Source organism: Pseudorca crassidens, chromosome 8, assembly GCF_039906515.1.
Source record: "Pseudorca crassidens isolate mPseCra1 chromosome 8, mPseCra1.hap1, whole genome shotgun sequence".
Lineage (NCBI taxonomy): Eukaryota > Metazoa > Chordata > Mammalia > Artiodactyla > Delphinidae > Pseudorca > Pseudorca crassidens.
Genome location: NC_090303.1, coordinates 2506101 through 2578189, shown reverse-complemented (window position 1 = coordinate 2578189; position 72089 = coordinate 2506101).

Here is a 72089-nt window from a genome sequence, read left to right as displayed (position 1 = left end):
TGTATATGTATATCAAGTCATCACCATGCACATTGTAAATATCTTACAGTTTTGTCAATTATACCACAATAAAGCTGAAAAAAATATTAAAAAAGATAAATTGTATAAAATCAAAATTTATTTTTTTTATTTCCAAGGACACTATCAAGAAAATAAAAAGACAACTGTACAATTGGAGAGAATTTTTATAAATCATATATCTAATAATGGGCTGATCCTAGAATGTAAACAACACGTACAACTCAAAAGAAAAATAAAAGGAACTCAATTTGTAAAATGGTAAAAGGATGTGAATATATATTTCTTCAAAGAAGATGTACAAACAGACGATAAACATAGAAAAAATTGTCAGCCTCATTAATCATTAGGGAAACACCAATCAAAACCATAATAAGGTACCACTTCACATCCACTGGGATGGCTATAATCAAAAAATTGAACCATAATAAGTGTTGTTGTAGATGTGGAGAAATTAGAACCGTTGTATATTACGATTGGGAATATAAGATGGTGCAGCTTCTTTGGAAAACACTTTGGCAGTTCCTCAAATATTATGCTTAGTTAGCTAGCTATATGACCCAGTAATTCCACTTGTAGGTATACACTCAAAAGATGTGAACACTTATATCTAGATAAAATGTGTACAATAATGTTCATAGAAGCATTACTCATAATAGCAAAAATGTAGAGAACTAAATGTCCTTCAATGGATGAATGGATAAACAAAATTTGGTAGATTCCTACCATCGGATATTGTTCAATCATAAAAAGAAGTGAAGTAGTGACACAGGCTACAACACAGATAGACCCTGAAAACATGCCAGGAGAAAGAAGCTAAACACAAAAGGCTACATATTGTGTGAGTCCATTTATATAAAATGCCCAGAATGGGCAAATCCATAGAGGCAGAAAGTAGGTTGATGGTTGCCAAAGGCTGGGGGAGGACAGACAACAGGGAACGGCTGACGTTTGCTCCAGGGTTTCTTTTCAAAGTGATAAAAATGATATGGAATTAGTAGAAATAATTGCACAACTTTGTGAATTACTACAAACCACCGAACTGTTACACTTAAAAGTGTGAATTTTATACTATGTGAATCATATCAGGACAGTTTGTCCGTATCTACAGAGGCTGAAAATGCACCTGCTCTATAGGAACAACTGTGTTCCTTAATACGTATACAACCTTAATACCTTCATGTGTTCACCAGCAAATGCTCAAGAACATCCACAGTGCATATCCGTTAATACTGACCAAAGCGAGCTACTGCAACACGTAACAACATGTATGCATCTCACAAATGACATATTGTCGAAAAGAAGCCACTCACCAAAGAGCATACTCTGCATGACTCCATTTATATAAAGTTTACAAACAGGCAAAACTATAATATATGATGATAAATGTCAGAACAGTGCTTTAGTTTTGATAGGGTCTTGACTGAGTTCACGATGGGGACTTCTGGGTCCTGGCAATGGTCTATTTCTTGCTTATATGCTTATATGGATGGGCTAACATGAAAATCCATCAAGCCTTACACTGAGGATTTTTAGGTAACTTTAAATATCTCAATTTAAACTTTACATTTTAAAAATTGCTGTACATGTTAATTTACAAAACTCCTAACACAATGTTTAGTGTTTAAAAAGTTCTACCTTAAGTTCTGCTGGAAAAAGTTTTCATGGTTTCCTATAACAACTTTCCCCATCTCAGCTAGTTTAAAGATATGATGCTTGTACGAAATTAAACATTCGAAACAATTTACAGAGATGGGATAACTCTTTAAATTACCCTTTTCAGTGTTCAGTGGCCCCAGGGCACTTCCTGCCTCTGCACTGCATGGACCACACCTGCTCTTGTCCCTTTCCAGTTGGCGTCTCTGCACTTCGGAACAGGTGAACACTTCCGAGGAGGTGACTGAGGGGGGTGCAGGGAGTGGCGGGAAAAGGCTGGTGTCTATGCATCACCTAGTGCAGTGACTGCTGCCTAGTTTCTGGTTACATGGGAGTATAGTCTTTAACCAAGGACAAGATTTCACATGGAGTGAAATAAAGAGCTTTTCCCTGTCCTTTTGGAGTGGGGCATCTCCCATCTGCTATGCGATTAAGACCCTTGCATTTGCTTTGAGGTAGTAGGAATCACCTCCCCACTCACATCTATCAGTCCTATAGGTTTTACTATGAATTGGCATCCATCCCTGTGGGGCTCCTGAGCCACAGTGGAGCTAGGGATTCAAAGAGCATTAAAGACACATGAAGTCAAAGCATGTCCTGGTTTCCCTAACTCTATTTCATTAGCTTAAATACCTGCTGCTCTGTGAATAGAGAAAATTTTTATCAAAATTTGGGGGAAAATAAGGGTCTAGAAGAGATCAACCTGACACCTCAAGGTTCATTTTCAAAGACGTCATGTTATAATCCAGATGGACACACTAAGAGCGCACGGCCTTGTGACAATGTGCGAACAAAAGGGTGTCATATGACAGTGAAGCTCTGCAGTGAAACCAGAGTTTCAGGACCAAACCAGAGTTCATTCTAACCGACCGAAAAGATGAGCTCATGGATGTCAATCTCCCAGTGATGTTAATCAAACACTTTCTAAATCAAAATCACTGTCAATCACAACTATGTGCTATTAGTAAATGCTCACATCTATTTTTCAGTTTCCACATGCTTGCATTTCAGCTACCTCAACCTCATAAAGGAGGTCATAACACTGTGTGCTTTATGCTCCAGCACCGATCAGAAAGGCAAGACATTTTTCAGTCGAAGTTCTGAAAAAAATGAACTTTAAGTGGCTTTTATCACAATGCATGCTGACTAGCTTTTATTCTCTTTATTTAATGATATAACAGATCAATAAATTCTAGAAATTAAATAAAATGTTTGGAGCATTCTGAGAGGCCTTTGCCAAACCAATAGTTTAATATTTGAAAAGGTTTTACCAAGGTTCCACTCTTCACTTCAGGCATCTAATTTTATTTGTATTACCAGCAGTTTGTAAGCTGCCAAAGTAGGTCAGAAAGAGCCAAGAAAGAACCGTTCAACGGCCCTGGTTGGATTTGCTTTCCCATCAGTATTTTAAACCTGTTTGTCTTCAAAATGCTTGATGTTTTGCTGCCACCATCCACATTTCACTGCAGGTTTACCCACGAATTCACCCCATGTCCTGCTGTCAAGTAAGTGCAGGGCTGCTTTCCCGACTGGCTCCCGAGTCACTGGACTGTTTGTGAGCCAGTCTCACTGCCTCCTGGGTATGAGCCCTGAGTCAGGAGAAGCCCCTGAGCCCGAGAACAAACCCAACAACTGGACTTCCGGGAGCCGAACCCCCATAACGACTTGACACGGTTTTAGAAGAATATGATGTTGACATGTTGCTTTGTTTCTTAAATAGGAATTAATAAGCTGTTTTAACTCCTTCTCTGAAGACCAGAATAAAATCATTACCCGGGTTCAAACCTAAACCCACAGACACACAACACAAACACACACATTTTAAGTAATGTCCTTTCAAAACAATAAAATGATACCTATTTATATTTTCATATGGCTGAGATTTCGCCTTCTTGCCCAAGACAATGCTAGGAACTTCTGGCAACAAAGTGGCTCATTACCTTACATGCATTCCTCGTGCAAAGACCTTCCATCTACTCATTCACTCCAGGAAGAGAGGAAGTTAATGCATCGGAGACTTGTTTCTAAAGAACAAACGCTGGCTTCTGCCTGTCACCTGTTCAACTGTCACTCAGACTGTCCATTGGATGCTTTTTCACTTGATATGTCACTATTTATGACACATGCTGGTCCACTTCAAAAACCCACTGAGACTAGTAGCACCGCTCAGTCCTCAGCATTGTTTGACCAAACACACCTTCTCCTTAGGTCAGGGGTAAAGGTCAAGTAAGTCATCGGTGAGGTCACAGAATCAGGAGAGTAAACCTGCGGGTCACTGGTTCATAGGATAATTATCTGCAATATGCCCTGCACTTATTTGTACTTATGTGGATTCAAATTATATTAAATGCACTATGAATTCCATGATAGATATTGTCAGGAAGAGTGGTTTTTCAATTTAAACAGTTCAAATTATTCTAGTGGTGGGTATCTCTAATGTTTAAAATTATACAAAGAATCTTCATATAAATACTAAAATCTAGGTCATTTATAAAAAATTGATAGATTGAGAATGTTGGTATAACTATTCTCTACTTAATATTTTGAATATTTAAGCAGGAACAGGCAAATTTGCCATGGTTTTTATTTTCTCAAAGTGAGATTTTAAAATAATTCCTATATTAGAAGTATAGGTTATTTTACTATGTCATGTGTCAAAATCTACTGAGTCACTAACATAACAAAAAAAACAAGTTGCAAATAATACTGTTAGCAAGAAAGCTTCAAACTGCTAATAAGCTGTTGATAAACAGTAGCTACAAGATGATAATGCCTCAATTTTATAACAGTCTTTAAAGTTTTCAGTCTTTCAGAAATTTTAACATGTTTTTCCTTAAGAAAAAAAACAACATAGAGAATTCAAGGTTGTTATTATTTTACATATTTAGAGGATAGTGTATCCTGTATAAGAGATACACTGCCCCACATGGAGATGCTAGTAAAGGTCTGGGAGCCAAGTCCCACCAAAGCCTCTGGCTGTTGTCCAGTTCTCACTCCGAGATCAGTGATGCCATATTGCCTTTCCTCAAAAAAATGCTAGGAGTAAAAAGGTAAAAGGAGAAAATCCATTAAAAAAGAAGAGAAGGAGTGATGTCTGGAATTGAGAATATACGAATTTTGCTATTGTTTATTCTGAGGAGATAATAGAGTCCCTACAAAGAAGTATAAAATTAAGCATTATACATAGTTATATTTGTAGAAGAAACTGGAGAAGCTAAACGCCGTCTGAAAGCCCTCCAAATTGTCAAAAGAAATGGGGGGCTGTGCAGAAAACAAAAAACAAGCATTCAACAAAAACAAACAAAAATAGACCAAGAAGAAACAGGACATACGAAAATTTCCTGTTGAACGAAATAAAACCAGCCAAAACCAAAACATCATACAACTTCGAAATGTCAAAGTAAAAGCTCTTTCCAAAAAGAAAAATCAAATGACTTTGCCAAATATCTGGAAAATAACAAAAATGAAGTCATGTGGAAAATTATCGAGAACAACGGTCAGAGGAAAGTGCATGGATTTAAATTTTTTCAGTAACAGAGAAGAAAAAATTGGAATTAATTAATTAAGCATCATACTAAAAAAGCTAGAAAAATTTATAAAGGAAATTTGGAGGAAAGAATAAAGTAGAATTTAAATAATTAGGAAACAAAACATTGTAGAACAAATAAACAGGTGATTTCATGAAAAAAAGTAGACAAATCAGCCATTCCTCTAGGGAAAAAAAAAGTAAACATCACAAAATGTGGCATAAAAATGATGACATTACAAATATAGAGGAAATTAAAACAATAAGAAGACATTATTTTGCACATATCAAAGCAAATAAACTTATATTTGGATGAAATTACTTTCCAGGAAACAGAAATGGCCTCCCAGACCCCAGATTGGCAGCTGACACGAAGACCAAGAAACTGAGAAGCTGATGTTGACAAGGGACCCTGGCTCACTCCCTCTCCTGCCATGTAGATCTACACACACAGGCGCACAAATGTAAGCAAGAACCCCCTGGAGGGGGACAGGCCCACTGCGGTACCCAGGTACACTATAGTCTATAGTGTTGGAATATTTCCATCATGTGCATATCCAAAAATATTTAAAATGAGGATGACAAATGCTAAAGCAACATGACAAAAATTCTTTACCTGATAAAGAGAATGCAATAAGGAAACTGATATTTGAGACCAAAGTAGAGCCCACAGCCTTTAAAATACACTCCTTTGTGATCTATATAATAGCTCGAAGCTAAAAAGCATCCTCCTTCCCCATGGAAATTATAATACATTAGTGTTGTTACAGGTAATACCAAATGTTTACTATTTATGCTAAATCATTTGGGTCATCATATGCCATATTCAAAGGCAACAAATTATATCAAAAGCACAACTTCATCCCTGTCTCGGGATGCATATTTACCTTTTACAGTTTTTTCTATGAAGAAAAAGGAAAAAGAGCATAAATTATGGTGCATTAGTTCCTTTAAAAAAAGAGCATTATTTCAGGGAAAATAAAATTGAATAAAAACCAAACTGAATAAAAAACTAAAAAAAAGAAGAAGAAGAAAGAAGAAGAAAGACCCCCCTCTTCTGCCCCCAATGGTTCCTTTTCTGCATCCCCTACTTCTGGTTAACACTTCATTCTTCAGAAAATCCTGTCGCAAACTTCTCAACCTCAAAGTCATACTTGACTCCACTTTTTTCAATACCCTTTTCCAGAATTTATGGCACTATGACCCCCAAACTATTTTTCCCTATTTCCTTTCTCCTTGACCCTCAACCCTTCTCACCCGGTTTGGTTTCCATTGAGCCTTGAACAACTCCGAGAAAAAGCAAAAAAAAAAAAAAAAAAAAAGTTAATTCATATTAACCCACATTAATTCTCACTTTACCTTGTTATCAGAATTACTAATCACAAGCAGAGGTTAAACTTCCAGTTCGAAATTACATCTCTAATGTTTACCTTAAAATGCCCATAAAATTCAACAAAATTTCATCACACAGAGAAGCAATGTAATAGTCTTAGAGGGCATCTTCATAGTTATAAGACAGAAGGACTTAGATTTAAAAAAAACTATTAAAAAACCAGCTCATAATAAGGATTCAAATCATACAAGGGAATATGCGGGGGGAAAGGAAGGCAAACTTACACCCACCGTCCCCCAACACAGACTGGCTCTGAGAAGTAGCACACGCACCGGAAGAGGGGGCTCCAGAAACCTTGGGTGCCGCTCTGAGACACAGCCCGTGTCTATGTTCCACCCTGGTTCTGAGCTGCAGGAAAAGGCAGTGAAGGCGAGAAATTATGCTACCTCAATACAAAGGACGAACAAGAGGTAAAAACCTGCCAGCCACCAACACTGACTGGGGAGCCGGGCAACTCCAGCAGACCTCTGGCTGCATCTCTAAACTCTATACGCAGCCATCCCCACCTGTGCAGAGGGAATCCTGCAGTCGAGAAACATCAACTTAAGAAAGATCAGGCCTTGTCTAAGAGAAGTAAAATGATACCCCCTAAAAATAGTGTTGAATAGTGGAAAGGGAGCAACAGACAGAAAATTCAGCAAGAGGGTGTCTGAAAAATTTAGGAAACATGTAGACACTCCTAGTAGGACGTGAGATGGGGCAGCCTTAGCGAATGAGAAACATCCATCCATGCGGGGAAGTGACGGATAAAGTAGCATCAAAATGAAATTAAAAGTCTCCTAGGATGAGAGTAACAGGTGATAACTCAAAATAAAGAAGGACTGCGAGGAAACCAAAACCATTTTCTTGAAGTTAATAAAAAACCCATAAAAGAGGGCTAAAAATAACCCCCAAACGAAAATATTATGAAGACTCGATAATTCCTGAAGAATAGTTCATGGGTTTTGTTCTCTTGCTTGCCTTTTTCTTTTTTTTAAACATCTTTATTGGAGTATAATTGCTTTACAATGGTGTGTTAGTTTCTGTTTTATAACAAAGTGAATCAGTTATATATATACATATGTTCCCATATCTCCTCCCTCTTGCGTCTCCCTCCCTCCCACCCTCCCTATCCCACCCCTCCAGGTGGTCACAAAGCACCGAGCTGATCTCCCTGTGCTATGCGGCTGCTTCCCACTAGCTATCTTACGTGTGGTAGTGTATATATGTCCATGCCACTCTCTCACTTTGTCCCAACTTACCCTTCCCCCTCCCCATATCCTCAAGTCCATTCTCTAGTAGGTCTGTGTTCTTGCTTGTTTTGGTAGATTTCAAAGAAAATGAAAGATATGAATATCTGAACAGATAGCAAAGTGAGGCTGACGGGCAGAAGGTGATGGAGCAACAGTCAGAAGCTTCTGAAACATTTGTGCACCCTGGCTGTCTCTCACAGTGAAAGCAATGAAAGTAACGCTCTGATATTCCAGCAATCAGAACATACATCTCCACACCCCAGTTATCCTTCATTAAAACAAACAAAACCTTCATTGAAACAAAAAAAAATGCCTAGAATTAGGCATTACAAAGATAAATGAAAAAGCCGGTGGTCAGAACTGAAACAGATTAAAATAGACATATATCTAAATAAATGATGCATGCAACACACATGCGTCTTCTTTAAAAAGAGAGAAAGAGCAACGCAAAAATTTAACAACATCTGAACCTAAGATCCCAGTTTATGTGATCAAGCCTGAAGAGGAAAAAGATCTGGTCACCCCTAGACTTAAGGGAATGGAATTCAAAAAGTGTGTCACTACTGGTTCTGGTAATTCAAGTTTTTGAAAGGTTCAAACAAATAGGACATGATTAAATGGGGTCACAGTGGCAATGCAAAGGTAGTTCCTAGTTAGTAAATCTAGACATCCAATTAAAGATGGGGATTAAATTTACATTTGCCTTTACTGCCCCCCTAAATTACATGAAACCTAGTTAATACACACTGTATATAAGTCCATATAGAGTCTTCATTAAGACTTAGAGTGCTCAAGTATAAAGTGTAAGCAAATATCCAATGAGCATTAGTCATTTGAAGGAAATATGTGACATGAACAACATAAACCAAAGCAAACAAGCAAACAAAACAGGAACCTGGATTTGGAGACAAGAGAGAGAGATGATTTTAAAAGTATATCAATATTTTCAGAGATAAGAGATGGTGCCACATTTATGAAAAACAAATAGAATGTCATGCTTTATAAAAAGATAACCACAGAGAACAAAGAGCTAGTGAAAACGTAAAAACTATGATTAAAATAAAATACTCAATAAACAGTTGGAAGGTAAAGTTGAGAAAATCTCCCAGAAAATAGAACTAGAAGATAAAGATATTGAACAGAGAAGAGAAAATGTTTCATTCTGGGAGACGTGACAGCTGAATAATGGAGGCCAAGAAAGAGACAATAAAGAAACACAAGTGGGAAAATTAAAAAAGAAAAAAAATCAAGAAGATGTCTTAGCACCAAAGGAAGTAAGCTTTCACTGATTAAGAGAACCCATATAGAGTCTTCATTAGGACTTTTAGTGCAAGAAAGGAAATGTCGTGGTGTTTCAGGGCTCAACTATGAGCAGTATGTATATAATCATAATAGTATAAACACTGAATAAGTTAACCACTGTCTATATGTATTCCTTAAAATATATGAAAAATAATAAAGTTCAAAGGATGAAAACAAGATCACTGACATTCATGATTTAGATAAAATCAGCATTCATTCCTGAAAAAAATTCTGGAAAACATTCCAGAAAATTTTTTCTGAAAAAATTCAGAAAAAGTGAGTTCTTAGTAAAAGATACTTATTACCAATGCAGGTTTAAGCATAATTCTAGTTCAAATAAAACAACGAAAAATATATAGAGGTATAAATATTAGAACTTAAGAAGTAATATTTTTCTCTACCAAAAAAGTGGAGATACTCAACTAAGAAAATATTAGATCAAATAGAATAATTTAACAAAATGGTTGGTCAAAGCTTAAAAGAAGATAGTTTCCTTGTATGTCAACATTCACCAATTAAAAATATAAGAGAAGGAAAGTTCCACTTACGGCACTATCAAATTACATAAAATGAAATGTGGAGGAGTATCCAGAACATGAAATATATGTTATATTAAAATTTAATGAGGAATCTGCTAGAAAGCTGCAGAAACTGGAGTGACAATAGTCCTAAATGAGGAGACTCAACATCATCAATCTTTTCAATATTTTGACAACTGTTTCTATCTCTGTAGATTTCACAACAGGAAAATTCTCATGGCTAATAATGAAGGGACTGGCTTTGATAGTAAAACATGTTATAAAACCGTAGCTTAAAAAATAGGGTAGACTTTGTGCCAGAAAATGCAAACAAGTTCAAAATTAAAAGCACATAAACATATCAAGTTCATATAAACATACCTAACAGTGTATTAAATAAGTGGGTCATTTCAAATCAATAAAGATAGACTGTTGAATAAAGGGTATGGTAGTAAGTGGACAACCTTTTTTTTTAATGCAAATCTTAATTCTGTCTCACTCTTTTAACCCTGAATAAGATACAGATCCCTAAGGATTTAGATATAAACAAACAAGGAACTAGAATTTTATCTTGGGTGACTATCCCTCCTTAGGTGGGGAGGTCAGTACTATGCCTTCCTGTGCGTTACTCTAGGGTCAAAAATCAACCACACCAGGTAGAGATCAAGCCACTGGAATAACTAGAAAGGAAAAACTAACTAACATCATCTCATCACTAATCATAAAGGGATGTCTGGGAATTCAGACTGTTGATAATGTCAACTGCTCCCATGTGGATGTTAAACAAAAAAAGTGGTGTTCGTTTAGTTGGCTTATTTGTATGGTTCTTTAGAAGTGTTTAGAATTATATTATTTGTTTTCTCTCAGAATGCATTTCCAGTGCTCCTGCTGCAGAGGGTGGGTGTGAAGAATGCCATGTGTGGGCCCCTGTTCTAGAAGGTTGCCCAGCTCTGCTGTAGAGCCCACGCACTGTGGTCAGGCACGGACCGAGGCTCTGCCCTTCACCACTGCACTGCAAGACGTTTATGAGTGTCGAGTTTATTCCGCCAGGTTTGATGCAGATGAAAGATGAAATGTGTATGAACGTTACCTGAACTAAAGTGACAGTGTGAAACACACTGTGATTAGATCGAAGCAGAAAGAGAGAAAGAGCAACGTCTGTTCAGTTCCCAGTGGATGTGGCTTCTGTGTGGTGCACACTCAACATCTTAGCTTTTCCAGAAAAGAGGAAGAAGTGAGTGGAGAAGAGGGAAGGAGGGAATGGTGGGTCCAGGGAGGAGGAGGACAGAGAGAAGAGAGCTCCACGGACGGTTCTTTTATCCCCATCTGCCACGTGACTGAGTAAAGCCCTGTGGGATGCCGGCTGGGGGCACAGAGCAGCGATGACTTGTCTCCACATAGAAAATGTGAAATCCTAACCCCCAGGGCCTCAGAATGGGATTGCCGACTGCACTGGGGATGGGCCCTTGGAGAAGTAACTAAGGTCGAATGAGGTCATAAGGGTGGAGCAGAAGGACTGGTGTCCCTATAAGAAGAGAGACAGACAGGCCCCAGGCAGCATGAGGACACAGCAAGAGGGCGGCCGTCTGCAAGCCCAGGAGGGAGGTCTCCGCAGAGCCCAACCCGCTGACACCTTGACCTTGGACTTTTCCTCTTCAGAAACGTGAGAAAATAGGGAGGGAAGGGCTGGGAGTTTGGGGTTAGCAGATGCAAACCATTATATACAGGATGGATAAACAACAAGGTCCTACTGTAGAGCACAGGGAACTATATTCAATGCCTTGTGGTAAACCATAATGGAAAAGAATATGAAAAAAGAATATATGTATAACTGAGTCACTTTGCTGTACAGCAAAAATTAACATTGTAAATCAACAGTACTTCAATTAAAAAAAAAAAACATCCCTGAGAAAATAAATTTCTATTGCCTAAGCCACCCACATTTCTATTGCCTAAGTCTGTTATTTTGCTGTAGCAGTCCTAGCAAACTATCACATATATAATAGTGTAATGTTACACACATGCAAACACACACATACTGTTATTCAACCAGTGGTGTTATCCACTGTGAAAAGAAAAACAATTTTTAAAATTTATTTCCATAAATGTCAAACTGCAGCTGGGAGGGAATAGGCACTGGGCATCACTTGACACTCTACGACTAAGGCAAGTCTCCCCGCCTCTCTGGCCTCTGCTTCTCCAACTGGATGATGAAAGCGTTAATCATTTATTGAGGAAAACTACACTCATCAGGGAACTCACCATCCAATAAACGGATGACCAAAGGTGAGACACAATGGGGCAGGGCATTTCAACAGGGATACGGTCAACTCCAGTCCTAGGACGGAGCTGGGGATAATCCTACCATCGTAATGGGAGTCTGCTGACCTGTTTGTGCTTGACATTGGTGGGGAATCAGGGCTCCTCGGGTGAAGGGGGCCTGTGGGGAACATAGAGAGAGAGTGCTGAGGAAGGGACAGAGAGAGAACCCGCAGGATGCTGGGGCCGGCTCAGCCACCATGTGGCGGGAGACCAGCAGAGGGGAGAAGGGTTCACAGTTGCGGGGGGGCAGTTTACAGAGAGCGAATGAGCTCAGACAGTTGACTAACTCTGAGTTTAATATTCGAAGCTCATATTTGAACCCTCGTACAGGTCAATATATAAGCTGTAAGTTTGTGATTTTTTTTAATTTTTTTGTTTTATATTGCAGTATAGTTGATTAACAATGTTGTGTTAGTTTCAGGTGTACAGCAGTGATTAGTTACACATGTACATGTATCTATTCTTTTTCAAATTCTTTTCCCATTTTAGGTTATTACAGAGTATTCAGCAGAGTTCCTCTGTGATTGTCTTTGTCATTTAAAACTCTTTGGATGAAAATCAAATATCCGAAGCTGTTGTTCCGACCACCCCCTACCGCTGTCAGTCTATTCTATTTATTAAAGAAAATATGGTTCTGTGTTACAGTAGCCTTAGAGAAAACATATTCTCAATTTATAGAGACCTCCAGCAGGCTTCTGTATTTCAGTGTCTGAGAAAGGAAGCAGTTGCCTCCAATGTCCTTCTTCAGTGAGCATCATCCCTTAATTAACAAAATGCTTAAGGACACAGCTCTGCCAGGGGACGTTCAGAGTTCTTCTAATACTGATTTGTAATGAAACACACAGATTACCCAAGATGAGGCAATTATAGTGGCACATCAGGCCAGGAGTATAGAGCAATTTTGTTGGCACAGGATAAAGCTATATCAAGAAATAATAAATCCCACTGCACACTCTGTATGAAAGGTCAGCAGTCCTTTACACCTTGAAGGTATTTTTCATTACAAAAATTACATTCTCAGCTCCAAAATAATACTATTATTGCAACTATGTATTTATGTCTGCATGCATATATATATATGTATAGATAGATAAATAGATTTCTTTTGCAAAACTGAGACTACAAGAATAAAAATAACTTTAATGTAAGATTATAGAGGGATTTCCTTCATTGTTTTCCTAGCTGTATTAGTGTTGTTAAATTGCCATTTAATTTAAAATAGAAATGCATGTTCATGTAATTCCTAGCTGATGTGGTTATGATTTAACTTACTTTAATGTGGAATTCATGTCAGTCTAAAGGAAGATAAGGCTTTTATAAGCAATAAAGGAGCTCTATGTATTTCACATAGGTATTGCAGTAGTTTAAATGAAGCAGAGGAATCTGTTTATCAATTCCTAAGTGCTGTACCCATAATACTGATCAATTTGATGGTGTTACAGCACTTAATACTTACTGCTCCCACAAATTCTATGTTAGTGATCATTTAAGACAGGAGGAAACTAAGGCCAAAATAAGTCCATCCCACTTGCACATATTAAAGCAGAGCAGGCTCCAGAAATGCTGGTGTGAAATGTGAAGAGAAAGAGTTTTCCTATTGCTTATTTATTTAATTACTTGACAATTTAACACGTGATCATGATACAAGATTTGAAAAACACAAGAAGGAATAAGGAACAAATACGAATAATTGATAATTCCCTACCTAGATGTAATAACTGTTGACCTGTCCAGAAATTCCAGCTTTTTCATCCATGCTATTATTCCATTATTTCTGTGTATATTCCTGCTGCTAAGAAGGTGCCTTTGGTGTAATTCCTCACTTTCCAACAGAAATTCCTGCAACCACGGAAATGTTCTGCGTCTGTGCCATCTGAAACAGAAGAAACTGGTAAGCTCTTGAAATGTTGCTAGTGCTACCAAGAAATTAAATTTAAAATTAATTTAATTTATTTAAATTGAAGCTTAGAAGCCATGGGTGCTTAGTAATGACTATTTTGAACAGGGACAAGTCTAATTCCACACCCTTATGATGATCTGTGTTTTCTTTCTTTTTTCCTCTGTTTTTGGAATTCTGCAGTTTTACTATAAAATGTCTAAGTATGAATATCTTCTTCTCTGTTATGCTTGAGAAGCATAGTGCTTTTCAGCCTAAAGAGTCATCTTTTTTATTAGTACTGAAAAATTCTTAGCTATTATTTCTTTCAACGGTGCCTTTATTCCATTCTCCCTGTTCTATTGTTCACAAATCTGATTAAACACATGTTGGATCTTCTCTTTCTATCCCTCATCTCTCTTAATGTCTCTTTCACGTATTTTTCATAAGCTGGGTATTATTTGTTTTCAATACAAGAACTATGTTTTCTTTTTGATTTCGATGACCATCTTTTTCAATCCTAGAAGGTGTTTTTTGCAAATCTGTTCTTTTTTATGATGTCATGCTGCTTCCTTCATGTTGTACGTTCTGTGTGAGGTTGCACTTCTATTGTATTAGATTCTTAGTAGGTCAACTCTCCCCTTTGTCATATCCATCGATGTATATCCTCAGTGGATAACTTTCTGTGAGTTTTGTAATGTTTGATTGCAAACTCCATTTTAGTGGCACTCTCTTTTTTAAATTGAAATTCCCATAAAGTGTAAGTTGTGGGAGCTTCCTTTCAAGTAAGTTCTGTGTTTTCTTCTTCCAGGTGCCCACGGGGACCATGTTTTTTTTCTTTTTTTTATGTTACATTCTTTATGTTACATTCTTTATGTTACATTCTTGGGTAGGGAGAGATGAGGGTCCTTGGCCACAGTAGTTAATTTTTTTTTTTTTACATCTTTATTGGAGTATAGTTGCTTTACAATGATGTGTTGGTTTCTGCTTTATAACAAAGTGAATCAGTTATACATATACATATGTTCCCATATCTCTTCCCTCTTGCGTCTCCCTCCCTCCCACGCTCCCTATCCCACCCCTCCAGGCGGTCACAAAGCACTGAGCTGATCTCCCTGTGCTATGCGGCTGCTTCCCACTAGCTATCTACCTTACGTTTGGTAGTGTATATATGTCCATGCCTCTCTCTTGCTTTGTCACAGCTTACCCTTCCCCCTTCCCATATCATCAAGTCCATTCTCTAGTAGGTCTGTGTCTTTATTCCTGTCTTACCCCTAGGTTCTTCATGATATTTTTTTTCTTAAATTCCATATATATGTGTTAGCATACGGTATTTGTCTTTCTCTTTCTGACTTACTTCACTCTGTATGACAGACTCTAGGTCTATCCACCTCATTACAAATAGCTCAATTTCGTTTCTTTTTATGGCTGAGTAATATTCCATTGTATATATGTGCCACATCTTCAGACTCCCTTCCTCACAGGAGGTAGAATCCCAGGGTTTCAAAGTCCAGGGGAGACCTTGCCTTTAAAACTCTGAGCCTCAATAGAAATCAACAAGTTTTCTTATCATCTTTCTCTGCCATTTTTTCAAGAACCCATTGCACCAGTGAGGATGCAGCCCTTCAGTGATGCTAGATTTATACAGGGTTTCGGTTCAAAGTTTCCCCTTGTGCAAAGCTGCAACCTCATCTCTTCACCTTCAGGGGCCTTAAAACCTCAGCCTCCAATTCCCAGACCCACAGTCGCTCTGCCCCTTTGTCAGGCAGCCACAGCACCAGCCCAGGCTATCATCCCACTTTGTGAGCTTCTTTTTCCTTTATAGAACCAGGATTCCCTTTCTTTCTTGCGGCCTCAGATAGGCACTTATAAAATAACTGTGATTTAACCTTCATCTAGTAATAGAGCATTTTCAGGTCATTCTAATCTTTCACCTTAACTGTCATTAAATATTGTTTAATTGACTTTGTAACTACTTTATATATTATGTCTCTCTATTCTCTGTCTTTTTTTTTTTTTTTTTTTTTTTGCGGTACGCGGGCCTTTCACTGTTGTGGCCTCTCCCGTTGTGGAGCACAGGCTCTGGACGCGCAGGCTCAGTGGCCATGGCTCACGGAGCCCAGCCGCTCCGCGGCATGGGGGATCTTCCCAGACCGGGGCACGAACCCATGTCCCCTGCATCGGCAGGCAGACTCTCAACCACTGCGCCACCAGGGAAGCCCTCTCTGTCTTTTTTGATCACTGTTTTTGCCTTTAAATTTCAGTATTTTCACATACAAAAAAATGTAAAACTTCCACATTTAAATATATCCATATTTTATATTAAGAATTTTATATTAATGTTCAGAAATAATTCCCCATTGAATAATGAATGTTTATATTTACTTGCATTATTTCTAGGTTTCTATGAGAAACATTACACACTGGTCTCAGGAAAATTTGGTAACACTATTACCAAGGTACTAGTAACATGGAGTATATGAAGTGGTGAGGTTTTTGAGTGGGAGGTTAAAAGAAGTTAATTGCTGTTACCAGAGAAATTATTTATAAAGATGAATCAATGACCTACACTTTTTAAGTACAAAATAAAACACTTCAAGTTTCATAACCATTTCTGTGGGCAGCCTGTTCACTTTTTAAAGTGCAAATAAAAGTGTCTGAGTTTTACCAAAAAAAAAAAAAATTCATGACGAGTATATATTCAGATAAGTACTAAAACTTAAGTGTATCTATGTCTGAGAAAGATAGAAGTGTTGGTATATATCTTTCTGAAAGGAATATTTAAATATATACATTTTAACATATACTATATAAATAATACATAAGTATATTTAATATGTGATATATAAATATATATAATATATTTAAGATATAAAAACATATATGTAGTTATTGGGATCAGAAGGTATTACTGAGATCAGAATAATTAGGGTGTGGAAAAGGAGGCTAGTCTTAGGATCAAGAACAGATAAGAGAGGTGAACTGAAAGGAAAAACGTAAACAGGATTTGGGGTTGTTTCTTTTTTTTTCCACTATGTAAATATTTACTTGTGGATAATCATCAGTCAGTAGGACCAGCAGAAACTGATGCAGCCTCCACAATGCTGACGGGATATGACACTTACAAACACGTTCAACACGCACAGGGCCTTGTTCCAAAGCTGCTTTACACCCCCCGAGGAGCCTCCGAAATCTCCTGAGCCTCCGAGCTCATTCCCAGGAGGGACCAGTCAGGTCGGCTGGGCTCTGAGTCAGCACCTCAGTCCTCCTGTTAGTCCAGTGTCACGATCATTGGCCTAAATCCCAACTATCAGTTGTTTGGTGACTTGTACGTTGTGAACATGGATTCGAATCCTCTGCCCCTCCCTGGAAGTCTGCGCTCCACTCAATCCTCTGAATCTCAGATTCCCAACTTGCTAAATTAGGGTAACAGCCTTTTCCCAAAGTTGTTACAATTATTAGGTGATATTGAGAAAGCCAAGCCCCTAACACAGAGCTGGTGAGCATTTTAACACTGTGCTCGCCAAACAACAGGGCAGGTGGGTTTCGCCTGTGGTCTTCCAATTTGTGACCACTGCCATTATACCAGGAGCTCGTGATACTTTAAACCAAATTGGAATAGTCAGGACATAGTCTCAGGTTTGAGGATAAGCATTCACAAAAATTAATAACATGTCCTCAAACAAGAGATAAAAGGACCCCTAATCTAACAAATGACTGAATTGCTGTGTTTCAATTAGGTAGCAGTAAGTTATGAGGTTCCTGGGCAGAAATATACATACCAACTCTCTAAGTAGTTAAAAATTCCATTGTGTTCTAATTATCCATTTAATCCCTTGAATACCAATGTGCAATTAACATTACAAGTAATCAGTGTTAAAAATATAATTAATGCAAGAGTGATCTAGTTATAATTAAACTAATTACACAGACATGTAGCATAATAAGGGTCTTATAGACCATTATGGGGATGTAAATTTATTCTTCCTTTCAAGACCAGCTATTTGAATTTCATTTTCCAATTACTTGACAAATGATGGAATGGGATTATTAAGGAGAGAAACAGCCTTCCAGGGCTGAAAAAATAAGCCATATACTTTTGTTTTCTTTTGACATTCTGATCCTTTTGTCCATATGTACTTGTAAAGAGAAATTGGGGGATAGAAAATGCACCACACAATCAGCAAAAACTGCAGAGAAAAATCAGCAACATAACACTTGAGAGAGCTTCAACTGCACGTGGCATGGTTCCCTTTCCAGATGGTAGCTAGGATCTACGACCCCAACCCCACAGAGCTCATACACTCACTCAGCTGAACAGTTCTCTCTATTTTCTGTTCTTGAACATAATTAGTTCCAAATATTGACTTTTTATCAATAGTCATAGACTCACTGAAGTTTAATTGTATTCTCTACCCACAGATAGCAATGATTATAACAGTTAAGAACCATATAAATCAACTATAATATAAAATAAAAATTAAATTAAAAACAAACAAACAAACAAGAGCCAACAGATAGCAAAACGTTTAAACATGCAGAATTTGGAGTAAGACAGATATGCTTTCAGGTCTCCGACTGTCCTCACGGAAGCTAAGAAAGGGAACAGTCCTTACGTGAGGAGTGCATGCCAGCTGCTGGACATTGAGACCTTGCTGAATCTTCCATGCCTGAGCCATCATCATTCCTAGTACAAGGATGAGGAAACCAGACTGGGGGGAAGGGGAGAGGCAAGAAAATGCCCCCTTAAGGAGTGAAAGGGATAACAAAGCACAAAGTAACCTTCTGATATATTCTAAATTTATCAGAATAATACAACCAAAAACAAACAAGCAAACAACTCCTAATTTTTCACCTCTGAGGGTGATTGGAAATCAATTGATTATCTTGCAAACTGAGTAGATAAAAAGGGAAAACAAAAACAAGCATTTATCTGTCCTTTTTTATATAAACTATACCTCTGGGTAGTGAAATAAAATGTAGTGACAGCAACTCCTTATAAAATTATTCCAGCTAGTAAATGAAAACAAAACGATAAGAGTTAGAAGACTACCATTTTGCAATTTCCAATGAATTAATGCATTAACCTTGGCATTAGACATCAAAAAAGGAGTGAAGACCAGATATCAGATGGTTCTTGATAAAAAACAAAACAAAACAGAAACATAACCTCCTGCTTATTTATGTCAAAGGATAGACCTCAAGCCTGATTATACCTCTGGATCCAGCTGCAACTTGCAAGAAACAGGACAGCGCATCATGTTAGACCTCATCGATTGTATGCAATTAGCACAGTTCACAGGCAGGGTTCCAAGTCCAATGGCCCAGGATCAAAGGTAGACTATAAAGAAAAGAACAAAAGGAAGAGGGGACCTGTAGACTGAGGATCTGAAAGTCCTACGAGGTCTTTACAAATGATAAAGGTCAAACGTTGATGTCCAGGGACAATCTGGGGTGATAAGGCCACACAGGGTCCTCTGGCACAGGGGTGTGGTTGAGGCAGGGCAGGCTGACTGGCTTCCCAGTTAGCTGCCAGAGTTCTGGGTCTTGGCCTGAGTCTTGGTTATAAAAGTTTGCCTTATAAAAATATACTGAGCTACATTTTAAAAAATCAGGATAGGAGTTACCTTTGAAGGGGAGAAATGACTGGATAGGGATTTAAGGGGCCTTGTGCTGTTTCTTGAGTGAGACACAGATTACAAAAGGGTTTCACTTTGTGAAGATTCACTGAGATGTTCTTTCCTATAACGTCAATAAAAATTTTTTAAAGAAATTTTTAAAAATATATTAAACCAAGAAACACAAGATTTTGAGTAAGTATAAATATTTTTCTATGTAAATTTTGGAAAGACAAAATCAAAATTATGTATGTTATTTACAGAATAATGACAGCAATAATATCACACATTAAATGTTTAGGGTCAAAGTAAAGCTGTACAAAGAATCATATTTATAGGCAATGATTTGATACTTTATTTAAAGATAAAAAGATTTTAAAAATCATTCAAATCAAGAAGTTAGAAATAAAACCACAAAACTAGATTGAGAAAAGCACGGTAGAGAGGTTAATAAAAATGACAAAATTTAATAAATTTGTCTGAAAAAATTTGAATTGCTGAAAAACTGAAAAAGAAATTGAATTGCTACATAAATTCAATCTTTCATTCTTTTTAAAATAAAATAGTCGAAGTCTGGGAAGTACAAAGACATTTTTATAGGAAAAAAATCACAAGTTATACAGGCACAGAGAAGAGAAAAAATATAACTATTAAGATAATGATAGTTCTAACTCCATGTAAGTAGTTTAAAAATTTTAATTAAGTAAATAAGTTTATTAGAAAACTTAAATTGTCAAAATAACAACAAAAATTAAAAACAGGAGTAATCTAATAGTAAGGATTTAAAATGAGATTTTTCAACAACAAACTAATTTTCATGATGAATCGTAAGTTTAAAATGCTATATAAAATTTAGCAAATAAGAAAATATTTAAATCTATGACAAAATAACGTATACCACAGAGGGCTTCCTTGGTGGCACAGTGGTTGAGAGTCCGCCTGCTGATGCAGGGGACACGAGTTCGTGCCCTGGTCTGGGAAGATCCCACGTGCCGTGGAGCGGCTGGGCCCGTGAGCCATGGCAGCTGGGCCTGCGCGTCTGGAGCCTGTGCTCCACAACGGGAGAGGCCACAACAGTGAGAGGCCCTCATACTGCAAAAAAAAAAAGTATACCACAGAAAGATAAGGACAGATCAATAATCAGAAATTTTTATTTGTGACATAAACATGTCACAGGGATGAAATGTATGTGTGGGGAATATAGTCAACAATAACGTAATAACTTTGTGTGGTGACAGATGGTAACTAGACTTATCATGGTCATACTTTTGTAATGTATAGAAATATCAAATCACTATATTTTGCACCAGGACCTAACACAGTGTTGCAGGTCAATTATACTTCAGACAAACAAACAAACTCACAGAAAAAGAGATGAGATCTGTGGTTAGCAGAGGAGGGCATAGGGGGAAGGGGAACTGGGTGAAGGCCGTCAAAAGGTACAACTTCCAGTTATAAGGTAAATAAATAAGTACTAGGCATGTAATGTACCACATGACTAATACAATTAACACTGCAGTGTGTTACATATGAAAGTTGTTTAGAGAATACATCCTAAGAGTTCTCATCGCAAGGAAAATATGTTTTTTTCTTTTATTTTATACCTAAATAAAATGATGAATGTTCACTAAACTTGTGATAATCATTCCACGATGTATGTAAGTCAGATCATTATGCTGTACTCCTTAAACATATATAGTTTATAAATTTATACTGTTATGTCAAGTATATCTCAATGAAACCAAAAGAAAAAAAATAAGTGAGTTATAAGATACACTGCTATTTAACATTGTTTCAACGATTTTAGGGAAAGCAAAAAGGAACCTGGAATCAGAGGCATTACCACAGGAGGAAAAGGAGATGTTTCATGAATTACTGGGATAAGCATTGTATCCTAGATGGATTAAAATACTTTTTAAAAGGAATTAGATTTATTTCAGTGAATGAAAAGTATACAACGTTTGCAGAAAAGAAGACACAGCATTCACATGCCAGTTCTTTTCAAATTAATCTATAAATGCAACATAAAATCAATTAAAATTCCAGTGAGAATTGTGAACACAATGCTTTACACTTTTTTCTCCACATTAAAAAAATAAAATGATTCAAATGAACTTATATACAAAACAGAAACAGACCCACAGACATAACAAACTTATGGTTACCAAAGGGGAAAGTGGGGGAGGGATAAATTAGGAGTTTGGGGTTAACATAAACACACAACTATGTATAAAACAGACAAACAACAAGGTCCTGCTGTATAGCCCAGGGAACTATACTCGATAGTTTGTAATAAACTATAAGGGAAAAGAATCTGAAAAAACATATATATATATATATATATATATATATATATATGCGTATAACTGAATCACTTTGCTGTACACCTGAAACTAACACATTGTAAATCAACTATACTTAAATTAAAAAGAAATGACTAATAGATATTTATCTACTTCATTCACTGCTCTGTAACAAGCGTGTAGAATAGAAAAACACACTCAAAAATAAATATCTCTGTGCATCAGAAACAAGAGAGTACAGGACGTAGGGTCTGAAGCCACTGGTCACTGCGTTCTGACCTGAATTACACACAGCAGCTAGGAATCGGGCCCCTGCGAGGTAACGGGGACTAAATGCACTCGTATAGGGATGCAGAGGGACCAGAGCCCAGCTTAGTGTGTGACACCTGGGTCTAGAGCCCCACCTCTCCCGGGAGGAGGCTGAGAAGGTGACGTGGAGGCTGCTCATCTTCCAGGCCAGGTCCCAGAGTGAGACCAGGATCTGGCAATGCAAGGACTCACATGGGCCATCCACCTGTGGCCGCAGGACGGGAACCCCAAACTTTCAACATACGACCTGGCCCTGGACGAGAGATCTAGGGAGTAAATAGCGGAAAGAGCGGCAAACTGATACACAGAAGGTGACAGCAAAAGAGAGAATGAGAGTAAAACCACATAAACTCACTCGCGAGGTAAACAGCAACATCTCCAGCCATGAAAAAACCAAAGAAGAAAGTCCCAAAAAATAAACAATTAAGACATGAATTACCTCCTGATGAAGACAAATTCATCAGGATGAATAAATCTAAGATAGATACGCAAGGATCCTATAAAGAAAAGTGCAACATACTGAATCGATGCTTTTTAAATGACCTGAATAAATGGGTAACTACCAGACTTAAGGATAAGGAAGACAAAATATCATAGAGATGCAAATCTCTTCAAATTATAAAATAAATTTGATTCAATTCCAATCAAGGTTCAAATATTTTGACATTCTTATACAGGTTACCAAAATGATTCTAAAAATAATACCTCGTAAATGGCCCAAAGTAATCCAGACTGTCCTGGAAAGGAAAAACCAGGAAGACAGATAGGTGGTGCAACCCACCAGGATGCACCTGAAGCAGGAGGTGGCAAAGCTGAGTCCCAGCTGGCTGAGCACTCGGTACAGAGCAGGAGATGCTTCCAACTGACAGACGAAAGACACATGGCTGTAAAAATGGCCGTAGGCAAACTGGAATTCAGGAGCAGAAAAAGAAATCAGATTGTTTTTCCATTACACCATATATTCAATTTTAAACTCCATATAAATTAGAAACATGAATGCAGAATAGAAGCCTCTGAAAAGAAACTATGGAGAACAGTTTTATTACTTTAGAAAGAGAATTTCCTGAGACTCAAAAAGCAAGAGACAGCAAAGGAAAAAAAAGAATAAATCAGCCTTACCAAAACTGAGAACCTCTACACACACAAACTTCTAAAACAGAGTTAAAATACAAGGTACCACTGCAGCTAATACTTAAAACATACAAAGCACGCAAAGAATTAATTACTAGTTGAATGTATTAAAAACTCGTACACAATGAGTAACAAAAAGACAACCTTATAAGAAAAGAACAATGGTCATGACAGACGACTGGCAGAAAGAAACCCCGGGCAACAGGTAAATGTGGGGAGAGCGCTCCGTCAAGTTCATGAGTCATCAAGAAAATGCAAATTAATCTAACAATGAAATGGCATGCCCACCAGGCTTCTAAAAAATTAAATCTTTAATAAATATTGTTGAAGAGGATTATGAAATGTTCATGCAATAAGTATAAATGAAGTCTACACAATGATCTTTATGATCGTGTCTGATTTTAAAATACACATCTCTCTACATATTTAATCACCTACATTTCACATACACACAGACACACGCAGATAATAGATAAAATTAGATATATACACACAGATATCTATGCATGTTTAAATTAAACTAGTAGGAGACATACGAATATTAACACTGGGTTTTAGGATCACAGGAACAATTTCTGTCTTCCTGGTGCCTGGCACACCATAGATGGACAATAAACTGTTGATGCAAAGAATCAGCTAATTAATGGATGATTATGATATTTTTGAACTTTTTTCAATTATGAATGTATTTGAAACTATATAAGAAAAATCTCAAGCAAATTACTTCCAAGTCTACTTAGGAATAACTCTAGGATCCCAGGTAGACAGACTGTGAAATCAAGTCCAGCACTGAGAACTTGGTGGCTATATCATGACCTTCAGAGAATGCAGCACAAGGCATGTCTCTTTCTTTATGTCAGTTCAGCGACAGATTTCTGAAACCTGTTATCAAGTTACAATGAATTCGCTATAGTAGGAAGAGCAGAAAGATATAGGCCAGGACGTCATCACACAGCACTGAGAATCAGAAGAGCGGGGTAGAGGACGGGATTGGGAACAGTGATAGGATTGGGACGCACACGGATGGCACGCTATTGGAAGACTAGCTGGAAAACTGCTGTACTGCCCGAAAGATGAGGTCCGGGTGGGCAAATGATGAAACCACCATGCCCCTTCTGGTCCCTGCACTGGGGGAGGGCGTCTGAAGCTCCAACAGACGGCAACGCAAGAAGAACCAGCCCCTGACTACTCCTTGCTCACCTGGGTTCATGGGGCAGAGCAGCCGGCGCCCCTGGAAGGGGTCAGCCCTGGGCAGCTTTTGCCAACACCTCCTCTACCCTCTGGCCAGAAACGTCAAGTTCATTTCATTCCCATCTGGAGGCTCTTTTCCCCCTTGTGAGGAGTGGTCATTGGAAAGTAAATTGGAGGGAAATGATCTCCTCTGACTTTAGTGCACAGGACTGAAGGGAGGCTGGGGGTCTCTGGCCTTGATGATTATCTCTACAGGCAGCAAAACAACTAAATCTGATTAAATCTTACCCCATGGGAGTCCTGAGGATGGTGTGTCCCGAGCTCGGAGGCAGGTCCCTGGTCAGCATTTTGAATGTGGTGGTTTTCCCAGCTCCGTTCACCTGTAGAAGCCGAAAGCACTGAGAGGAGAAAACAAACAAACCATAAAATCAAAATTATATCGGAAACAGCACTTGCTTTCACCCAACTCTGAGTTGATATTTTTGGTTTGTGTTATTTGTAGACTTTTACAATCATAAAATAAATGTATAACGCGTTTTATAGCTCATGCAGTACTTCTGAAATCACCGTGGCATTTGAGTGGTGTCATTTCAGTGTTAATTCACAGACGAGTAAGCAAATTCACGTCTGGAAAACTCAAGAGGCTGAGAAGTAAAGGCCAACTACCACAGATTATGCTGAAATTTCCTGTCCTATCCAGGGCGCATCTAACAGGCTCCCAACCACGTCCCTCTGGTAAGCGCAATATTTTTTAGGAGTCACATCATCATTATCATTATTATTCCCCTGCCTTCCTCTCCGTCTCTGTCTCTGAATCTCTCCGTCTCTCTGGCTCTCTCCTCTCACTCCGACTGTAGCCTAACGCTGACACTAATCAAGAAGGCCCTCTATTCCCATACTCTCGCTCAGCACCAGGTCACATCTCCTGCTTCACCCTGTCTTACATTCCGTGGAGGAAACAATGGCCTCGCTCTTCCACGGCCCCAGCCTCTACCTTGAACCTCTGGATATCCTTAGCTGGGGATTCTGTGGTGGAAGCTGAGACGTTTTCATTCTTCCTGAGCTCCTTCCAGAACACTTGTTTCCCGATGTCTCCTGACCTAAGCTGGATTCCTGGTTCCCTGAACCCTGGAAAAGAGACTGTTCTGGGTTTCTTCTGGCCAAGCCCACCTGCTTATCACAGAACCCTATTTTGTAGCTCCAGGTGCCACCTGCTTCAACACTCATGCTTCCCCCACCTTGCCTGGGTCTCTCCCACGCTCTGATATAGGGGTCCATCCTGCTGCAGAACTGTCCTGTCCCATGTCACTCGTGTCACAGACCACACCTGAGCTGCTATCCCAGGTACAAACCATCAGCCTATCTGAGCTCTATCTACCCTCCTGGCTTAGGCTTAAGTTTATCTGAACCGCCCTTTTTCATAAAGTTCTGCACACCCCCTGCCTTCCCCACTCCCACGATGCTCCCGTTCCTCCTTCGAGGCCCCCTCTCTGGACTTACAGCTCCGAGGCGATTCACTCTGTGCCTTTGACCCTTGCCCTGCTGTTATGCAACACTGTGTATGTTTGTTATCTCCCACTTCCTACCTGATTATTAATTCCTAGAGGGACGGGGACACATCTTAGCCGCCCGTCTCTTCTGCAGGCTCTTGCATAGGACTTTACATCTAAGTCATTAAACTCAGGTGCTCATTAACAGCCTAGTGAAGAGAACCCAAAGGTAAATGCGTCTTGGATCATCTCAGAGACTTGGAGCATCTCTCACAGGAAGTTTTCCAAGTTTTTCTCTCACACTTTAGTTTAAAACTAGAGGAGAGGTAGTAGCAAGACAGAAGTTTATTTTTTAAAGCAAGGGTAAGAAAACATTTCCATAAGACGGCAAAAATCACGTAGCTAGTCTTAGAGTTGAGTCGCCAACAACTGCACAAACCACTTCTTTAACTTCTGTCCCATTGGACCACACACCTCGGTGAGGGTCTAAGGGTCCCTGGATGGATTCAGACGCATCTCTTGTCTTCTCTTTACCTCAGATCCGCTCACAAATAGAGCATGGATACCAATCAGATAACGATATAACATACTTTGAATCTCTCAGAAGCTTGGTACAATGTGAATGCGAGATACTCTTTTTCTTTTTAACAGTTAATTAAAGGTAATCATTTCCAGAACTGATTTCCCTTTATGCATTAAACACATGTTGGGAACAATTTGTATGGCTTCTGTCAGTTCAGATTAAACATTTCTACTAGAATTAATGACACACACATTCATGGAAAAACAACTCTGAGCTATGGCTATAGTGTGTGAGTGTTTCTACCTTTCCAGAATAGCATATTACTAGACGGGCTTAATTGGCCACTTAAAGAGTACTGAAGTCCAAGCAGGAGTTAGAAGTGGTTTCCTTAATTAATTGGATTTATAAAATATTTGCACTCAATAGAGTCACCCCATAAGCCAAACTAATTAAAACTCACTGATCACTTACATTTTAAAAATTATGAAACAGAAAAAACCCCATCACTCAATCAGCAGAGTTTTCACTAGGGAAAGAGTCGACTGACTCTCCACCTAGACCCTGCAGAGATTCCTGAAATGTGAAGCTGCTCTTAGTTTCCATTTCAGATATCCTGAGAATAACATGAACAGATGGACAATTAGAGTGACGGTGGTTTGCAAAGGTACAAACAGGAGCTTTCTTACCTCTCCCCTGAGTAAGCCCTCTTGAAGAAGCCTCTGTAACTCTTACTAAGGTTGTACAACACGAGACTGTCTCCACTAGTTCTGCCTTCCAACACCCTCACTTGCTCTTTTTCAACATCTACGTCCTTGGAAGATGTGACTGTGCCTCGAATGGCAGTGACCCCTGGGAGGGTAAGTCAGAGTTAATTCACACCTGGGAAATGGACCGGAAGAATCTAGAGGGAGAGAAAGGTCAGAGGTCATCTGAACAGAAGACGTGGTCCCCAGAGTCTGCGGTACCAGCTCTGGCCCACGCACCCGAGTTCTGCATCCCGTTGGCCGGTTACTATCAGGGGTCAACATTCATCCTCTAACGCAAAGGAAATGTACATCAGCCTAAAAGACAGTGACGTGGATGGACACCAAACTCAAACTACTTTTCAATTTTACGAGCAATAAAGTCATGCCAGACTTTTGTGCTAGAGGACAAGTAATTTATCGCAAAGGTATAAGAAATCAACTTTGACCACTTTTAGCAAACAGGCTCTTTAATAAAGTAGATTACCCACAAAAGTCCCCAAACACTATGGCTCCGTAGCACGTGCTGGATGGTGTAGAAGGACGCACAGCAAGCACTCAGCAGACACCTGTCAGATGAACATAAAGTGAACTTTCACCTCTGATTTGTTGACTCAAAATCTGAGCTAGCTCACTTTCCAATCTTCCTTATGATTTTCTTTCTGGTGCATTTTAGCTTTCAAGTAAATCTCAATTTCTGAAAACTGTAATATGCCCATATTTTAATAACTAAATGAGTACAGACAATGAGACAGTCTTGTACCGACATCAATTTCCTGGTTTTATCAATGTAACATTGTGATGTACTGTATTATTACATTATCACAGTATCACTGGGAGCGTACATAGGCTCTCTCTGTACTAATCTTGCTATTTCTTGTGAGCTTTAAACTATTTTAAAATTAAAAGGTATTAAAAATAAAATAAAATATCCACATCTAGATCCCAGTGGCCCCAGCTCCTTTCCCTGTATTATTTTTTCCATACCTGCAATCACCACTGGACAAACATATAATTTTTCAAGACCCAACGTAGATGATGAGAAAACATAGCTACTCAGGAGTATGTGTTATATGGTGTAATTTACATAATATTCAAAAGCATGAGAAAGGAATCAGTGGTGATAAAAATAGCAGCGCTTATCTACAGAGTGGGGATGACCCGCAGGGGACTGTGGAGGGCTTCTGAGCGGCTCTTGCTCCTGTCTGGGAGAAGGGAACACAGGTGTGCTCAGTTTATGGAGATCCACTGAGTTGTACACTTTTCTTGCTGACTGTTGTCCCCCCTTTCCCAGGGGAGGGTGCGTCCTGGCCCTTCAGCCTGGCCTGGCTGTCCAGAGGTCGTCTCTCCCTGTGCCAGGACGTGGTGCCATCTAACCCCTCCCTGTTTCTGAGCTGCATCAGTTAATTCTCCTCATTAGCATCACCTGGGAAGCTTTACACCTGCTCCCTGGTCTTGTCCCCAGAGGGCGTCTGCCCCCAGGGTTCTGGTGCAGATGCCTACTGGTTACATCTCAAGTGGCTCTGATGGATGGGGGGCACTGAGCAAGGTCACTGCTTGTCAGCCTCCTCTCAGCAACACACATGCAGCTCGTCCCCTGCGCTCAGAAGTGGGCCACTTGGCCGTCTTCCAACTGCCGATCATGAAAAATGGCATCTGCGTTACAAAGGAAGGATCCTGACGGGCGCTGGTGTAGCAGGACTTTGCAGGGATTCAGCTGATGTATCTGAAGGGAGACGCTGCCCTGGGCTGTGTGGCTCCTCGGACCCAACCAGGGCCTGGGGTACAGAGAGCAGAGTCCAGCCCCAGACCAGAGAGAGAACAAACAGGAACCCCCCAAAGCCCACCCAACCTGACTCGAGTGTGGCCGGAGCTCAGGTTCCGATGGAGACCCAGATCTGAGCAGACAACACGGGCGGCAGCAGGACTGCAGGACGGGGACAGGTGCCGGGCAGGGAAGGGCACCCGGGCAGGTGGGGGACACGCCGCTTGGGAGGGGACACAGGAAGCATCTGTGTAGATGCAGAGGGCAGGGTCTTCCTATTCTTTCCATGATCTGACTGCGACAGTGTAAAACAGTTCCTGCGTGAAGGAATGCAAAGTAGAGGAGAGTAACAGACAAACGCTGTGAAACAACACTGGCACAAATGGCACTGTGTTGAAATAATGTCATTTGCAGCAACATGGATGGACCCAGAGATTCTCATACTGAGTGACGTAAGTCAGACAGAGACAAATACCATATGATATTGCTTATATGTACAATCTAAAAAGAGGCTACAAATGAACTTATCTACAAAACTGAAATAAAGTCACAGATGTAGGAAACAAATTTATGATTACTGGGGGGTAAGGGGGAGCGGGATAAATTGGGAGATTGGGACTGACATATACACATGTATAAAATAGATAGCTAATAAGGACCTACTGTAGAGCACAGGGAACTCTACTCAGTACTCCGTAATGACCTATATGGGAAAAAAAATCTAAAAAAGAGTGGATACATGTATATGTAAAACTGATTCACTTTGCTGTACACCTGAAACTAACACAACATTGTAAATCAACTACACTCCAATAAAAATTTTAAAAAAAGAGAAACAACAACAACAAAAAACACAGACGGCCCTGATGGAGAAAACAGGCTCTACTGGAAACACAGGGAGGATGTCAAACCTGGCCTGGGAGATGGGAGGGGCACGAGGAGGGTCCTGGAGGCGGGGCAGTCAGTCCTGGCAAAGGACCAGTCCAGGCAGGGGACCAGACGCCAACGTCAGGGGTGGGGGCAGAGGGGACACCCCATGCAGCATCCCTGGGTGTGAGGGGCTGGACTGGAGGGGCCTGGCTGAGAACCGTGGACCTATCTTTCAGCCAATGATTAGTGACCTGGATTTTAAAAACACATGAATTTGGTCAGATCATTATTGTGACAGTTGTCCATAAAGGAGTGATAGGCAACTAATGTCCAAATTACATTAAATTTCTGGACTCTGTAACCTTCACATTGACAAAGAACAACAAATATTGACTATTTACTGTGAATAACAAAGATGTTATTCTTTTTTAAATAAATTTATTTATTTCATTTATTGATTTTTGGCTGTGTTGGGTCTTCATTGCTGCACGCGGGCTTTCTCTAGTTGCTGCGAGCAGGCGCCACTCCTCATTGCAGCATGCAGGCCTCTCATTGCAGTGGCTTCTCTTGTTGCGGAGCACAGGCTCTAGGCGCATGGGCTTCAGTAGTTGTGGCACGCCAGGTCAATAGTCGTGACTCACAGGCTCTAGAGCGCAGGCTCAGTAGTTGTGGTACACGGGCTTAGTTGCTCCGCGGCATGTGGGATCTTCCCGGACCAGGGTTCAAACCTGTGTCCCCTGTGACAGGCAGATTCTTAACCGCTGCACCACCAGGGGAGCCCTGAGGACGTTATCCTAAAACATGGTTTCACTTATACTTTACCAAGTAAAGGTAATACCGGAAGTCTTGAAAGAAAGATCTTTCAGTGCTGCAGGAGGACGGGACACCCTGAAATCTGCCGGAGGGGATTCTACAGAACAGGGTTCACGACAGATCAAACTAGTGAGGGCCAATTACTGAACCAATTACGCTTGAAAGGCACTCAGAATTCTATTTCAAACGCAGTCAGTATTGGAAATCTACAGATCCAGGGGGATTGTGGCCAATTCTAGAGCTTTGTGATGTGTATTCAAAATGGTTCTCCACTTGAGCAGATTAAAGGGGTTATAAAGGAGGTACGTCGATGAAGTGACTGAGACAGGGAAATCCTATAAGGAAATCGCCACAAAATGCTAACAGTGTGTCTATAATCTTTAATAGGTTCTCCTGTGATATGGTCCTAATTAGTGATTTCTCCAGAAAGGATCCCTTTCTTGGAAAGAGCAAGTCGACAGATTCAGGCCACAAGCATTACGGAGGGAGAGACACGCATTGTGGACCCTACACAGGAAAGCACATTCCTTCCTTAATATTTAAAATGCGTTATCTGACAGTACTTCAGATCTCCTTGCAAAACCACCTGAAACCCTATCGAGGATACAGGGAGGTGGGTGTAAGGATGCTGTGTGGCACAGGTACACGCAGATGCGTATGGTCAGCCCACACACGCACGTATACCCCTTGGGCTTTCATCCTCAGCTAAGAAACAGGAGAACGTTATTAGCATCATTAATTAAATAATATTAAGTCAATAAGAAGAACATGATAAGCAGTAGTAGCAACAGGGTAAGTGGTTATCGGCACTGGATCTCCATACATTCCTGCTTTTAGGAGTTGATGCTATTTCACCATAAAAGTAAATTATATTATGGCATCAACCAAATTCACCTTAGATGCTACAATCAAAATAAGAGGAAAACTGAGCAATACTAAAGGAGAAAATTCATTGAGGCAATTGAAAAACTGGATCAATTATCTCACAGGTTGACACCTTGCTCTTGACATTCTCCTTCCTAATGTCCTTCATTCACTAATAAAAAAACAAATAAACAAAAACAAAGCAAACAAAAAACCCCATAAAATCCTAACTAACAGAAGTGTGTATGACACTGATCAGAACCAGAACGTTTCTTGTCTTGCAGCCTCCAGGCTGGCATTGCCATCAAGGACGGGCCCCGAGGGACATACCTGGGCCACTGCCAGAGGTCCCCATGCAGCAGGGCCCTCAGGAGGAGAAGGACCATCCCTTGTACCGCCAGCTGCACAAAGATCCAGCCCAGGAAGCTCATCTCGAAGAGGCTCATGTACAAATCGAGGCCGAAGTTGTGGGTCAGGTTGTATCTGATCTGATTGTAACAAGAGTTCTATCAGCCCTTGACCCAGGCAGAATTGAGGGAAAATAGTGAAGACCCACTTGAGGACGTCGCAGATGTTCTGCAAATTCTGTACAATGAAAGAAAGAGAAAGCAAATTAAGAGCTTTTTGTAGAGAAAGATTATAAAACCGCCAATTATATATCTCATACTCAGTAATGTCCAGTTCTCCCTTATCACGCAAATTTACAGCTGTTCACAATGAGTAGTCTCAACTAGTGTGATCTGGAGACAATAGAAAATTCAATGAAGACTTTTAGGGGTATGTATTGTCATTATATTACAGTTTATTGTCTTCTGCATATAGACATGGGAAAACCATGAAAGGTTCATTTAATTTTCCCTTAGTTCTGGTCTTCACTGACTACCACTATTTACAGATTTCATCCAGTCCTAAAGGAATGTATTAATCTCACTTTTCATAAAACTATGTCCCTGGATCAAATAATGTACGACATGAAAGATTTTTGTCTTCCTAGTTATAAGGTGGAAATAGGAGACTATTACAGCTTTTAAGTCAGGATCTTACAGTTCAGGAAACAATTAATAATGAGGACTCAGACCTGACTGTAAGGGATTCACACTGGTGTCTATTCCCATGTGAACAAAGCTGTTCTAACGCATGACACTCAGCAAATAATCTACACGTGTGATGGGCATGGCTACGCAAATTCACGGAACAGCAATTTATGAGTGTCTAATTCACAGTATGTGGGACTGATCAAGTAGAGAAATAAATTACTGAAACTATGAGTTTTTCATCTACCTACATCGCCCTCCCATCAAAAGACAGCCTCAGCGGTGGGAGAGAGAGATGCTCCACATCCTGAGTTAGAACCCAAAATGCCTTTTCTGTACACATCAGCGTAGAAACTGTGATTTGGTAAAAAGTAAAATGCTCATATTAATGTTGTCGTTTGTATACACAATGGTTAATACCACTTACACTGCCATTTGATACTGATCTGAAAATCTAGTCACCTTTCTTGTCTTATTCCGTGATTTCATAAGAATATATTGCCCCTCGAACTTACAAAGGAATATTTGAAATCACCCATTTATCACGTTGAGTTTTTTAAGCAAATTGTATCAAAATAAAGAGCAAAGGAAAAGAAAGACCTTAGTAACAGCAATGAAATGCCTTTTATTATCTGTTAACAATTGAGTTTGACCCATGTTTTTGCCAACAACTTCCTGCTTGCTGATTTCTCTCCAGGTGAGTGACGCTACTTATAACAGGAGGGAAAGCCTCCCACTCACCTTAGCCTAGAATTTCAAGATTCCTGACCCTTCTCTTCTGTGTGTGACCCGTCCCCTGGGGCGGGGATTGTCCCCCTTGAGTCTGTCTTCCTCCCCCTTTAGTTCATGACCAGGATCCACGTCATATCTGAGCTCTGATGGGGACGAGGGAAGCCCTGTTCTGCCTCCTCCAATTTCAATGTTCTCCTCAAGCTAAAGCCAGTGACTCACTCTGCTAGCTGCTACTTAAAGGCTAAAGATACTAATACAGATTAGTGTCAATAATAGATCTATAAAAGTCACCAAAATAAATTGTTTCACTGGATGCATAATGAATGTTTACAAAGCTCACTGCTTCTGTACAAACGTGAGGCACAACAGCAGCAAACAAGATGAGCCGTTGCTGCGGAGCTGACCGAGTCCCGGCGCGTCCAGGCACCAGGAAGGGAGCCCGTCCCGATGGAACAGGCCTCAGTCCCGGACTCGCCAGACACCGACCAGCAGCCCATCCTCCAGAACTGGGAGGCCGGGCCTTTCCCAGGCTGTTTCCTCAGCCCCTGAGTCGATCCAGCCCCAGGAGTAGAGAGGAACGGCATCCACATGGACAGCAGGGGTCAGGAGAGACCTGTGTGGTCAGAGCCAAGAAAGAAAGCAGGAAAGAAATGTATGGAAATCCGGGGCAGAGGAGGGTGCAGACTATGAAATTCATTCCCACAGGCAGCTCAGGGGAGGCTGAGCAAGATGGAAGATGAGTTAAAGCAGACACGACCCCAGCAGGCCTCACGGGGAGGAGCATGGAAGGACAAGAGCGGGGTGTCAGCAGAGCTGGTTTCCACTGGACCTCGACGCCTGCTGGGATGACACCCAAAAGGGGCCTCCCGATGCAAACGGCCTGCTGGAGGGGTTCCCTGAGACAGGTACTTCCTCACCAGGAGTGATGGTCCTCGACTAGGAGTCCAGTCTCTTGGAGACCTCTGCTCCAACACCCTGAAAGCAGCAAATCTAAACATGCTCCGGGGCTCAGAGGGCAGAATCGCCCGGACAATCCAGACCTGTTGTGGCCTGACAGTGTGGTCTGCACGGGGGCCAATCCCACACCGGAGCAGCTGACCCCGAAGAGAGGAATGTCTGACCCCTGCGCCCCTGACGCCAGCACAGGACACGCTCCACACACACAGCCACTCTTCCAACCATGGATTGGCAATTCCCCCCCAACAGGGATGCGCTGTGAACGCACGGCTCAGCCTGCCCTCCACTCGCAAAGCGGGTGCACAAACTGCTCATCTTGTGCCCGCTGCTGCCAGCCTGGCTCTGGGCTTATCAAGGCACAGGGGTTTCTGCGAAGCAGAGTCAGTGTCTCTTTCTGGAGGTAAAGACAGTGGCTACCAGCACATCTGCGCTGAGCTCCAGCTGGAAAAGCAACGGTAGTCTAGGCGTTAGTCCCAGAGCCTGTGGGAGGTCACTAACCTGAGCCTTGGAGACAAAGGCCAACAGCCAGGGCGTGACGGTCATCAGCATGGTGCAGAGGCCGAGGAGGAAGTTCAGGGAGATGTAGCAGATGAAAGCCACGTCCAAACTGAAGAAGATTCAGGAGATGAAATACATCCACGTAACAGTCGCGCATCTGAAATGTCAAGTGAAAAGTCGTATTCCTTGTCCTGTAACACTTACTTTTATAGAGACTGATTTAAAGATGAGATTTTGCTGGCCTGGTTATTTTTCCTCCCTCAGTGAACAGGAGCAATTTTTACTTAATAAATCTGGCAGTTATTTTCTAAAGACAAAGCACATTTTCCGTAATATATGGGCAGAGCCCTGGGCAGGGTCCAACCCGGGCTAGGACGTGCGACCTGGAGAAAGCCCCAGTGTCCCCTCCCGCACAGGGCAGGCCTGGCCTCCCTTTCTGCTCACAGCCTTCTCAGCAGAGCAGGGATACACCTGTTTTTCAGAGAAGATTAAATCACTAAAGCTACCAAGGGTGGGAAGCTCTATATTAAAAGAGGACATAACATAGAACTGGAAAGCTTCCTTTCTGGGGTTCCCCGTGCATAGGCTCCATGCCGTATGCCTCCAGGGTGTTCCCTGATCCTACAGCCCTGAAGGCGGGTGCCACAGCCCCATTTCACAGATAGGACACGGGATGGACGCGGCTAAGATACCTGACCACGGACCCACGGCTGAGAAGCAGGAGCTGAAAGCGGGGGTGATTTGTGTGTGAGCCCGAAGCCGGGGCGTGAGGGCTGGACCCGCGAAGCGGCCCCCGGAAGTTTCAGATGACCTCACGCTCTAAGAAGACACCCAAAATTGTCCTCTAAAGAAAACACCTCTTCCTTCTTCCTTCTCCAGAGCACAGAGCCAGGGCTCATTCGCAGCCGACTCACCTCAGGCTCCTCTGTGACCCCCACCCTGCTCCGCCCCAGGGAAGGAAGCCGCAAGTACCGGCAGAAGAGTCACTTACTTCACTGTCTTTATTTTTATTCTTTCATGCAGCATTCTTCCCATTTCCATGGAAAGGAACAGTCAACAAAATTTATCAATTGAAAATATATTAGGTCGTTATAAGAACCATGATGATATATGTACACATTTATGTATACGGTCTGCTTTATTGACAGACTGTATGAAACAGCTGAAGTCACTGACTTTAAGTCACGACCTTTCTCTGAAGACCCTGCGTGCTCCCATGTGCTCTCTGCACACTCAGTGCAAACCTGTCACCATTTTCTCAGGCTGATTTAGTGGTTTCACTTGAAATACCTTGGTAGCTTCTGAATGCCTGAGGTTTCCTTAGTACGTTAACTAGCTCTGAAAAGCATGAGACTTCAAAATGACGCTAGGCCCTCAAGATAGCTTTTGATTTGAGTACAGTTCCTTTTCCACATGAAATCTATGGTATTCGTCCCTGGGTCAAAAGATACACCCTCGTATTTCAGAAAACAGCATATATATATATATATATATATATATATATATATATATATATATATGTAATAGTATACATAAAATCATACAGTTGTCAACAGCAGTCTGCTTCATAGTTCAGGCGTGAAGAAAACGGTTCTCGAGCATACAAGGTAGAGATGAGTGCTTTAATGCAACTGCTCTTAAATATCAATGCTTGGTTCAAGTAAACATATTGGTGGCTCCAGTCGTCCTGCTTTTTTCTTTTCAAGGAAAGAATTAAATTGGCTTAAAGTGCATAATTTATTTTTTGGTAAAACATACGGTAGCTTCAAGCAACCGCCGTTCTTTTACTAAACTATGATATCATTTTAACGATTAACCCTGGAGGGTGGCAGCCCGCTCATAACTACTCTACCGTTTATGGGGTTTTCCTCCCTCTGAAAGCGGTCCCACCTCCACATTGCAGGATTTTCCAGACATGGACCAGGATTCTGTGACCGCATCTTCATAATCCTTTAGTACTAAATGTTCACCAAGTATGCGGTTAAGGTTTCCATTTTTTATATAAGCCAGATTCTCTTTTCTGTCTGAGATTTTCAGGTGTTATTTTTTTCTCTTTTGATGTGAATTCTCCTCCCTTTCGAGCTTGAATATCAAATTTTCCTCCACAGAGAGAAAGAAAAAAAAGAAAAGATAAAGGAAAATTGTAACTGGGCACTTTGTTCTATTATGCCTTGCGAGAGTCTATTCATTTACACATTCCCCAATTTTTCCAGATTCCAGACAAACAGCCCCATTTAATGCCTGACCGTGTTCTTGGTCTCAGCTTATTCTGGGATGCAGCCTTTCTGCGATGGTTCTGGGCTCCTCGTGGGGACAGGATTGTGAGCCGGCACTCTCGTCCACTGGGGCCCCAAGGGCCCCTCCTCTTGCTGGGGGGTCACCGTGTCAGGTTGTGTGCAGGCCTGGCCTCCAGTGGAGGAAGGACCACCCTTTAAACCTGAACTAGCCCCTGGGGGGTCACCCTGAGAGCCCGGTCGGCAGCCCCCTTGCTCTCGTCCACTGGAACCAGCCTGGGGCACCTTCCCAGGTCCTCTGGGCCCCTCTCACCTAAGACCCCTCCCCTGAGGTGGCCACCATGTTGGGCCATGAATGTAACTCGAGAGACCTGTGAGTCCCCTGAACTTGTTTGAAAAGTGCTGTAATCATGAATGTGGACAGAATTCTAGCTTAATTCAGATCCTTAAAGGAAGCAAAGCAAACAAGCAAAACATGGTTAAGGAAAATTCCTAAAAACACGTTTTTTGTAAGAGCGTCTCACCATGCGACTTTGTCTGAGTTTCACCTTAATTTTTGAAATCTGCTCTCTAAAGTTCAAAAATAATTTACAGCAAAACATATTTTGCTCACACTATAAGGAAACATGACCACACTATGCATTCAACCGGATCAATAAACTGAAATCAAATCATTTCTTTAGAACCAGGAGCCCACGTATGTAGATCATTATATCCAGCTGAGTATAGAAAACATGTCTCTACTATAGGCATGCTTTAGAGCTTAAGACATAATATCCTCTAAATATTATATAATTCTTATAGTAACAATAAAAACTAAAAGTAATTTAATGGGAACCCTTGACGGCCGCTGTAGGAGAGGTTTATCTGAATGACCTAATATCCTTTTCACAGCAACAGAATTGTATTCTACACGGAAGAAAGTGAGGCTTAGAGAGAGAAATGAACACTTCCAAGGTCACAGAGTTAGTGGCAATGTCCGTATTCCTAAAAAGGTTTCTCTGTCTCTCTCTTTGCGCCCCATCTATCCATCCACCCATCCATGTATCTATTTATCCAATAATGATATAATTTGTCCCTAATTAGATGCTTTGAATAAGTCTGGATCACTGATACAACTGTCATCTATGTAAAAATCATTTTACTTGTAATCTTTGGCTTAGAAAAAAGCAGAATGCTCTGTTTAAAATATATATATTAGCCTTAAATTAAAATAAATCAGCACTTTAATTATTTTCCCTATTAGCAAGTATCTCTCACATACCTAGCCTAGATCTATAGCCAAATATGCATGACCTGTAAAGGAGGATGACATTATGCATTCCTGATACCCGGCAGGTATGATCTGGGGACTGCTAGCAACGATCCTTATTAGTGTGTTCAAACGAGAAATTTGTAAAATGACTTTTCTGGCTTTGCTACTTTTCCTGCGAGAAAAGAAAAAGTGATAGAAGTTAGACAAAACATTTCCAAACTACTAATGTCAGGAGAGAGAAAACTACAGCAGACACAGAGCTTCACGGGCTCCCTGAGGACAGTTTTGGAGCTGAGTGAGTAACAGACACTGAGCTGGAATCGAAGCCGCTGTCATCACCCACCCCCCGAGCAGGGGCCCCGGACGTCCTGCTCAGGCTGGTCGGAGGAAGCAGCATAATTGCTTGGAAAGAGAGAAAACCATGAAGCCGACAGCAGGCTCAAAGCCGCCCCAGGGGGTTCTGTCCTTCAGAAAACACACCATAATTCTGCAGCTGCGCTTCTCATCACATACCCAAAAAGTGCCAGCAGGAGGGCCGTGGCTGCCAGGTTCTCCCGGAAAGTGAAAGCCGTTAACTGGAAGGCGAAGAGCACAGCGACACACAGGCAGACAGAAACCAAGTAAAAGAGCTGAGAAAATCAAGGGAAGAGGGCCTGTTACGTCAGGGGCTTGTATACCACCATCTCCTGACCGTCCGGCTCTCAGGTCAGCTCCAGCTTAGGTCTGTGTCCTGTGTGGCCCGGCACACGGTCTGCAGCAGCGGACTCGGGCCTGGAGAGTCTCCTTCCAGATCCATGTTAAACGAGGTCCTTAAGATGGGCTTGGATCCCACAGGGCTGCTGTCCTCGTGAAAAGAGGAGGTGAGAACACAGGGTGAGGACACAGAGAGGGCGGCCGTCCACGTGCCCAGGACAGAGGCCTCAGGGGGCACCAGCCCTGCCACACCTGGATGCAGGCCTTCCAGTCTCCAGAAGGCGATTAGATAAATGTCTGTGCTCTGTGCCTCTCCGCAAGCCAGGGGGCCACTAACACGGCCACCCACACCCACCTCCCACGGGGAAGGGGCAGGAATCCAGCCCCCTCCCAGGACACACGGCTTCTTCCCACACTCAGAACCAAGGGCAGACCCCCCGCCCGGCAGCCAGCACCTCCCCACTGCGGGTTGACAAACCCCGGCCTCCCCTGGGGCTTGCTCGCCAGCCCCCCTTCTCTGGCTGCAGGGCCCCTCCCCAGCTTTGCTCTGAAGTCACCCTTGATCCCATGACCCTCTTCCATTCTCTTGATAAACCTAGTCACAAGCCAATTGCATCTTGTGTATTTATTTATTTTTACTTGGTTGTTTGTTTTCTGCTTCCACTCATAAGGACACAGGTTCCTCAAGACGGAGACCCTCCCTGCTTTGTTCATGGCTTTGTCCCCAAGACCTCAGACACACGTCCAGGAAACCGCCCTGCTTCTGTGGGTCATGTGGGGCGGCCACACACCCCCACACACGCAGGTCTGTGCACACACATGTCCCCCGGGTGCAGGGACACAGAGGGACATGGCCCCGAGTCCTACCATGTCACACAGGAAGATCGTGAGCCAGTAGGTCCTGTAGCCCAGGCCGCTCATGTGCTGCAGCCTTGTGGCCCCAGTCACCCTGTCCCGCACACGGAGCTGCTGATGGACGCGAACAGGATGGAGAATCCAAGCGTGATGCCCAGGGTGCTGCCGCACTGGCGGAAGCTCTCCAGGCTGCAGGCAGAGCAGAACGGCCGTCAGAGGCCGGCGGGGACCCGTCAGTGATGAGGGTCCCAGCGGCCAGAACCATTAATTAGATGCAAACTATTATATACAGGATGGATAAACAACAGGGTCCTAATGTAGAGCACAGGGAACTACATTCAATATCCTGTGATAAACCAAAATGGAAAAGAATATGAAAAAGAATGTATGCTGTACAGCAGAAATTAACACAACATTGTAAATCAACTATACTTCAATAAAGTCTAAAAAAAGAATCTTTCATTCACTTTGAAAAAATCTTGAACAAAATAGATCAGGCATCCTTTCTCTACTGACTTATAAGAAGCTTTCACGATGTCAAGAAAATTAGCTGCTGTCAGATGTGTAGCAAATATTTTTCTGTTTCTCCCTTCACTTCTTAAAGTTTATTTTTCAACACAGATTTAACTTCCATTTATAGATTTATATTTATATAAATTATATAACACATTCTTTACTTTCACTTTATAGGCTTTGCATAGAAAACTTTGTTAGCCAAAATTACAAAAATATTCAGACCTTTTCTTCCATTCTCTTAATGCTTTACCTTTAACTGTTTGTTCCATGTTGATTTTTTTAACATCTTTATTGGAGTATAATTGCTTTACAATGGTGTGTTAGTTTCTGCTTTATAGCAAAGTGAATCAGCTACACATATACATATATCCTCATATCCCCTCCCTCTTGCATCTCCCTCCCACCCTCCCTATCCCAACCCTCTAGGTGGTCACAAAGCACCGAGCTGATCTCCCTGTGCTATGTGGCTGCTTCCCACTAGCTATCGATTTTACATTTGGTAGTAAGTATATGTCAATGTTACTCTCTCACTTCGTTCCAGCTTACCCTTCCCCCCTGCCCTGTCCTCAAGTCCATTTTCTACGTCTCCGTCTTTATTCCTGTCCTGCCCTTAGGTTCCTCAGAACCATTTTTTTTGTTGTTCTTGTTTTTAGATTCCATATATATGCGTTAAAATACGGTATTTGTCTCTCTCTTTCTGACTTACTTCACTCTGTATGACAGACTCTAGGCCCATCCACCTCACTACAAATAACACAATTTAATTTCTTTTTATGGCTGAATAATATTCCATTGTATATATGTGCCACAACTTCTTTATCCATTCATCTGTCGATGGACACTTAGGTTGCTTCCATGTACTGGCTATTGTAAATAGAGCTGCAATGACCATTGTGGTACATGACTCTTATTGAATTATGATTTTCTCTGGGTATATGCCCAGTAGTGGGATTGCTGGGTCGTATGGTAGTTCTATTTTTAGTTTTTTGAGGAACCTCCATACTGTTCTCCATAGTGGCTGTATAAATTTACATTCCCGCCAATAGTGCAAGAGGGTTCCCCTTTCTCCAACCCTCTCCAGCATTTATTGTTTGTAGATTTTTTGATGACGGCCATTCTGAGTGGTGTGAGGTGATACCTCATTGTAGTTTTGATTTGCATTTTGCTAATGATTAGTGATGTTGAGCATTCTTTCATGTGTTTTTTGGCAAACTGTATATCTTCTTTGGAGAAATGTCTGTTTAGGTCTTCTGCCCATTTTTGGATTGGGTTGTTTGTTTTTTGATATTGAGTTGCATGAGCTGCTTGTAAATTTTGGAGATTAATCCTTCATCAGTTGCTTCATTTGCAAATATTTTCTTCCATTCTGAGAGTTGTCTTTTTGTCTTGTTTATGGTTTCCTTTGCTGTGCAAAAGCCTGTAAGTTTCATTAGGTCCCATTTGTTTATTTTTGTTTTTATTTCCACTTTTCTAGGAGGTGGGTCAATAAGGATGTTGCTGTGATGTATGACATAGAGTGTTTTTCCTATGTTTTCCTCTAAGAGTTTTATAGTGTCTGGCCTTACATTTAGGTCTTTAATCCATTTTGAGCTTATTTTTGTGTATGGTGTTAGGGAGTGTTCTAATTTCATTCTTTTACATGTAGCTGTCCAGTTTTTCCAGCATCACTTACTGAAGAGGCTGCCTTATCTCCATTGTAGATTCTTGCCTCCTTTATCAAAAATAAGGTGACCATATGTGTGTGGGTTTATCTCTGGGCTTTCTGTCCTGTTCCATTGATCTATATTTCTGTTTTTGTGCCAGTACCATATTGTCTTGATTACTGTAGCTTTGTAGTATAGTCTGAAGTCTGGGAGCCTGATTCCTCCAGTTCCGTTTTTCTTTCTCAATATTGCTTTGGCTGTTTGGGGTCTTTTGTGTTTCCATACAAATTGTGAAATTTTTTATTCTAGTTGTGTGAAAAATGCCATTGGTAGTTTGATAGGGATTGCATTGAATCTGTAGATTGCTTTGGGTAGTATAGTCATTTTCACAATGTTGATTCTTCCAATCTAAGAACATGGTATATCTCTCCCATGTGGATTTTATTTTAGGTAAAAATTTTATTTGAGGGCTTCCCTGGTGGCACAGTGGTTGAGAGTCTGCCTGCAGATGCAGGGGACACGGGTTCCTGCCCCAGTCCAGGAATATCCCACAAGCCACGGAGCCGCTGGGGCCGTGAGCCGTGGCCACTGAGCCTGTGCGTCCAGAGCCTGTGCTCTGCAGTGGGAGAGGCCACAACACTGAGAGGCCCGCATACCGCAAAAGAAAAAAAAATTTATTTGAGGTAAAAATGCAGATTTATTTTTCAAATGCCTAGTGAGCTCTGTCAACATTGTAATAATAAATGTATTTCCTCAAAAAAAAAAAGTACTTAGGACCAGCCAGCGTATTGGCTAAGGGTGTGGATTCTCTCATTAAATCCCCTCAATGACCTTTCAAGGCCTGGGTTACACTCCCAGGGGCCTAGAGGACACACAGAGGAGAGCAAAGGTGAGAGGCAGGTGCCTGTCTGCCCACCTGGAGCCCAGTCTTGACACTGAACCCGCCTCCTAGGCAAAATGAAAGGCTCCTGCCTAGTGGCCTCCACGCTGAGCGTGGCCTCTGCCCTCTTAGGGCCACCTTGCTGGGCAACAGCTCTTGCAGGCGGGGGTGGTGTTTTGCTCCACACATGGCAGCCCCACCTCTGAATCTAGTCTTTCAAAACACCAGAATATTCTCTAGTAGATGGAGGTGCTTGGTGATGACATGCACTGTACTTTCTGTGTCACTTTTAACTGGAGCACCACCAACACCTCTGGTCCATCACTGCCTCCCCTTTGGGGACGGTCAGGGCACAGCTGCCTCTGGTAATGCACGGATGCAACTGCTCAGCTCAAACACTCCATCACGTCTTACTTCATAACCAAAGTTGATGCGCCCATACTTAGAATCCCGACAGGTGTCAGCTAAAGGAAGGACCCCAAGAGTCTGTAATATGAGGACCACCTTATGCATTCGGGATGAGAGGGGAGATTACCCATCAACAAGATCTGTGTTCTCCCACTCTTTCAGGTAGGTCGCAGAAAGTACATAAAAAATACTTCTACTTATCAATTTTTAGCTAAAAGTTTGTCCACCTTATGGCAGGGAAGGGAGATGGGGAAAAGGAGGAGACACTTAGGTCTGCACATAAAGGACACTAGCCTCATCAGCACCATCTCCGTCTGGACAGTGAGGACAGACTTACAGGAGAAACTGTCAGGAGGCATCACTATGCTTACCTCTGTAAATGCCACGTTTAAAACTTTAACTTGAAAAAGATGTTGGGTCCTATGAGCTTTGGCAAATCAGCCCCTTAGAACAATTGCTACTTAGAAATAAGCTGCATGACATGCTTATCCATTTTTGTTTTGTTTTGTTTTTGTTTTTATGTTTTGGCTGTGTTGGGTCTTTGTTGCTGTGCGCGGGCTTTCTCTAGTTGTGGCGAGCGGGGGCTACTCTTTGTTGCGGTGCGTGGGCTTCTCACTGCGGTGGTTTCTCTTGTTGCAGAGCCGAGGCTCTAGGTGGGTGGGCTTCAGTAGTTGTGGCACATGGGCTCAGTAGTTGTGACTCACAGGCTCTAGAGCACAGGCTCAGTATTTGTGGCGCATGGGATTAGTTGCTCCGCAGCATGAGGGATCTTCCCAGACCAAGGCTCGAACCCATGTCCCCTGCACTGGCAGGCAGACTCCTAACCACTGCGCCACCAGGGAAGCCCTGCTCATCCATTTTAGACTCAGTCAATGCACTTTCTCCTTTAACCATCCCTGTCCTCACACTTTGCATAGAAATGCCCAAGCCTTGTTCCACTAGGTGCACCTGCCAACCTCACTCAGTGCAGAAGCAGAAAAGGGATGAGAATCACCCCTAACAACCCAGAGATGTTGATCCACATTCGCCCCCCCCCCCACCAAGCGTTCCTTTAACTCACAACTTGTCCTCGTTCAGCAAGGCTCCTCCATATGTGTGGCTGTAGAGCGTGATTCCTATGAAAGACAAGTTGAAAGTGAGCCTGGAAGCCTCTGCCTGCTGTCCGGGGACAGCCCCCCTCCCAGACACCCGGGGCACTGTGCCCAGTGTCACCTGCCCGCCTGGTCCGGTCCCTCCCCCCCCCAAATGGAAGGTCCCATCCAGCAGTTCAGCCACTCTGTGCTGGGACCTCTGTAGTCGCTGCTCCCGGAAATCACCCGCATGTACTGAACACACCTACGTTACGTCACAGGCACTGTGCTAACATGTCACCACACTGTACCGTCCAGTCCCTGTGGCTTAAGTGATGTATCATCCATAATGTACTGTGTGGAAACAGACTCAGGAAGGCCAAACAACAAACGCCAATGGGATTATTTGATGGAAACCAGGGCAATACTCAAAAAGTCACCTCTAGAACAAGCCAGGTGTAGACAGAAAACTGAAGCACTTCATGGGTCTGGTTTTGTTTTAGGAGTTTTGTTTTGCTTTTGGGGGCTTCTGCGTTAGCGTAATGATAGCAGGCAATATGGAGAAGTTGCCATCAACTTACCAATTAAAACGGTTTCATCGTGAAGGCCGCTCATGACACCCACACGTGCTCTCAGCGCCCACAAACTCCAGCCATGCTGTATTGAGAAGAACTCCAGGGCTTCAGGCATTTCGTCTTATTGTCAACGATAAGACCAATCACGTTTCCTGCTCTGATTGGCCGTTGCAGGTGCGTGGAAGCCATCCCAGCATCCCTGCCCCACCTCACATGCCTCCCCTACGCTTCTCCTCCTCCTGTGGCTCGAATTTGGCCTGTCGCATTCTGCACTCTCTTACGAGGGCACATCAAGTCTTTACAGAAACACACGGGGTAGAAGTGAAGATAAATAAATGAAAGGCCTGGCGCCGGAACGGACTTCAGAACTCGGGGTCCCACCAGTTCTGCCACCGGGCATCCTGACCCCCCTCCACCCTCCCCCTTCCCGCTCCAGCCACACCAGCCCTTTTCTCCTCCATCCTGGGCTCAGCCACGCACCACAGCAAGTTCTTTCACAGCAAAAAGAACAGTGGGAGCTATGGTGCAGCAAATAGCCCCCCGCACAGTTTCCAGAACGATTTCTGGACTCTGAACTCACACCGTCTGAGTGCTCTGCTGCAGGCTCCCAGGGTGTGTGCCGAATGCCCACAGTGGGTTTCCCACCTCCGACGCTTGAAGTACCCGTTTGCCACGAGCTGAATTGCCCTTCTGGACCACTGACACCACCTTTATGTCCTTCTTTCCCTGAACGAGCCTCCACTCCGTCCTTAGGTATCCTCCAGCTCCCGTTCCTTCCAGCTTCCAGTCATGGGACAAGCGGCCCAGCACGCACCAGCCCTGTCAGGAGGCAGCCCCATAGCTAAGGGACTGAGGACCATGTTTATAATGTGCAGATGCTGCCGAAGCCCAGCAAGGGCCCCACGGCACGCCAGAGCCTGAGGGGGCGAGTTTGCAGTGCTGTGCACTGCTTGGGGCTACGTGGATGAATGAGCGTGCTGCAGGTGAGAAAACACCCAGAGAGATGCAGCTAGCTGAGGGACGGTTTGGAAATTATAGTATTTGGGGAACATGAGAGAATATTGGACTTGCCTAATCTGAAAATACCCCTGGGGCAAGAGGGAGCTGGAAAATGCCTTCAGGTAGTACAGGATTGTCATGAGCACAGATGACGGACTTGATCTGTAACGTTCTGGAGGAAGAAGACAGTCCAGGGAGATAGATTCAAAAGATATAAAAAAAAAAAAAAAGCATGTGGTCTAGAGGGTTGAAACTCTGGGCCAGCCTGACCTCTGAGGGGAGAGGGTGAGTCTTAAGCGCCTCTGTGTTTGTCTGGCCCTCCCGACTTGCATCCTTTACAATAACACTGTGGTTGTAGGTCCAGTGCTTCCCTGAGTTCTGTGAGCTTCCAGTGAATTCTGTAAGGGGATGGAGTCCTGCAAACCCTCAAGGCTGCAGTGAGGCAGTCACAAGTGGGGCTGGCTCGGTACCCTTGAAGAGCGGCTGGTGTCAGAGGTGAGGCGGCCTTGTTGGGGGTGGTGCCTTCTGACCTGTAGGGTCTGCATCAACTCCAGTGGTTGGAGCCTCACTGAGCTGCCCTTCATGCAGCCAGACGGCACACAGCACACTCCTCGGCTCCGCATCTAGAAGGCACAGAGGCAGGCGTGGGGTCCCCCCCCCTGGGTTCCCTGCTCTGCCCCCACTCTCCTTGGGGCTTCTCCAGCCTCCCCTGCTGGCTGTGGATGTCCCCTACATCTGCCCCGCATACCGCAGGGTCTTATTTCCAGAACAATCTGTGTCAGCTGCCGACGTGCTCCTCCTTCAGCTTCTCCACGGCTGTTAGTGTCTCGCGTCCTCCCAGCCCCCAGGCTCAAGCACTGAGTCATCATCGTCCCCCCTCTCCCGCACCCCACAGATCTGACAAGTCCCTGCGCTGTGTCCAGTCCACATCCCCTCCACGCCGCAGCCCCTGAGCCCTCCTAACCCACATCACCTGTCAGCTCTCCTCCCCTGGCATCACCACCCTCCCTCCAGCCCTAGAGAATTTCCAGTAAGAAAAAGAAAATGTAGCATCCGTATTCTTTATCTGGACATTGATGCTCTTATCACTCTGCTGTCCCACTGCTCCCACCTGAAGAACTCTACTGCTGTCATGTTCCCGCATGCCAACCCCAGGTGTATCTCACCTTTGCCATGTTCACCACCCCAAGCCCTCTGTACCTCTGCTCCGTCTGCCCCGGGAAAGGGTTTGTTTCTGACCACCTTCCTGCAGAGGGACCCAGAGGCATAGAGGGAACAGAGGCGGATGCGGTTCTCAACATCCTTGTGAGCAGAGGACAGGCTGGTACCCAAAGGAAATGCAGGTCAACCTGTGGTCACGTGATGTGTGTTGGTCAGGACATTCGGCTATTAGTCTAAATTCTTACAGAGCAGCATTATCACAGCCATGACAGAAGCAGCCTCTGGAACGCGGAGGTTTGTGAAAGTTTCCCAGGACTCAAGCCCTGGGCTGCAGGCGCCACAACCCACATCCCCGCCAGCGTGTCCCGTGCACTCCTGGTTCTGCAAGTCTGCATCTGCATCTGTGCAGGGAAGGAGGTGGCGGAGGGTGAACAGCCCTGCCTTGCTGGTTCTGCAGTGAGAAGCTGCAGGCCACTTTGTGGCGAGTTCAACAATGAAATTTTAAACGACTGTGGCTGGACCTTTATTTTCATCCAGCTGCATAAATATCTCTCCTTGCTTTAAACCATTAGAGTAACCATGGAAAGATTACGAATGTTCTCTAATATTTGCTTTCTGTGCCCTCTTTCCTCTGTTATGAATTTATGGCCCTTCATTTTCGCCCACATCCTGGATTTTGTCATCCTTTTAGGGTTTTCGTCTGGGAGGCGAGGGTACCCCAGTCCCTTCCTCACTAATGAAGTGACTGAGTGCTCCTGGGATTGGCAACGCCATCATGTGCCAGGTCATGTTCTGGACACTTTCAGTATCTCCTCATTCAGTGTCTGGTGGTAGATGATGTGATTCAGAGACCAGGACAGCGTGCACGGCCTGCAGATCCTCCAGGAAGGGGCCTCCCAGGGAGCGGCCCAGCCTGGACTCACCCCTGTTATCCAGAGGCTGAATAGGGAGCAGAGGAAGAGCAGGTGGCCTGCTCCTGACACAGGCAGCAGCCAAGCATCCAGAGTCCCAGGGGAGGCTCGCTCACTAAATCACAGGACACAGAGAACCTTGTGTCTACACGGAGAACCTTGTGTCTACAAGGAGAACCTTGCCTCTACTTGGAGAACCTTGTGTCTACACGGAGAACCCTGTGTCTACACAGAGAACCTTGCATCTACACAGAGAACCTTGTTCCTACATGGAGAACCTTGCGTCTACACGGAGAACCTTGTGTCTACAAGGAGAACCTTGTGTCTACAAGGAGAACCTTGCCTCTACTCAGAGAACCTTGCGTCTACACAGAGAACCTTGCGTCTACATGGAGAACCTTGCCTCTACTCGGAGAACCATGTGTCTGCACAGAGAACCCTGCGTCTACACAGAGAACCTTGTGTCTACTCAGAGAACCTTGCGTCTACACAGAGAAGCCTGCATCTACATGGAGAACCCTACGTCTACACGGAGAACCTTGTGTCTACAAGGAGAACCTTACCTCTACTCGGAGAAGCTTGTGTCTACACGGACAACCCTGTGTCTACACAGAGAACCTTGCATCTACACAGAGAACCTTGTGTATACATAGAGAACCTTGTGTCTACAAGGAGAACTTTGCCTCTACTCAGAGAACCTTGCATCTACACAGAGAAGCCCGCATCTACACGGAGAACCCTACGTCTACACAGACAACCTTGTGTCTACATGGAGAACCTTGCATCTGCACGGAGAACCTTGTGTCTACAAAGAGAACTTTGTGTCTATATGGGAGCTGCAGTGGGTGCCAACAACACGCCAATGAGAAGCAGGAAGTAGCCTGACCCACATGGTGCAGAGGCTGCCCTCCCTCCCCGGGGCCTCTGCTCCTTTATTTTCATCCATCTGCTCAGAAATCTCTCAGGCTCCGGTTTTCCATTCAGCACTGGCTTTCAAGTCCCGTCGTTTGCATATTTTACAGAGTAAATATTTTAATCTAATCTCCTGAAGACTCGCATGCCTGGGGTCCTCTCCAGGGACCTGCAGGGAGTCCTACCAGTCCCAGATCTGGCATCTTCTTGGTGCTCAAGGCCACAGGGAGACTGAATCTCACATCCACCCGGAAATTAGAAATTCTCTTTAAAAGTAAGAGATGGAGAAAGAAAGGGCCTGAGACCACAGTGTTTGAGAGTGGAGACCATTACATCAGCAGGAAAATCCCTCCACAGGCTTTCAGAGACCCAACTCTCCTGCTGGGCATTTACCACCAGCTTTTCTAAGACAGCAGCTCCCCACTTTGGACCCCAAGTCAAACGACATTCTGATTTTATTCTGATTTGGGGTGGAAATCTGGGCACCAGACATCAGTGGAGTTTCACCAATGGTAAAGAGCGATTGGACACTTCTTCCTTCCAAGGGCTGAGAATTCATTTGACACACACCTCATAGGACCCCAGGACCTAGGAGCCAGTGGGCAGGGTTCCCCAGCCCTGGGGGCACCTGGTCCACTCATAGGACCCCCATAAAGATGAAGGAAGGAATCGGGCAGCAGGATGGGGAAGGAGGTGGGGGCTCCCTGGGGAAGGATCTGCTCCTGCAGCTCTGGGGTTTCTGAATGCTGGCAGGCTTTTAATTCTGATTCTTCCATTTGGTTCTCACTACGTCAGATGCTTTCAGAACCACAGATATTCTGAAGGTAGTAGTGGCTCTGCAGGATTAAACTTATTTCAAAATCAGGTTAACATTCCTCTACATCTGTGCTGAGATTTTGTTTGTATTTTGCAAAAGCGGGAAGGGACTTAGAGTTACTGCAATAGGGATGTGTGTGCCTGTTTTCTCAAAACAGAAGAGTCATGAGAGACCACAGGTGGAAGGTACCCCTCTCCCTGGGGTCCGTGTGCCCCAGGACCCGGGAAGGAGAGGTGGCAGGTGGCAGTGGACATGCCTGCCCAGGCCTGCACTCCCACCACCTTCTCCCCCAACCCCTGATCCAGACAACAGTGAAGTGTTAGGAATCAGAGATCCTCCCACAGACTCCAGGAGAGAGCCGGGGCCTGGGATCCATCCCACACACCAGGAACACTGCTGAGGGCAACTGCCTGGGGACAGAGAAAGTGCTGGGGTAGGAAACTGCGGCAGAGGACGTTCTGGCAGCTTCTCTAAGGCCAAACACAGTACAGAGTGAGAGGCACAACTCTGACTCTCCGGAGCCCAGTTTATGCATTTTCTGTCCTTACAGCCTGTGATGCCCTAGCTGTAGGGACACACTACTGCAACGGGCAATCTCTGTAACTGGGCTGTTTCCATCGCATTGTGTGTGGTCGGAGCTCCATTTAGGTAACAACTGCAATGTGATAGGATCTTGGGACTGATGACACCACAGAAAGGCCCAGAGCCCATCGGGGAAGGACCACAGTTCCAGCACCACAAGGGAGCAAAGGAAACCACTCAAGTCTCTCTTCAGTGTCACCTCCAACAGTTTTCAGAAACGACGTTTCCAAATGTACATTCTGAAAACACTTGAATGATTTTTCTTTGTTTGATTACTCTTGTCATTTATATTCCAGCTTTTCTTTCTAAGAATTGGCCCACGGCAAGGTATAAATGTATAAAAGTAGTGTTCTGATTTAGTATTCTCATTAGAGTATGTCTTCTATGGTTTCCAGATTCTGTATATTTGTCATTTGTAAAAAATGCACATTTGTGCTTTTATCCAATATTCATTATGATAGCAAAACACTTATCTTGTCTCCAATTCAAGTAGTCACTTTCAGGTTCACTCCTTCTATAAAATATATCTTTGCAAGTATTAATGCCCAGATGTCTGTAAACATCCACAACAAAAGAAAAGACTGGCTTTGGCATCAACACATGTGCAAAAGTTTGTGTTCTTTTAAATAATTCACTATGAGTCATTAGTGAGATAGGGAAGAGTTCAATTAATCTGACAGAGTATTGAGAGCAATGCATGCACTTTCCCGACTAGAAGGCATTTTGATGGCTTTCTCTCTCTCCCTCCTCTTAATCTCTCCTGGAAAAGAAGGTTTTGTTCTCAATATTAATGCTTCTTGAGCAGTAGATGCCAATGGTAACAAGGTTTTAAATAAAGAACAGGGAAAAGAGTAAAATTAAAATAAACCATAATCCAATCCCAAACCAACCAGAGTTAATCAGTATTTGCATTTTGACATTACTTATTTCAAAATGTCCAGGGTTTTCTCTACATGCATGTAATTATTATTGAATTATATTTCACATTATGTATCTTCTATTTCATGGATCATTCATGACCTTCAAATAATTTTTTCACTGCGTGCATGCAAACATTTGCATTATCTATGTGCTTCACGAGAATTGACGTTCACCAATTCATTCATTCATTCTCTGGATTTAATATTTTTGTGATCTTACTTTTGATGAGTCCCTCTGGGACTGTCTCTGGGCCCCATTTTTACTGGGGATACTGGCGGCATGTCTTCTGAGCTGCAGCCTACAGGGGGCATCTCTGTGGTCTGTTCTCTCCATGAGCAAACGCCTTCACTAGGTAGGGAGTTTGGGGTGTGCGCCTTTTTCTTGCCATGTTCTGTAGGCAGCATTCCAGGGCCCGCTGCCTCTGGAGATTGTGGTTAAGGAGTCAGAGACCAGACTCTAGTCCCTCCACGTGGAGTAGTCCCAATCCACCCAGGTCCTCTCCCTTGTGACCCCAAACCCTGGACATTACAGTACACACAGGAAGGTTCTGATAGGTGGGAAGAAGGACCTCGGGACATGGGGAAGGACACCTCGGTGTGTCCCCTGGTTTCCTTACTGCCTCCCACACATGAAAGCCTACGGAAGCCTCCAAGTGGGAACAGCCAACGGATCCCGACAAGAAAAGCTCCCTCCACCCCGACCCTTGCTCCTAAAGACAGTGAAGCTTTAGGAAGCAGAGCTCCTCCCACAGACCCCAGGAGAGAGACGGGGCCGAGAGGAAAGCTGAAGGAGCAGAAAAGGTGGCCTAGCAAAAGAGCACCCTCCTGGCAATATCCACCCCCTCAGTCCATCCAAACTCCACTGGGAAACTGCCCCACCCTCTGCAGTTTCAGCAGGTCCCATCTGGAAGTGGACTCCCTGCCAGAGACAGAGACAGGGAGCACCACAATGCCCCACTCGCATCCAGAGGCGAGCCGAGCCTTCTCCCGCACCTGGCCGGTGAGACGAGCATGGCAGAGTGAGGAGAGTCACCTCTCCATGCTGCACAGCCCCTGCCCCTCAGGAGGGACCAGCAGGAAGCCCAGCCCCGCGTCCACCTGGCGGCACCAACGACGTGGCTGCATGGAGCAGGGCTGTCAGCACCGCTTCACCTCCACCCTCTGCCCTGCCATCCGGCTGTGCCCACTTCCCACCCAGCATCACTGACACTGAAGGGGGCCACATGGAGGGGGTAGGTACAGCTGGTCCTCCAGTACCTGCCCCCAGTGTCAGGGGCGGGCCCTGGGGGATGAACGTAAACCCCACTGAGGAGCCACGAGATAGTGCGAGTCAGTGCCTTCTTTTGCCATGCGTGTGCCAGCAAGGCTCAGTGGTAGATCTGGACCCCACCCCCCAGATCTGCAGCTTTTTCCAGGAGGGCATCAGCAGAGCCCGCTGGTAGGTTAAACAGACATATCTACCTAGTTCTCAGGCGAGACTTCAACAGAAAGATTGCCTGCTTCAAAACAAAACAGAACCACTTAATGGGGTTCAGCATCTCATAATTTGGCATCCAAAATACCCAGGATTCAACTGAGAAAATAGCCTTCATGACAAGAACCAGAATAATCACAACTTGAAAGAGAAAAGACAATGAACAGATGCCAACAGTGAGATGAGTCAGGATGTGAGAATTAGCTGACAACAGGGATCATAAAGATGTTTCAATGAGTAATTGTGAATTCTCTTTAAATGTAAAAAAAAAAAATTAATGTATCAGTAAAGAAACAGAAGTGATAAAAAATAATCAAATGGGAAATCTAGAACTGAAAATAAAGTGACAGAAATTAAAAAAGAAAAAAAAAACTTACTAGATGTACTCAACAGTTGGGTTAAATAGAATGATAGAATCAGTAAACTTGAGGATGAACAACAGAATTTACCCATCCTAAAAAACAAAGAAAATAAACCCCGGAAATTCAGGGACCTATGGGAAAATAACAAGAGAGCTGACAGTTTTATTACTGTAGTCTGAGAAGGAGAAGAGAGACAGAGGGATTGAAAAAGTACTTGAAGACATAATGACAGAAAAGTTTACAAGGTTGGCAAAAGTTGTACACCTACAAATTCAAGAGCTAATGAAACTTAAGTGAATGCCAAATAGAAAAACCCAAATAAACGTATGCCAGAATATGTTATAATTAAATTTCCAAAAACTTCAAGACAATAAAAAAGCCTTAAAACCAGCCAGAGAGAGAGAGATGGGAACACAAACTCAAAATACAGTGGATTTCTCATTTGAAACCATGGTATCCAGAAGGAATTGGTACATTTTTGAAGTGCTGGATGTTTCTTTTCTGACAACCATGAATTATATATTAGTGAAACTATCTGTCAAGAATGAAGGAGAAATAAAAACATTCTCAGTGGAAAGAAAACTAAGAGAATTTGCCATTAGCAAACCTACTGTGAAATAGCAGAAGTAAGTCTTCTAAACCAAAAGGAAATCAATCATAACAGAAGAAGGCTTAGAACTTCCAAAAGGAAAGGCGAACATCAGGATGTGTTTACTGTGGGGGCAGGGACTTCCCTGGTGGTCCAGTGGTTAAGACTCTGCACTTCCATTGCAGGGGCACAGGCTTCAGCCCTGGTTGGGGAACTAAGATCCCACATGCCGTGTGGCACAGCCAAAAAAAAAGAAAAATAAAGAGAACCTAGTTGGTTATCAACCAGTCTCTAATATAGCAGAAAATAATGAATAAATAGATAAATAAATAAATAAAATGGGGGTAAATATAACAGACCCGCCTTTATCTCATGAGTTTCTCAAGTCATTCTCAGTGACATAAGCGACAATTAGAACACGGTCCAAGGTGGTGCTCAAGGTATAAGTAAATACCTAAGACTGTTATATTGTAAAAGTGGAGAGGGCTAAGGGCCCTAAGTGCAAGTAGGGTTTCTACACAGTACTCAAAGTGGCAAATGCCAATACCATTAGACAGTAGTAAGTCACCCACATACATTGTAATACCTAGAACCACCACCAGGAAAACTAGATCAAGGGATATACTCAAAATACGACAGACAAATCAAGATGGAATCCAAAAAAAAACTGTTCCATAACTCACAGGAAGGCATGAAAATAAAAAAGAGAGAAAAAACAAAACAATAAAGTGTCAGATTTAAGCTCACTGATATGTAAATCCACTCAATGTAAATGGTCTCAATACACCAATTAAATGGCAGAGACTGGTAGAATGGATGAAAAAATATGATCCAACTATATGCCGTCTACTCAAAAGTCACTTCAAATATAATGACATAGGCTAGAAATAAAAGGATAGAAAAGATATACTGTGCAAACATTAATTTAAAAAAGTAGGAAAGATTATATTAAAATCAAATAAAGTAGACTTCACAGCAGCTGAAATTACCAGCAATAATGAGGGATGTTACACAATGACAAACGAATAAGTCCACCCAGAAGGCACAACTATGTACCAACCATCAGAGCCTCAACATACATGAAGGAGAAATGGGTACAGCTGAAAGGAGAAACAGACAAATCCACAATAATATCTGGGGACTTCAATACCCCCCATTCAGCAAATGACAGAACTACAAGACAGAAAACCAGCAAGTACACTGATGAACTGAGCCACATAACCAGCCAATAAAACCTAATTGATATATACATAGAACACTCTACCCCACAACAGCAGAACACTCATTTTTTCATCCTCCATGGAAACTCCACCAAGATAAACCATACCTGGACCACAACACAGACCTCAGCCAAGCTAAAATCGTTAAAATATGCAGAGTGTGTTCTCTAACTCTGATGAATCAAACAAAACATCAGTGACAGAAAGGTAACAGGAACATTTCAAAAACCTAGAATTTTAACAACACACTGCTAAATAATCCCTGAGTAAAAGAAGAGGTCTCAAGGGAAACTTTTGGAAGTCAGAAGCCAATCTTATTTGTATTCCTGCAAAAGTAATCTGTTACAGCTTTGTAAAAGAGATTGTCCTTTATCTTTGAATTCTAGAAAACACACCAGCCTTTTCTTTTTAATCAATAATTGTTATCCCATAATTTCCAGTTCAGGAATTTTGCCTGAATCATGGCAAACCCTTCCACTGGCCCAGAGTTGCGTTGTTTTGTTTTTGATGCACGTTTTCTTCTCTCATTGTTCCTTGTTACTTTAATCATTATTTGTCTGCTTTCTTCCTCTACCTAATCCTAATAGCTTATGACGTCATCTTTTCCCTCTGTGCTCTGAGAAGACTGCACATGGGGCAGGAAGATTTGCCATCAATATGGTGACTCTGCATCCAGTGAAAATCTATGTCACCACCTGCATCTCAGCAGTTCCCTCTGACCCTACCCTGCAACACAGGCTGGCTTTTCCTTCATCTTTCCTCTTCTGTTTCATGGACTTCACACATCTCCCTGTGTCTACACGGATGTGAGCTCACACCAAGACAGCTCCTGTGCTAACACCTTCTTAGTGTATGCAGCGTGCTCCTCCCACGAGGCGTGGGGCAGGTCCTTGACCCCACGCTGGGTCGACAGCTGGTTTTATTTGTATTTTTTTCCGACCCCTCCATGATGGGGACAAGGGCTGGTCCTGACACCTCAGTGCTCACAAGCCTTCCCAGCCCAGGGTACTGGTCACCTCCACTCGGGTGCGACTAGATCCTCTCTCTCAAATATCTCCATCTCCCTGAGGTGTAGACTGAAGGCCACTACTGACGGCCAGTTCCTGATACCCAACAGCTCTTCATGCAGAAGCTCTGATAAACAGACCTGAGTTGACCTCCTGTCCTCAGGCATGGGCTCTCCCACTAGGAGTCGGGGGTTTATCCCCAGGGAGTGTGTATCCTATTCCATCAAAAGTAAGGCAGTGAAGTAATTTTGCTAAACAAATTTTTCTCCTGATAGCTCTTAGGAAATGGCCTTGTACTTACTGCTCTATTCCAGGCTTTGAACAGTGAAATTCTGTATGATAAAAATTCTGTGGAGAGCTACCTAAATGCTCTTTACTGTGAAACATTGATTTTTTTCCAAGCAGTCTTTTTTTTAATTATAAAAGTTATGCATATATGGGAGAAAATTCATAACTTACTGCAAGGCACACAGAAAATTTTAAACATTTCCTGTGAGTCCACTACCCAGAGAAAAAGCCACCATTATTATTTCTGATTGGATGTGTGTGTGTGTGTGTGTGTGTGTGTGTGTGTGTGTGGAGATATATACACACACATACTGTCTCTCTACGCTATTCCACTATATCAAATTCCTGCTTGGAGGCATGTATGTGGTCATAATTCATTTTCTTGATTGCTTCATTGAATTAAACCAGACCCAGAACAAATACTACATGACCCCACTTACATAAGAAATCTAAAATAGTTTAACTCCCAGAAGCAGAGAACAGAATGGTGGTTACCAAGGGCTGGGGGAGGGGCTCTGTGCAGCACAGAGCCGAGAGTTTAAAACACTGTGTTGTGTACTTGAAAATCTGCTAAAAGCATAGATCTTATGTTGGTTTCTTATCACAAAATAGATAGATAAATAGATAGATAGATAGACTCTAGATGGATAGATGATATAGATAGATGCTAGACAGATAGATGCTAGATAGATAGATATAGACTCTAGATGGATAGATGATATAGATAGATAGATGCTAGAAAGATAGATGCCAGATAGATAGATAGACTCTAGATGGATAGATGATATAGGTAGATAGATGTTAGATAGAGAGATGATAGATAGATAAAAGACAGACAGAAGGATGGGGCAGAAGGAAACTTTTGGAGGCAAAGGAAATGTTATGACCCTGATTGTGATGATGGTTTCAGGGCGTATACTTATCCCAGACTCATCAAGGTGTGTATATTAATATTTACAAGTTGTTCTATGTCAATCCTACCTCAGTAAAAGTGTTTTAGTGTAGAAAGTTGAGCAGAAATGCTTAAGGTGAAGAAGGGTCGGAGAGGGACTCTGGACAGAGGCAGAGCAGGATCCAGGCCCATGGGGGCAGCAGGTCGTCGGGGTGACATTCTGGCTGCACCGACGGGGAGCACAGCAGGAGTGGGTGCAGTGACAGGTCAGCAGTACGTGAGAAGATGGCCTGTGTCACGGGAGGAAACGTGAATACGGGGCAAGGACAATTTCGCCACTTTAGAAACGCTTCCTCCCAGCAACGTGTCAGCATCTTTACTGTGTCTTTATTCTTGAATCAATATCAGTGGAATCTTAACAAAAACGCATCCCAAGGGGAGCACCCAGAATAGGGGGCCCTCAGACGTGCACACAAGATCGAAGCGTGAGGTGAGGTGGCCTGTGACTGGCAAGCGGGACTGAACCTGGGTTTGGGTTTGGGGGTTTTCATTATTATTATTAATTATTATTATTTCTTCCAGGAGGGTGTGACAAACAGACGTCAAGAGAGTCGGGACCTGCAGTGAGCACAGAGGGGACACCTGGGGAGACAGCAAGGGGCCCGTGGGCCGGAGGCTGCACGTGGGGGGAGGGGTGAAGCAGTTTTGGGGGAGGCTGGAGGGGGCTGCCAGGCCAGACAGGAGTGGAGCGGGGGTACGGGTCACAGGGAGGAGCCTTTGATTCGGCTACAGCGGATACAGGAGGCCGGGGGTGCGTGAGCTGAGGGCCGTGCTCTGCGGGTGGCCCTGGGCACTGGGGGGGGTGACGCTGTGGGCTTGGGGGCACACGGGACCCCAGGCACCTGCCAAGAGGCTGTGCGGGAGCATGTGGTGAAGCGACTGAAACGTGCCGATTTGGGCTCCCGAGGGCAGAGAGACTCGCCGACTCGCCGCGCAAGGCGCAGGAAGAAGCCGTGAAGGTTGCGGGTGTGCCCTCAACGGGCCTTTCATTTCTCTTGGGACCCGGAAATATATCATTTCATGACATCACGTGTGACTACCCCGCTGACATGAGAACAAAGCCTCTAAGGTGACACATACTGTGTGTCCCCCACCCCTGGGTGAACTAAGGCCGCCTCCACGCCTATAACCCATGGGCATCCTGGCCACCTTTGATGGCCGTGGAACAGGACACCCGGCCTGCACGTGGACTCACGCAGCTGGAAGACTCAACCTGGAGGGTCACTGCACGAGCACGTCTCTTCAGTCAGGGCTGCTCCAGCCTCCCAGTGGATCTAACAATGATTCCAATACTGGCTGGGCTAGTAACCTGCTTGACGTTGAGTTTTACGCTTAAAACCGGGGACCCTGACAAGCTGCACACCCGCTGGGGCTCCGCAGCGTGGCCTGGCTGGGTCAGGGCTCAGAAAGGCCCTCCATCTAAGGCAGGGATGCCCAGGGGTGCTGGGGCCCTGGCACAGGACTGCAGGGACGAGCAGCAGGGCATGTCGTCTGCAAAGCGGTCCCTTCAGCCTTGTTGCCAGGATGCCCGCTGAGCCCCGTCCCCGGGCTGCTGGGCCCTCAACACAGGCTCTGCCCAAGTCCCACGGCCCGTGAGTACTTGTTTCATCGTGATGGCTAAGCTAACAGTTCCATGTCTGCCCGTGGCAGATGGGCACCAAGGCACGTGAGGAGCCCTGCTCATCGGAGCCCTTACTCAATACTCGGATAGTAGGTCACCATGTGTTCCCCCGAGGGGCTGCGACCTGCACGCTCCCGACTTACTGCACAGACCCTCCTTCTCATGAGGGCCGCACACACACGCTAAGGGGAATCGGAAGGTTGACATGAATAAAATACTGTTAAAGAAGTTTCCAGTAGCTGAGAATACATGTCTTTTTCAAGTTGACACAACGGAACACGAAGTCCACTCCTACCAGTGGCTGTTTCTCAGCCGAGCTTCACCAGGAACGTCTGGAAACCCGGGAAACAGGGCAGATGAGACACAACTGGCAGACACCTGCAGGCCAGTCAACGCTGTTCCCAGATCCAAGCTCTCCTTATGCTACACACACGCACACACGCTCCCCCGCTCGCCCTTCTTCACTGACCTCCCGCAAAGCAGAGTTTACCCACCTGGCTTCCTAAATCCCTGGAAGAGCCTCTCCCACCCCCTTCCGCCCCATCTCGTCTGCATGTCGCCAGCCCCACGGAGGTCAACGCCCCAGGCACCACATCCTCGTTCTCCCTGGAGATTCTGGGACTTGGGAAAATTTTTTCTGCTCTTCCTGACCTCTGCCTTTCCCTGAACTCCGTGCCGAGACCCTCCCGCCTCGGGGGGGCTGCAGCCCTTCTGCCTCCTTCCCCGCCCCAGCCTCCTGTCTCTGCAGCTTTGACCAGGGCAGGATCTGACCAGAGGACCAGCGGAATCTACCACCTGTGTGAAGGTTCAGGCTAAATGGTTTACTCAGGACCCTCTCCTGACCTTGTTTCTCCAGTTCTCTGAATCGCGCCGCACACTTATTTTCATCTAACGTGAAACCCACCACCTCGGAACCTGTATAAATCCCTTTCTCCATCTTCTTCTCCTGAATCATTTCTCAGATCGTCAGCACTGACCACGAGGTCCTTCATTCTTAAAAGCTCACGTTTACATTGTAACCCTTTAAACTCTTACTCTAAACTTGTGTCAGCTTCTTTATTTTTCTTCCTTTCCCTATCCCCAAAGCCCCAACCTTTTCTCCCACCTGTTTGAACTTGAGAATTTCACTGTTTGCCCCGATGCATCCTGGCCTCGCCTGGGCCACCTCTAGACTGTGAGTGGCATCCTTCCAACAGGTCCCATGGTTGCAGCAGGGACCCTCCCTTTACCACGTGGATCCAGATGATGCTTCCTAAGATATTCCTGGGACGGCATCATCCTCATCCTCAACTGCAGACAAAGCCTATCTGCTGCCTATTAATTAAAGGCCAGCTTCCTCCCTCTGACAGTCAAGGTCAAGCAGAATGTGGCCTCAGACACCCCCTCAACAATGTCTCTCTACAATGACCCTCACAATGAGGTCAAACTCTACGTCCCCACGGAACCCGAACAGATGCTCGGATTTCTCTCACATCAGCACCACTAGTACCCACAGCAGCTCCCTGACGTCGATCAAACGTTTGCTGATGTGTTAGGTCCAGTGTTAGTGACCCCCCTCCACAAAGCATGTCCTATCTGTGCCCATCAGAAGCGCCCTCTCAGTTCTTGGCAGTAGAAAAGCAAAGGCTGTGTTATCAGCTGGACCTAGAATCAAACCAAGGCCCCCTCACTCAACCTTCTCAGAGCCACAGCGGGTGGGCAATTCCTCTGAGCCTCAGTTTCTAATCAGTGAGGGAGGCAAATAGCACCTACCTTACAAAACTGCCATAAAGACTAAATGAGACCATGGATATAAAAATATCTAATGTCCCTCAGACATTTCAGACACGATAAACATCACTCCGCTCTCCCTCATCCATACAGCTTTATGCTCTTTTGTACTTTACTTGGGCATACACATTTTCATATTACTTACTGTCATTCCAAAACAATTACAGTGCCACGAAATAATTAAATGTTTTATTTTAAAAATTGGTGGAAGGACTTCCCTGGTGGCGCAGTGGTTATGAATCCTCCTGCCAATGCAGGGGACACAGGTTCGAGCCCTGGTCCAGGAAGATCCCACGTGCCACGGAGCAACTAAGCCCGTGCTCCACAACTACTGAGTCTGCGCTCTAGAGCCTGCGAGCCACAGCTACTGAAGCCCATGTGCCTAGAGCCTGTGCTCCGCAACAAGAGAAGCCACCGAAATTAGAAGCCCACACACCGCAACGAAGAGTAGCCCCCGCTCACCACAACTAGAGAAAGCCCACGCACAGCAATGAAGACCAACGCAGCCAAAAAAAAAAGAAAAAAAAAAAGAATGGTGGAGAAGGGAAAACAAATATGGAAGAATAAGGCAAAGCTGGGGTAAAGTCATAGCATATTGGGGTAATTGCTTAGCATTTATTTCTATGTGAATTAATGCTTTGACAAATATATCCTGTGAATAAATTATGATGGCTGTGGCCTGCTGGTATTTATACATCTGTTTGCTTTCTTTCTTTATTTTTTAAAGAACTGAATGAATTTGATAAATTACAACTTAGCCCACCCAAATGAGACATATAACATCCCCTTAAACCAGTAAATTCACTCTGGGTTCCAGAAATGCACCTGTGTCATTTACATGGGTAAGAAATAAGAAAGCACAGGTAGTGAATCCAAAGTCAACACAGATAACTTATGAGTTGAGGGCTCAGCATCAAGTAAATTATGATAAATTATGATCACCTTCCCAACAATAATGGTGATCTGGGTCATCTATAACAGTTTTCTGTACGATAGTGTCTCTTTAAAGAGAGAAATTCTTCTTGCTTCTGGAAGATGCTAAGTCACTAGGAGCGAACTCTCTAGTCACCTGAGGTCACAACTTCCAGGAAGGTAAAGACACCGAAAGACACACACACACAAAAGCAGCCCGGGCGTCCCAATCTGTACCCATTTCTACATGGACTGGCTGCCAGCAGAAAACTCTCATCACGCTTCACGTTCCTATTCAGAATTTCCTCTGTTTCTTTCCCTTTTAAAAACACTGTCTTTGGAAAGTACTGAATTACAAACTGCATTAAAAATAACTTTACCGTACTGCCTGCAGTCTGCCACAGGGGGTAAGAGCCTCCACAGAATAAGGTTGTTGAGATGACTTAGGTAGGATGGCAGGGAATGAAAGCCCTTCTGACTGTACCACACCCAAAAAAGAAAGGGAACTTAATGGCCCTCATGAAATTAGTTCTGAAGTCTATCCATCAGCGGTTCTTGCATGCGAGGAGCACATGTAAACTAACTTCACCAGCACCTGAACGCAGGCCTCGGAGTACTGGTCCTGCATGGCTGATAGTGAGCGGTGAATTCCAGTCTGCTAATTTTGTATTTATCTCCAGCATATAATTTACGGCTAAAAATAGATTAATTTTCCACAGAACAAATGTTGAGTGTTGCTCTATGATTATAGTCTCACAGCAAAAAGGGAATCTAAGACCAACATTTTTTTTTTCTTTCTCAGTTGATAAGCTAATGAAATTTGACCTGCAAATTAAAAGCAAGCAAATGATAAGAAAAAATGATTACTTTCAAATTAATAACTGAATGTGGAACGTTATTTCTCAAAATAAATTGAAGTGAACATTTGCTGAGCGTGGAGAATAAGGCAGCAGGCCTGTCAGGCAGGAGAAAGGTGAGGCAGAAATAGGAGACAGACAATGCTATTAACGTTGAAATAAGAAGTAGCATAAAAAATACTAATTGAACCATCAGTATCTATATTTCAAAAGATCAATACTTTAATAAAAACTTTTTAAATGTACTCAGTTTGGAATGCTGGTGAGTGTCTTTAAGAGGTATAATGAATCAACTGGCAAATTCTGACCTTAATTTAAGCTCACTTCTCTAGATGATGCCACCTTCTGTGACAGACAACCTTCTTTGTGGGACTAGAGCTGCTCCCCAGCAAGTTCATGCTCGAAGGAGGCTGCATAGGTTCTCACAGTTTGTGCAAAGTCAGGGCCGCATCACAAGTCCCTCGGCTTCCGACCCAATCCCCCCACTCTCGTCACAGGGTGACCAGTCGTTTTCCGCCAGGGTCCTGTGTTCACGGGGACAGCTGGGCTACCACTCATGAAAATGCCGGTCTACACAGGACAGCGACCCCAGTTATTTCTCAGAGAGCCCACATCACCAGGCAAGGCAGGAAGCAGCAGACCCCTTCCCTCTTTCACGGCAGCTGTCACTACACCCCCCCTTCTTCAAATATTTTCTTAGGTTCAGGGAAAGCCTTAGCAGTCATTCTTCCCAACTCCAAGGAAGAAGAAATGCCACTTGAGACCAACTATCCACAGACCCGGGGCGTCCAGGTGGATCTGAGGCTGGTAACAAAAGCCGCCACAGATTCGCAGTGTGTGCAATTCCGACACGCGATTCTGTAAAGCAGGGAAAAGTGTGGGTGTCCCTGACGGGGCAGCTCTCCCTGCACTGAGGTCGCCTGCCAGGGTGTTCACCCGCTCCTGTTCCCGGCACAGCAACCCTGGGTCCTGCAGGCCTGGGCCGGGCCCCTGGCACTCCCACCTCAACCCCACACAGCCACAGATGTGCTGACACTGAGGATCTAGCCGTGTTTCTGGAAAGGATACAAGCGCAAGCCTCTGTTAAAGTCAAGGGACAGGCTGATACAGTCGGAACCCCAGCGTGTGGACAGGAGCCCCCAAGACCACGGTCCATGACCTCCCGACCCCCAATCTTGGCTCCTGTAACTGCTTCACTGGAGGGAAACGTATGAAAAAGGCAATGGTAGTCTTTGTCCTGGATCTGGGGTCTTCAGATATTGTTTTGTTTCATTTGTTTGTTTTAATTTTTGTTTTAAAAGCAGGGAGATTTTTTTTTTCCAGCTTAAGAATGACACTGTATAAAAACATGGAAAGTGGAGTGGGGCAGCTGTGTGGGCCTGGGGGACCCGGGATCCCGGTCACCCTGCAGCCCTTCCCCGTGGGCTTGTGGTTTCTGTGTTAGGTCCCGTTTATGCCCCGCTTCTCCTACGTCCTTGGCTGAGGGACTCTGATGTCCTCCCTCTGGCCCAGGCTCAGCCCCTGTGCCTCTGGTCCCCAGTCTCCAAGCCCAAGGTCGAGAGGGACGCCTCAGTACAGAGACCAAGTCACAGGCGTGGCCGTGAAACTCTGTGACGGTTGCTGACGGAGGGGTGGTGTTGAGTGACCCTCTCAGGGGACGAAGGGGTTGAACCCGGAGAACCCTGACTTCACCAAATACCAGTGATTAACTCCAGAGGGTGCAGCCTGAACTAACAGGATCCACGATGCAGCCTGTGGACCTCAGTGAGATGATGGAAAGGCCCGGGTGCTCCATGGGGGCGAAGTCAGAGGGCAAGGGTGCTGCCACGCTGGACCGAGAGGGCTCCAGGCCAGCTCTCTGCGGGAAGGAGGCCGGCAAGGAGCTGCTCCAATGGCCTGTTTCCAAATCTCCAGCCGTGGCTGTCAGGGAAGATGGGAGAAGCGCCCGGCAGAGTCGGGGCGCCGAGGATGTGGTCGTGGGGACAGTCCCAGGGGGTGGCGGGGTCTGGCTCAGGACACCCCCACCCCCGGGAGCGAGGCCTTTGCTGAGCCCTGCTCTGTGAAGGCCAGATGCCGACGGCCCTGCTGGCCGTGACTGCCCACCCTACAGCACCTTTCTGGTGATGGGTGACTGGCGCACAGAGTTCCAAGGAACAGTCTGAACTTCATTTTGGTTCTTCTATAAATTGGCCTTCGCTTGGGAGAAATTTTATAAATTCTTTAAGCAACAGATGTTTCATAATGACCTTTAAATTAACATTTAAGGTTAAGCACAGTTCAAAGGAAGAGCTTTTCTTTTTCTTTTTTTCTCTTCCAAGAATGTTTCCCTGAAATACTGGACCATTCTCTGGAAGTAAGTTGTGGGATTTCCCTCCCTGCCAGCCCGTAAGTCAGGACACAGTGAAATCCAGTAACTGAAGGAGGGAGTCAGCCTCCTTTTGGGGACACATCCTGACACCTCAGAACAGACCTTCCATCTCAGGATCCCGAGTAACAGTTCCTCAGAAAGGAACTGAGTAACTGTAGGAAAAAAAAATCACTGGATGGATATTTAAATGGCTAAAAGTCTATGTGAGAATAGAACGAATGCCAAACACCAGGAGTTTCGCCTTTTTAACTGAAGTGCATACCTTCTAGAGGGTGTTTAATTAAACCAGCTGAACACTCAAGATGTGAATGAAATAACTCATAAAGGTTCCACGAGAGACATTCTACAATACAATGAATTTATAAGTATTGAGCCTGTTCCTATGCAAATTGTCCATTTTCTCCTCAGAAAGACCATGAAAATCACTCCGTGTCTTATGACTGTACCCCAAAGGCCAAAGTTAAAGGCTGGTGGCTAATTACTGAAAGGTTAATGCAATAATCTGACACGATATCAACCACCAACAGTGCTGTAGGGGTTTCAGACAACAGACGCCCTTTGCAGCCAGTGCGGTATGGTGACTATTGGGCTTCTTTCCATCCCCAGAGGGCTGCATACCATTGGCTTGCACGCCTGTGCCTGGCCAAGTCCACGTCAAACAACATTAAAAGCTGCAGAAGTCACTAGTCAAACATGTCAATACAGAAGACAAATGAAGAGAGAAAAGAACAGGTGCCAGGGAGACACAGGGATCCTGTGCCCTCATCACAGAAGCAGAGATGCAGGGAGACCCCGGATCCTGAAAGCAAGGACACGACAGCCCACTGTCAACAGAGGGCTTAGGATTTGGACAGATTAGAAAGTTAAAATGTTCTGAGAGGAAATGAGTAGATTCCTTCTACAAATTGGGTTGATTTTAATAACAGCCCCATCCCGTGTTCAAAAGCCAGCAAATGTATTTTAGGTATTTTTCTATCAAGCTATGAATCTTGATATTTTTGTATTAAGCTATAAATCTCATGCATGTGGCCTACAAGGTAAGAGGTCTGAACAAATCTCAGCTGAAAGAGGGGTTTCTGAACAGTCCACACAGGGACTAAAATTTTTCATCAGGGATTATGTTGTGAAATACGACTGTTAACACTTTTTTCCGGAATTGCATCGTGAAGTATGAATGTTAGCATTTTCCTCAGGGATTACATTGTCAAAACCTGGAAAGAACCTTTATTCCAATGAGTAAGCCTGCACCAGGCACAAGCCCAGATCTTGATAAGCTTTTCCGTGTCCCCAGGAACCATGAAGGCCCAGCACAAGGTAGGGACATTTCATTAGTGATATGACAGGTTTACAAGCAGACACTTCACTCCCAGGATCTACTCTTTCCCAATTTTTCTCTCAGTCAGGACCGACACCAGACAACGATTTCCCCAATCGCCGAAGACTGAAAGCTTCGGATATTTTCCCATCTTAAGGTTGTACTGACTTCTTTCCTTGGAGAAACCTGCCCTGATTCACCGCTTCTAAGTTCCTGCTGGTGGGTAAGGGCGTCTTCCTCTATCCTAGCCCTCCTTCCCTCCCAGCCACTTTTGGTGATGCCGGGGAAACTTTCCTCATTCACAGGGACAGTCTCCACAGGGCTTGAAAATCCAGCCCCTGGGAGGAGTCCACCATTTTCTTTGTGTCCATCCAGCTCTGGGTCCATCCAGCCAGCAGAAAGAGGAGGAATTTAAGTGCACGTATCAAGATCACCGTTATCCTGACAACAAATGCCTTTAAACACAGATTATTTTCTCATTTGCTTTAGATCCATCAGGTACATTCTGATCATAATAAAAGAAAGTGACCTATTTCATATATTTCTACACAGCCTAAAGGAAAACGAAAACTAAATTCATTTTCTCTTTCAAGGGAATGTTTATGAACAACTGGCTTTATTTCTCCGTAAAAACACTGGGATTTGGTTTGATTCCGCCTGTACCCACAAAGGTATTTACAAAGCAAGTTTCCCTGACTTCTTTCTAAAACAAGAAGTAAAAAAAGAAAAAATATTACCTTTGCCAAAGTTCTGGGTTTTGATATATTTGAATGTGCATCTTGAACTTAAGCAGGGATTCTCACTCCAAAAGACCATCCTCCAAGCCTGCTGACAGTGAAGGCGGTGTTAGTGTTTGAACCAGGCAGCATCAGGCCTTCCTAACAGAGGGCCTCCCCCACCCACTGGTCATAGAAGCCTCAGAACAGCAGCTGCTGAGCCCCCAGGCTCCGTGCCGTGGTCTCACGGGGCTCAGCCTGCAGGAGGACGTGGCCTGGCCGCTCAGAACTTACCAACGTGTTAGGAAACATATGCCGCGTAAGGACACGGCTGTGGTCCCTGCACCATGGTTATTTTAATTAATTGTTGTTTCTCCTACAAATCAGCTTTCAGAATCACTTAGTCTGTCGGGCTCTTCTGAGTTACCCTGTTTTGAATTGTTTTCTCTTCCCTACTCTTGCTTCTTTAATCCTCAGTGCAAACAAGGCCTCCTTCAGGAAGGCATCCCCGGCTTCTTTGATTGGGGTGCATTTCCTTCTCTTCGGGGTTCTCACAATACCCTACATGTCCACTTATTGTGTCAATTGCTACTCTGGGTTTTAACTGTCTTCCTGCTAGTTTGTCTCTTATGCGGCTCCATGAGACTCTCCCGGGTACCCTGTCAATTGCTACTCTGGGTAGGTACTGTCTTCTTGCTAGACAGGTACTGTCTTCTTGCTAGTTTATCTCTTCTGAGGCTCCGTGAGTCTCTCGCGGGTACAGTGTCAATTGCTACACTGGGTTTTAACTGTCTACTTGCTAGTTTATCTCTTATGCAGCTCTGTGAGTATCTCCTGAGTACTGTGTCAATTGCTACTCTGGGTTTTAACTGTCTTCTTGCTAATTTATCTCTTATGTGTGTCTGTGAGCCTCTAACGGGTGGGAATTACATCTTTTGTCTCCCTATCCCTTGGGCTGTGTAGTATCTGGCACTCATGAAGCTTCTAAAAATATTGGACCTTAGAAATAAAAACACATATTAAACTTTGTCTCCCAGTCTCTGATAAAAGGAGCTTGAAAAACAAACATCCACCGTCGTGCCCGGACTCCCAGCAGAAATTTGGGGGCACAGGAATAAGGAGGCATTCCCACCCGGCTCCATTTAACTCATGCGTCCATTCACTCATTTCAGAGACATTGATTGAGTGTCTTTTGTATGCCAGATACTATTCTACGTCCTGGCCACACAAACTCCAACCTGCAAAACGCAGAGATTTTGGGACGTGTTTGAAGACCTGAGGAGTGGGCAGCAGGCGAGATTCAGGCAAAGTTCAGTGGGGCCGGAGATGGTCCAGGAAGGACCGGAGATAAAGAGAGCCTGGGGGCAGGGGGGTTGTTTCAGGCACCTCGGACACACCATGCAATGATTTTGCGTTGGGGTCTCAGGAAATTTGATGGGGTGGTGAATGTGATTGCAAATCAAAGCAATGAGAAGCTCATCCCTACCCCCTCAACCTAGATTCACCCTCTTAGGCTCACGGAAATGCAGCACAGAACAAAAGCTTTCCCCAAAATCGCAGGAGAAGAACCTTAAGACACCAGGGAGACGATTATTTCATTATGCTGTTAACGTCTCTGGGCTCATTCTCGAAAGCTCTCAAGCTGCGTCTGTCTCCCCAGGTGACTCTCCATGGACGGGATTCCCCCAGGGCAAGAAAGTCGGCAGGAGGAATCTGATTAAGGCCTGCCGCATTTCTTTGGAATTCTTATGAGTTGGTACTAGACTTCTGAGTTTTGAAGAGCATCAGCAATTGAAACACTCGTATTTCTGAAGTAATTCTGGGAACAGGGAAGAGCCAGCACCGGTTTCAAACCCACCTTGGTTTTTCCTCCAGCGCCAGCAAATACTCCTCCAGGGGGAGGCCGGAGAGGTTGAGCAGCCTGTGGCCCAGGCGGATGGTCTCGTAGGGAGCCCTGGTGCTTCCACTGGGGCACTTCTGCAATTGTTTCCAAAGACGTCAAGTAGAAGCTTATTCGTAACCCACACACAGGTTTACTGACGTTAAAGTACACGTGACTTTTCCTAGCTGTCAGGTTTTCAGTGAATCGTCGCTGGCTCTTTACATGTTCTCAGATCTCTGTAAGAGTCACCTGTTGATACATTTGAGAACTATGCTAGAATTCCACTGCAACCTTTGCTGTCAGATTTGGGAACTTTCCAACCTTTTCCTGTATGTAAGCTTGGGCAGATTTGTAAGAACTCAAAAGGTGAAAAATGTTTTCACTGGGGTGACCTCGCATTTGACAAACCAGAAAGAGAGTCAGAGGATGATGGGCAAAAAGTTCAAAGGAACGTGTTTCTTCCCTAAATGCCTCACAGGCTTAGAATCAGGAAATATTTGCCAAGCAGGGACCACCCCGACTCCTCCTTTCCTGAGGGCCTCTGACTCCTAACACGGGGACCACAACTTCTGCCCAAGCACACAATGCCACAAAAAACAAGGATTCTTCAGTTGAGTCATTTGCAGGAAACGCTGCATCTTTTCCACCCCTTGTGTAATGATTCATACGTGATAACAGCATCTTGCAAGAGCTACAGCAAAGAGCCCTGTTAACCAGGGCTTTATCTGGCATTTCTGAAGCTGCCTTGGCCATGGGGCTTTTTCATGGGAAATGCTTTTCTTCTTGCACACATATTACTGAGGTCTCACATGAGGTTCACGTGAGTTGCAGTGAATTCACATCAACCACTTGGTACTTGTTCATTCATTCCTCTGCCACTGACACTCAATCTCGTTCCGGGAAATTTTAGGGAGCTGGTAACAAAAGGTACCAGTCTCACAGGATGATTAGATCAAAGCCACAGAATAAGAGCATGGAGTGAAAATGTACAGGGTTCGTGAGTTCATGGAATAAACAAGACGGGGAAGAAACAAATCACTGTGTCCAAAAAGAACTTGAGCAGAACAGCTGCTCACTGCAAAGGAGCACCAGTCAGTAGTCTCTGGTGGGTCCCACCCGGACATCCCCCTCACTGCTGTGTAACTGCCTCACTTACATCCAGACATTTGGTCTAGGAGAAGAAAGCAGACCGGGTCCATGGAAAGGAAGACTTCCTAAAGTCACTAAACTATTAGGAGGGGTGTATCCCACAGGCCACTAAACAGAAAGCCCTGTCAACATGTTCAAGTGGCCGTTTTCTTAATAGATCCTAAATTTCAATTAAGATTTCCCTTTTCCTTTTTCAGTAAATTAAGATTGCCATATCAGCTTGCTGATTGTGGCTCACAGGCCTGTGCCTTGTATGAATTGCCTTTTGAGATTTCCTTTGAAGTGAGTTCCAACCAGTTTTCCATATAAGTTTCACTCCATTCTCCTCCGCAGACTAGACAGCAATGCCTTGCACTGTAACAGGGGAAAACCCACTTCCGTGTGCTCTTGTACTGATCAACCATAGTTAGAAGAGCCAAGTGTTGTCTTAGCTTTTAAAATCTAGCTCTCAAAACTCAAATAAAAATACAGCAAGAGCTTGAGGTCATCCTGCCTTGAAATTCTGGGAATTTTCCCCCCAAAGGGCACTCCTAGCTTCCTCAGCATTAATTGGAGAAGATTCCTTTGCTTCGTGAACACTGCTGGACAGTCACCGACCATGACCAGTGGGCAATGAACAGGAGGACCACACTGGAAACCATGTCACGACACCTTTCCAAGAAGCAGCTCATCGAGTCACCCTAAAGGTCATTTCGTTCAAAAGTTCATTTAGTTAACAAAAGTGAAGGTTTTTCAGGTGGGGGTGAACTCATCTTTGTTCCTTGAGGTTTAGACTTTTTAGAAATAAAAAACACGGTGGAAACCTACCAGGCAGCCGCAGGACTCCTGGACTTCTGGGTGAGAGAAGGGGTCATGCACCAGCAGGAAGAATTCCCCCTGACACAGCGAAGGAGAGATGGGATGATCCTGAGATCACAGAGCTGCTGTATTCCCATGAAAGCATCCCCCAGACTGGAGCACAGCTCATGAGAGTATCATCTCGCACTGCAGAAGGCCAAGCGTTCACATTTGTTTTCACAGCTTGAGCTGTTAATCTGAGGATAACGTTCTATTGCAATGACAATATTTCCATTATATTAAATGATGCTCACTCTGTTCGTGCATTGAATGTATCACCGAAGCTCCTGGGACCTTCAGCAGGGACTCGGGGGGCTGTCGTGAACCTTGGGGCTCCTGGTGGCTAAACCAGGAGCCCTCAGCACCAGTGTAGCAATTAATAAACACAGGTAGTTGCTAATTCCTTTTCATCGTGTGACACTGTAATTGAATCATCATTTAAAGAAAGGCAACTAGTATTAAATTTCCATTATGAAGAACCACAGTGCCACAGAAATTGCTATGAAAACAACTTATAGCAGAGGTTCAGAACCCTTTATTTTTTTCTTTAATTTTTATTTTATATTGGAGCATAGTTGATTTACAATGTTGTGTTAGTTTCAGGTGTACAGCAAAGTGATTCAGTTATACATATACATGTATCTATTCTTTTTCAAATTCTATTCCCATTTAGATTGTTACATAATATTGAGCAGAGTTCCCTGTGCTCTACAGCAGGTCCTTGTGGGTTATCTATTTTATATATAGTAGTGTGTGTATGTTAATCCCAAACTCCCTAACTATCCCTCCCCCCCACATCCTTCCCCCCACTTACCATAAATTCATTCTCTAAGTCTATGAGTCTGTCTCTGTTTTGTAAATCAGTTCACTTGTATCTTTTTTTTTTTTTTTAGATTCCGAATATAAGCCATATCGTATGGTGTTTGTCTTTCTCTGTCTGACTTGCTTCACTTAGCATGATCATCTCCAGGTCCACCCATTTTATTCCAAAGCTCCCTATAACTTTTCTCCTTGTTAGGCCTCATACTTTTTTTTTTTTCACTAATGTTTGTAAATCAAAATCTGCTTTAGTAATGATAATTGTGTTTTACTCAAAAATTGGGGGAGAAAGGAGGAAAACTGACATTTACTGAACTATAGGTGCCCCGCTAGATGCTTTTACTACAACCGCTTGCCAGCCTCGCTTTTGGGAAGAGGGAGTGGGATTGTCAGAGGCCAGGGGCTCACCCAGCATCACACTTTGGAAGACGGTCTTTTGACCTCTGAGCCCTCACTTTTTGCTCCAGACCTTGATGCTCCAACGTGAGAACATCAAGGTGAAACACGTCCAGTCCCATGAAAAGAAACCTACCATTTCTATTAACAAGGTTAGCAAAGTACAATTTCCATGTAAATTTCTGAAATAACAAAAATAATTTCAAGGCTTTGCTGGTGTGACTTTCTCGGTTAAGCAGACAATGGGGACTCCAGTTTGAGTCCTGAAAGTGAACAGGGAAATATCACCTAAGGGAGTGATGTGTTTCATCGGACTGCTTGCTGTATCTGATGATTACTTGAGGAAAAAAATGACTCCATTTACACTTCTTGAGCTCAGGGCCTCCCTTGCTTTAGCCGCAGGCCTTCAGTGACTGTGGGCAAGTGTTCACAGCATAATG